Genomic DNA, 72,089 nt, shown 5'->3' on the forward strand with positions numbered 1-72,089 from the left:
AGCAATAAAATCGCAAAATCTCAAAGCAAATATTACAATACATATTGTTTTCACAATATCAAACGCAAGTTTAATGCCTCCGCGAGGCATGGTACATGTTGCAGGAACAAAGCAGAAAAGCAGCCACAAGTCACCCCTGGACACCGCCGACACCTGCAAAAGGTGCCCCCTCTTGGGTAGCATCGCCTTCACCTGCATCACCGGTCGAGGGCGCAGGGGCGAAGGCGTCGAACTTCTTTAGTAAGGCTTCCACTTGACCCTTCACAGCCATGGCGGCAGCCGCACAGTGTTCGTCGGCTACAGGTTCCAGCAGCTCGTCAAGACGAGCGCTGGAGTCGTGAAGGTGTAGGTGGCTGAAGACCCGTGTCAGCGTGGCTGAGGAAAGGACCAGAGCCTCTACCTCCGCCATAGGACCGATGCCTTCCACGACCTCCTCGAGCGCCTTCACCAGGAAGGGAAGCAGCTGAGCAGGGCCATCCTAGTCGCTGGCCAGCGGCTTCTCCAAGCCCTTCTCATATAGCATCTTCAGCGCCACGTGGGACCTCTCCCCGAAGGTTGAGAAGGACGCGCGGTCTTCGGCAAGGACCCTCGCCTTGGCGTCAAGGTCGGCCTCCTTTGCCCTCGCCTTCCGCTCCAACTCCTCCAGCCGGTTGCACTCTGCTGCCTGCGCCTTCGCCAGCTCCCCCAACTCGGCGTCGCGGCCCTTGATGGTGTCCTCCCGGGCCTTCATATCCTCCTCCTTCGCCTGGCGGCCGCATGCTTCTTCCGCATGATGGTCGCGCAGGCCCTTCAACTCGTCCTCCAGCTCTCGGCAGTGGCCGCGGGCGGCCTCGACGTCCTTCAACGCCGCCTCGCGATCGGCCGCAGCTTTGGCGGCGGCCTGCTTCTCCTTCTCGTAGGCTGCTGCGGCCTGGCTCAGCGACACTCGAACCACCGAGTTGGAGTAAAGCCAGCCAGAGACCAACTCCAAGCGCCTGCCACCAGGTGCAAGTCCGTGCCCTGGAGATCTTCCCGCAGCTGGGCCATCTCCGAAAGGGCGCACTCCAAGACGGCTGAGGAAGCGGAAGAACCTAGAGCCAGGGGCGCAGCAGGAGAAGGGAGCGACATTGTCACCAGAGCCTGGGAGGTCAAGGGCTCCTGAACCTCACCAGCCATGCCGAACGCTAGCACCTCCTAAGCCGGCGGCACTTCGGGGGCTGACTCCTCCTGAGGATGCTCCACTGGGCCTCGCGAGGACGACCGGGCTGGAGAAGCATGAACACCATCCCCACCTTTGCTCACGGAGAGGAGCGCGGTCGCATGAGGTGACACGGACTCAAGCGGCACTACCTCGCTCTCCCTTCTCCTCTTCACCGCAAACGACAACCTGGTTACGCAGCAAGGAAAGAGAGTCGGAAACAAGCATGAACAACAGGACCAAGGCGAGGCCGGACACTTACTGGTCTACAGCAACGTAGTCCACCTTCCGCTTGGTGAGCTTGAAGCCGGAGAGCGTTGTGACCCGAGGCGCGGGCGCACCTGTGATACGTCTCCGTCGTATCTATAATTTTTGATTGTTCCATGCCAATATTCTACAACTTCCATATACTTTTGGCAACTTTTTATACTATTTTTGGGACTAACATATTGATCCAGTGCCCAGTTCCTCTCCGTTGCATGTTTTTGGTTTCGCAGAATATCCATATCAAACGGAATCCAAACGGGATAAAAACGGACGGAGAATTATTTCGGAATATTTGTGATTTTTGGGAAGAAAATCAACGCGAGACGGTGCCCGAGGTGGCCACGAGGGTGGGGCCATGGCCACTATAGGCAGGCGCGCCCCCCACCCTCATGGGCCCCTCGTAAGGCGGTTGATGCTCTACTTTGGCCGCAAGAAAGCTAATTTTTGGAAAAAGATCTGGGCGAAGGTTTCAACCCAATCGGAGTTATGGATCTCCGAATATAAAAGAAATGGTGAAAGGGCAGCAGAACAGAACGCAGAAACAAAGAGAGACAGAGAGACATATCCAATCTCGGAGGGGCTCTCGCCCCTCCCACGCCATGTAGGCCAAGGACCAGAGGGGAAACCCATCTCCCATCTAGGGAGGAGGTCAAGGAAGAAGAAGACTAAGGGCCCCCCTCTCCCCTTCTCTTTCGGTGGCGCCGGAACGCTGCCGTGGCCATCATCATCATCACCGTGATCTACACCAACACCTCCGCCATCTTCACCAACATCTCCATCACCTTCCCCCCTTTATCTACAGTGGTCCACTCTCCCGCAACCCGTTGTACCCTCTACTTGACATGGTGCTTTATGCTTCATATTATTATCCAATGATGTGTTGCCATCCTATGATGTCTGAGTAGATTTTCGTTGTCCTATCAGTGGTTGATGAATTGCTATGATTGATTTAATTTGCTTGTGGTTATGTTGCTGTCCTTTGGTGCCCATCATATGAGCGCGCGCGTGGATCACACCATAGGGTTAGTTGTATGTTGATAGGACTATGTATTGGAGGGCAAGGGTGATAGAAGCTTCAGCCTAGCATAGAAATTGATGCATACGAGGTTGAAGGGGGGCCAATATATCTTAATGCCATGGTTGGGTTTTACCTTAATGAACGTTAGTAGTTGCAGATGCTTGCTAATATTTCCAATCATAAGTGCATAGAATTCCAAGTCAGGGATGACATGCTAGCAGTGGCCTCTCCCACATGAAACTTGCTATCGGTCTACTAAAGTAATCAATTGCTTAGGGGCAGTTTCACAACTCCTACCACCACTTTACCAAACTCGCTATATTTACTTTATTGCTTCTTTACTTACAACAGCCCCTACCTTTTATTTACTTGCTCTTTATTATCTTGTAAACCTATCCAACAACACCTACAAAGTACTTCTAGTTTCATACTTGTTCTAGGTAAAGCGAACGTCAAGCGTGCGTAGAGTTGTATCGGTGGTCGATAGAACTTGAGGGAATATTTGTTTTGCCTTTAGCTCCTCGTTGGGTTCGACACTCTTACTTATCGAAAACTGTTGCGATCCCCTATACTTGTGGGTTATCAAGACCTTTTTCTGGCGCCATTGCCGGGGAGCAATCGTGTGGGGTGAATATTCTCGTGTGTGCCTGTTTGCTTTATCACTAAGTAATTTTTATTTGCTGTTCTTAGTTGTTTTCTATCTTTAGTTATGGGTAGGAAACGCAAAATACCAAAAAAATTAGTTGTACCTACTAAACCAATGGTTGAAGAACCACTCAAAATCTATCACACTGTTGAAGCTTATTACTGGATCATCTTCGATCCCTATGTGCTCGTGCTGAAACCCCAACTAGCTTAGTTGAGGGCAAATCTTTAGATGAGCTTGCTTGTTATGGGCGACACCGAATATCTGAAAAAGGGAAAATTTTACTGGGTCAAATTCATCGTTTGCAATGCTATGCTTGGAATTTATGCGAAATATATGATATTACTTGTTGTTCTGAAAACCCTAAGAAACACCTTCCCTATCAATGTGAGTTTATTGATAATGGAATCGTATCTTCGTATGCTAAGGGTGTTTATAGTTACTATGATGTTCAACAAATTGAAGAATTTGTTGCTTTTAAGGGTGCTTATGAAATTGCTTCTTTGATTGAAACGTATGATGCTACTCTTTACAAATCTGAAAATTTTGACATACTTAAATATTGCTATGATAATTATGCTTCTAATGCCTATGTTGAACCATATATTGAGGACTACCCCGCTGTCCAAGAAGAGAATAATATTTTGCAGGAGTCTATGGAAGAAGAAACTGATGAAACTGTGAGCTCATTGGATGAAAAAGATGAGGAGGAGAGCGAAGAACAAAAGGAGGAAGAGCGGATTAGCTACCCATGCCCACCTTCTAATGAGAGTAACTCTTCAACTCATACATTGTTTAATTTCCCTTCGTGCTTACCGAAGGATGATTGCTATGATGATTGTTATGATCCCATTGATTCTCTTGAAAATATCCCTTTTTGATGATGCTTGCTATGCTTGTGGCCAAGATGCCAATATGAATTATGCTTATGGAGATGAACTTCTATAGTTCCTTATGTTAAACATGAAATTGTTGATATTGCACCCACGCATGATAGTCCTATTATCTTTTTGAATTCTCCAAACTACACTATATCGGAGAAGTTTGCACTTATTAAGGATTATATTGATGGGTCGCATTTTACTATTACACATGATGATTTTGATGAATATAATATGCATGTGCTTTCTTCTCCTACTTGCAATTATTATGAGAGAGGAACTATATCTCCACCTCTCTATGTTTCCAATACGATAAAATTGCAATGTAGCGACCCGACCCAAAATGGATCGAAGTCTCTGTGCTTAAGTGTCATCCCTGGATCGGTATGCTGACACACACAGTACTCGAGGAATTATAACAGAGTGCAATCGCACTTTATTACATCGAGGTTCTCAAAAGAGTATTTATTACAATAATATGGCCAAAGGCCATCTAAATAAAAATAACTTCGGAAGCATTGAAGGTAAATGAGTCCATCCAACTCCACGACAAACTGAGTGCAGAACAACGACCTATCGCACCTTTAATCCTCGTCGGAAAAGTCTGCAACATGAAACGTTGCAGCCGTGTAGGTCAGCACATGGAATATGCTGGCAATTTCACACCATAGAATAATAATAAATGGAAAGACTATCTCTATATGAAAATTTAGCTGGTGGAGGCTCTAAGTTTTATTTTTGCATAAAGCCAATTTTACCCTACAACAAAGGAATATTTTTTTATTTACTACTAAATTAAAATGCCATTATTGAGAAGGTTCCTCCAAGTCAATCCCAAAATTCCCAAGTTATTAGTAACCCAATAATTTCATTGAAAAGAATGATGAGATCAACCAATAATTCACTTCTAGATACTCAAGATGTCTGTAACCGGGGACACGGCTAATCATGATTAGTTTGTACACTCTGCAGAGGTTTGTGCACTTTTCCCCACAAGACTCGACCACCTCCATGATCGGAAGATTGAGACATAGCCTTTCAGAAGCATTTCCCCTTAACCCTGGGTAGACTGGTACACCTACTTTCCCCTACATCAGCTAGTCTACCACGGAAAGAGGTCACACAACTTACTTAACTATGCCAAAGCCCATAATGGCTTGTGGCTGCACACGGAAGTTTCTAGGCATGAAATATCTTATGATCCCTTTAAGCCTGGGTGGCGGACCTAGGGTAGTCACACGGGTACTCCGGGATTCCCCTTGGGCAAGCACTGGTTTCTCCAGGTGCCCCAAACAATCCACCCAGATGTGTATTAAAGTTGCCACCTTAGGTTATCCCAAAATTATTAACTCTCACAACTTGCATGGATCACACATACCAATCCCCGTCTATGAGCATGGCTAAGCAAGATATGATATAACGAATATTCCCGGGGTGATCAAAGGTCATAGGTTCCTACCACATGAACTACATAGCATAACCACATGTTCCCAATCCTATTCATGCAATCTTTGAGGGTTAAACTAATGCATAGTAAAAAACTGGGTATTGAAAATTATGATCAAAGTGTGAACTTGCCTTGCTGACAATCGTTGAACTCTAAAGATTCGTAGTAGCAAGCCTCGCACTCCGGATGATCTAGCGTAAGCAAGCAATAACATACATAACCATACAAGCGAAGAATCAAAATGAAAACAAAGAGAGGACTTCGGAAAACTTCAAAAACAACCAAATAAAGTTTCTGTACAGAACGTAATTTTTATAGTAGCAAAAATACGTGTGTTTGGGTTTAACAGAAAGTACACGTCACGAGCTTCGATTTGCAAAGAATCACCTAAAACGGAGTTACGAAACTCGAGTTACGACCTAACGAAGTTTGAATTCGGATCTGTTTAAATTAAAAATTTAAAATTTTCAAAAATATTTTTCGTTTGGTTCTCTGGATAGAGGATATTTTTATGAACTAGTAGGAAAAAGAATCAACTAAATCGGATCTATAGACTAAAAGATATACAAGAAACAAGAATTGGTATAGAATCTGAGATTGAAAAAAATACTGAAAAAAAGAAAAAAATTGGCCTTGGTGTTCACCGGACTTGTCGCCGGATACGAGGAAGAAGGCGTCTCCGGTGTGCTTCCGCGAAGGATGTGTGCAGGACGGTGTATAGGACGATGAGGTGAACCACTTGAACAACTTTTGGTTGTAGAATGTTTCCTGTACACGCGGTGAGAGGTCGCCGGAACACACGAACTCCAGCGAGAAATTGGAGAGGTTAGAGAGAGGGAAAAACTCCAGAAGGAGAGGGCTTCAGACGAGGGGTGAGAGGGGCTCCCAGGGGTGCTTTATATAGGGCTTGGGGAGGTCTGGAGATGAGCTGAGCGTTGCCAACTTTATGATGTTAATGGTGACTGTTACTTGGGCTTCTAATGGCCATTAGAGGAGGAATTAAGGCGCACTAATGAAGGGGAAAAGATAGAGGGAGGCGAGGGGAACCGTTTCAGAGCAGTTTTGTAGCGAGGGAGAGGAGGGGAGGGGTTGGGGCGTTGGGTGGGAGTGCTGCATACGTGCTCTCTATGAACGAACGAGGTAAGGAAGAAGATGACCAGGTTGGGTCGTTAGGAAGGCTGGGCCTTCCATGGGCCTTGGCTGCATGTTTTATATTTTTTTACAGAAACACAATAACATCGAAAACAAATAAATATAAGTTTAAAAATTTCCAGAAAATTCACATAGTTATATGGTCTTATATATGACCTAGTGAACTTTTATCTGTCCTAAAATGCAAGTTTAAAAAAATAAACATTTTTGCTAAACTAATAAAATAAAGTGCAAATAAAACCCAACAGATATATTTTGGTTCCAAATTCATTTTCCAATATTTTCCTTCTATTATTGAAGAAGTCATTTTATCTTCTCTCTTTATTTTATTTTTTGAATAAAGGAAATGAATTTAGTGAAACCAAATTTGATCCAAACTCCAAATTTTGAAGTTAAAGAATTTTCAAAAGTTCTTTGGATCAAAATTCAAAATAAAAGAAATGGGGCAAAAATACATAAATCATGGATGCATATGAATGATCTATTTTAAACATCCAAATTGAAAATTGGGATGTTACAAACCTACCCCCCTTAAGATGAATCTCGCCCTCGAGATTCGGGTTGGCTAGAAAAAAGGTGTGGGTGGTCCTGTCGGAGGTCTTCTTCTCGTTCCCAGGTGGCTTCTTCTTTGGTATGATGACTCCATTGAACTTTGCAGAACTTGATGACCTTGCTGCGGGTAACCCTGCTTGCAGTTTCGAGAATCTTGACGGGCTTCTCCTCATAGGTCAGATCACTATCCAATTGTATGGCCTCCGATGGCACTGTATCTCTCAAAGGAATATCGGCCATCTCCGCATGGCACTTCTTCAACTGGGAAATGTGAAACACATCATGAACTCCTGACAAGGCTTCTGGTAATTCCAACTTGTAGGCAACTTCACCCATGCGTTCTAAAACTCTGTACGGCCCCACAAACTGTGGTGCTAACTTTCCTTTGACTCCAAATCGTTTAACTCCTCGAAGTGGCGACACACGCAGATATGCTCTATTTCCGACTTCATAGGTTACCTCCTTGCATTTAGTATCGGCATAACTCTTCTGTCTGGATTGGGCTATTTTGAGTCTGTCACGGATCAATTTGACTTTCTCCTCTGAATCTCTAATTAAATCTGGTCTGAATAATTTACGGTCTCCAACTTCATCCCACATCAATGGTGTCCTGCACCTCCTTTCGTACAAAGCTTCGAAAGGGGCCATTTTCAAACTAGCTTGATAGCTGTTGTTATATGAGAACTCTGCATAAGGCAAATTATCATCCCAACTAGATCCATAATCTAGCGCACAAGCTCTCAACATGTCCTCTAGAATCTGATTGACTCTCTCGGTCTGCCCATCTGTCTGCGGATGAAAAGCTGTACTAAACTCTAGCCTGGTACCCAAAGTTTCATGTAACTGATGCCAAAACTTTGAGGTAAATTGTGTTCCTCTATCTGATACGATGGTCCTCGAAACTCCATACAGACATACGATCCTGGTCATGTATATGTTGGCTAACTTAGCACTTGAATATGTGGTTTTCACGGGGATGAAGTGAGCTACCTTAGTCAAGCGATCAACCACTACCCAAATAGAATCATAGCCTGATCGGGTCCTGGGTAATCCTGTAATGAAGTCCATGCCAAGCTTGTCCCACTTCCAATCTGGTATCGGCAAAGGCTGAAGTAATCCTGCTGGTTTCTGGTGCTCTGCATTAACCCTCTGACATACGTCACATACTGCGACATACTCGGCAATATCCTTCTTCATACCTGTCCACCAGAAACTTTCCTTCAAGTCCAAATACATCTTGGTGTTGCCCGGGTGTATTGAATAAGGCGAATCATGAGCCTCCTGAAGAATCAATTTCCTGATCTCTGGGTCATTTGGCACATAAATACGCTGCTCAAACCATAAGCTTCCATGTTCATCCTCACAAAATCCTTCTTCCTTTCCTTGGTTCATCCTTCCCTTTATCTCCGCAATACCTTTGTCTAACTTCTGGGCTTCTCGTATCTTTCCCAACAAAGTGGATTGAATTTCCATTGAGGCAACAAAACCTCGTGGTACTATCTCCAATCGAAGATCTCGGAGGTCATCAATTAACTCCTGAGGTAATCCTCCTGTTGTGAGGGTATTAACATAGTTCTTGCGGCTCAATGCATCTGCCACAACATTGGCCTTTCCTGGGTGATAGTGCAATTTCATGTCATAATCCTTTATGAGCTCCAACCATCTTCTCTGCCTGAGGTTCAACTCCTTCTGCGTGAAGATGTATTTCAAACTCTTATGATCCGTGTAAACATCACAATGATTTCCAATAAGAAAATGTCTCCAGGTCTTGAGTGCGTGCACTACGGCTGCTAACTCCAAATCATGTGTGGCATAATTCCGCTCATGAGGTCAAAGCTGACGTGAGGCATATGAAACAACTCTTCCCTCTTGCATAAGAACACCTCCAAGTCCCTGACGAGAAGCGTCGCAATATACTTGGAAATCCTTGCGTATATTCAGAAGAATTAGCACTGGGGCTGTGACCAAACATTTCTTCAACTCCTGAAAACTAGTCTCACATTCCTCGGTCCAATTAAACTTGGTGTCTTTCTTCAATAACTCTGTCATGGGCTTCGCGATCTTGGAGAAATTCTCAATAAACCTCCGGTAATATCCTGCAAGTCCAAGAAAACTACGAATCTCTCCGACTGAGGTGGGTGCCTTCCATTCAGTGACGGCTTCAACCTTGGAGGGGTCTACTGCTATTCCTTCTTCTGATATAACATGTCCAAGAAATCCGACTTCCTTCAACCAGAATTCGCATTTGCTGAATTTTGCGTATAATTGATGTTCCCTGAGCTTCTCAAGAACCAAACGCAAATGTTCCTTGTGTTCTTCTTCATTCTTCGAGTAAATCAATATGTCATCAATGAATACCACAACAAACTTATCCAAGAACTCCATGAATACCTTATTCATCATACTCATGAAATAGGCAGGGGCATTAGTTAAACCAAAATACATGACCGTATACTCATAAAGCCCATATGTCGTGGTAAAGGCTGTATTGGGTATATCCTGTTCTCGAATCTTTAGCTGGTCATATCCTGATCGAAGATCGATCTTGGAGAAAACTTTTGCTCCTTGTAGCTGGTCAAACAAATCATTGATCATTGGCAGAGGGTACTTGTTCTTGATCGTCACTTCGTTAAGTGCACGATAATCTACAACCATTCTCAAGGTTCCATCCTTCTTCTCAACTAGAAGCACTGGGGATCCCCAAGGTGATGAACTCGGTCGAATATAACCTTTATCCAATAACTCCTTAATCTGCTTCTTAATTTCCTCCAGATCATTTGCGGGCATCCGGTACGGTCTCTTGGATATTGGTCCGGTGCCTGGTAACAATTCAATCAAAAACTCTATGTCCCGATCCAGTGGCATGCCGGGCAATTCCTCGGGGAATACATCGGGATAATCCTTCACAACTGGTACTTCCTCCTGAAAAACTCCCAAAAGAGAATTCACTTGAGTCCTTCTTGGTGTATGCCTCGACACATACTTGATCCGTTTCCCCTCTGGGGTGGTGAGAAGAATCGACTTACGGGCACAATCAATATTCCCTTCATACTTGGATAACCAGTCCATGACTAGAATTACGTCCAATCCTTGTGATTCTAGGATGATGAAGTCTGTAGGGAAAACATGTCTCCCTATGGTCAATGGCAACTGAAAACATCCCCGACTAGCCATATACTCTGCTCCTGGGGAACTCACTAACATAGGTGACTTAAGGGCTACGGTCGGCAACTTAAACTTATCCAAAAATCCACTTGATATGAATGAATGTGATGCACCAGTGTCAAAAAGAACAAGGGATGTAAATGAATTAATCAAGAACTTACCAACAACGGCGTCAGGCTGGTCATAAACTTCCTCCACATTGACATGGTTCACCTGACCTCTGGTGAAAGGATTGGGCTTCTTTCCAGAGCTTCCATTTCCATTCCCGTTCTTCGCCACGGGACACTCGGTGGCATAGTGTCCGGTCTTCCCGCACTTGAAGCAGGTAATATGGCTCAGATCCTTCTTTGCCGGTGTAGCGGGGTTGGACTGATGCTGATTGTTGTTTCCTCTGTTCCCATTGCCATTCCTATGGCCATTATGGTTGTGTCCATTCCCTCCATGATGTGAATATCCTCCATGGTTATGGTGAGTGTGTCCATTATATTTGCCAGATCCTGGTCCATTATTTCCCGAGTACGGGGTATAGCGGGGCTTCTGCTGAACCCTAGAGTTGTACTTTCCCTATCCGTACTTCCTCTTGCGATTCTCCACCTGCTGCTGCTTGCCTTCCAGAATGAGAGCCTTGTCAACCAACTCTTGATAATTGTTAAAGGTAGCCATGGTCAACTGAAGTCACAAATCATCGTTTAGTCCCTCCAGAATTTCTCCTGCTTAGCGGCATCATCAGCCACGTCTCCGGGAGCATACCTAGATAACTTGTTGAATTCCTCCACATAATCACCAACAGAACAGTTTCCTTGGCGTAAGTTGCGGAACTCATGCTTCTTCAGACTCATAGCTCCGGCTGAAACATGTGCGGTACGGAACGCCTGCTAGAACTGATCCCAAGTCACATTGGCTATGGGGAATGTGGTGGTGTAATTCTCCCACCACGAGGCTGCTGGTCCATCCAGTTGATGTGCGGCAAAGCGCACCTTCTCAACGTCAGTGCATCCTGCGGGGGTTAGCTCTCTTCCGATCTTGCGAAGCCAGTCATCTGCAACGATCGGCTTCGTGCTGCTAGAGAACACTAGTGGGTTCAACCTCAGGAAACGGGTAAGGTTGTCGACTGGGAGTGGTGGCGGTGGCCAGTTGTTGTTCTGGTTCTGATTCTGGATGAGTAGCTGCATGAGGGCATTCTGGTTCTGGATCAACTGGGTAAGTTCTGGTGGGAATTCCGGGTCACGTCTTGGAGGCATCTGTTAGGTTTACAGTGGATGAGAAATTAGAATAGAATAAGGGCCTAATGAGATAAATCACTACCCATATGCTTATGATAGCAAGAAAAATTTCAAATCAAGCAATTCACACAGATCACACCACACAAGCAAAAACCTACAGGTAAGGTCATATCCACAAGAGATATGATCTCTTCATACTACCGCAATCATTCGTTGGACTCAACTTGGCAGTGGTGGTCTGAACTAAATCTTCTCAAATCAATGTAAACTCTAGCTTCTTCTTCTTTGTCAATGATGCCTTCATAGGTCATGGTCTCATCAGGCAGAGCAACTTGGTGATGGGGTTCAACAACTATTTTATTGAAGTGGAGAAGAGATAGAAATGAATAGAGAAGAGTATAGACCAATGGATATTTAAGGAAGTCGTAAAATAAAGTTTTCTTCCTATGGCTTTCCATTTCCTAGTGGTCGCGTCCTACAGTCAGCGTGGGCCCTGATACCATCTTGGAGCGACCCGACCCAAAATGGATCGAAGTCTCTGTGCTTAAGTGTCATCCCTGGATCAGTATGCTGACACACACAATACTCAAGGAATTATAACAGAGTTCAATCACACTTTATTACATCGAGGTTCTCAAAAGAGTATTTATTACAATAATATGGCCAAAGGCCATCTAAATAAAAATAACTATGGAAGCATTGAAGGTAAATGAGTCCATCCAACTCCACAACAAACTGAGTGCAGAACAACGACCTATCGCACCTTTAATCCTCGTCGGAAAAGTCTGCAACATGAGATGTTGCAGCCGTGTAGGTCAGCACATGGAATATGCTGGCAATTTCACACCATAGAATAATAATAAATGAATAGACTATCTCTATATGAAAATTTAGCTGGTGGAGGCTCTAAGTTTTATTTTTGCATAAAGCCAATTTTACCCTACAACAAAGGAATAATTTTTTTTTATTTACTACTAAATTAAAATGCCATTATTGAGAAGGTTCCTCCAACTCAATCCCAAAATTCCCAAGTTATTAGTAACCCAATAATTTCATTAAAAAGAGTGATGAGATCAACCAATAATTCACTTCTAGATACTCAAGATGTCCGTAACCGGGGACACGACTAATCATGATTAGTTGTACACTCTGCAGAGGTTTGCGCACTTTTCCCCACAAGACTCGACCACCTCCATGATCGGAAGATCGAGACATAGCCTTTCAGAAGCATTTCCCCTTAACCCTGGGTAGACCGGTACACCTACTTTCCCCTACATCAGCTAGTCTACCACGGAAAGAGGTCACACAACTTACTCAACTATGCCAGAGCCCGTAATGGCTTGTGGCTGCACACGGAAGTTTCTAGGCATGAAATATCTTATGATCCCTTTAAGCCTGGGTGGCGGACCTAGGGTAACCACACGGGTACTCCGGGATTCCCCTTGGGCAAGCACTGGTTTCTCCAGGTGCCCCAAACAATCCACCCAGATGTGTATTAAAGTTGCCACCTTAGGTTATCCCAAAATTATTAACTCTCACAACTTGCATGGATCACACATACCAATCCCCGTTTATGAGCATGGCTAAGCAAGATATGATATAACGAATATTCCCGGGGTGATCAAAGGTCATAGGTTCCTACCACATGAACTACATAGCATAACCACATGTTCCCAATCCTATTCATGCAATCTTTGAGGGTTAAACTAATGCATAGTAAAAAACTGGGTATTGAAAATTATGATCAAAGCGTGAACTTGCCTTGCTGACGATCGTTGAACTCTAAAGATTCGTAGTAGCAAGCCTCGCACTCCGGATGATCTAGCGTAAGCAAGCAATAACATACATAAGCATACAAGCAAAGAATCAAAAAGAAAACAAAGAGAGGACTTCGGAAAACTTCAAAAACAACCAAATAAAGTTTCTGTACATAACGTAATTTTTATAGTAGCAAAAATACATGTGTTTGGGTTTAGCAGAAAGTACACGTCACAAGCTTCGATTTGCAAAAAGAATCACCTAAAACGGAGTTACGAAACTCGAGTTACGACCTAACGAAGTTTGAATTCAGATCTGTTTAAATTCAAAATTGAAAATTTTCAAAAATATTTTTCGTCTGGTTCTCTGGATAGAGGATATTTTTATGAACTAGTAGGAAAAAGAATCAACTAAATCGGATCTATAGACTAAAAGATATACAAGAAACAAGAATTGGTATAGAATCTGAGATTGAAAAAATACTGAAAAAACGAAAAAATTTGGCCTGGGTGTTCACCGGACTTGTCGCCGGAGACGAGGAAGAAGGCGGCTCCGGTGTGCTTCCGCGAAGGATGCGTGCGGGACGGTGTAGAGGACGGTGAGGTGAACCACTTGAACAACTTTTGGTTGTAGAATGTTTCCTGTACACGTGGTGAGAGGTCGCCGGAATACACGAACTCCGCCGAGCAATTGGAGAGGTTAGAGAGAGGGAAAAACTCCAGAAGGAGAGGGCTTCGGACGAGGGGTGAGAGGGGCTCCCAGGGGTGCTTTATATAGGGCTTGGGGAGGTTTGGAGATGAGCTGAGCGTTGCCAACTTTATGATGTTAATGGTGACTGTTACTTGGGCTTCTAATGGCCATTAGAGGAGGAATTAAGGTGCACTAGTGAAGGGGAAAAGATAGAGGGAGGTGAGGGGAACCGATTCAGAGCGGTTTTGTAGCGAGGGAGAGGAGGGGAGGGGGTGGGGCGTTGGGTGGGAGTGCTGCGTACGTGCTCTCTGTGAACGAACGAGGTAAGGAAGAAGATGACCAGGTTGGGTCGTTAGGAAGGCTGGGCCTGCACGTTTTATATTTTTTTACAGAAACACAATAACACCGAAAACAAATAAATATAAGTTTAAAAATTTCCAGAAAATTGACATAGTTATATGGTCTTATATATGACCTAGTGAACTTTTATCTGTCCTAAAATGCAAGTTTAAAAAAAATAAACATTTTTGCTAAACTAATAAAATAAAGTGCAAATAAAACCCAACAAATATATTTTGGTTCCAAATTCATTTTCCAATATTTTCCTTCTATTATTGAAGAAGTCATTTTATCTTCTCTCTTTATTTTTTTTTTGAAATAAAGGAAATGAATTTAGTGAAACCAAATTTGATCCAAACTCCAAATTTTGAAGTTAAAGAATTTTCAAAAGTTCTTTGGATCAAAATTAAAAATAAAAGGAATGGGGCAAAAATACATAAATCATGGATGCATATGAATGATCTATTTTAAACATCCAAATTGAAAATTGGGATGTTACATGCAAGAAACTGTTTATACTATGCCTTGGCCTTTACTATGTGTGCATGAATTGTTCTTTTATGACATGCCGATGCATAGGAAGAGAGTTAGACTTCGTCATTACATGATATATGTTGCTTTGTGCTCACTACTAAATTATAAATCATTGTTATTTAAAATTGGCCTTGATATACCTTGGGATCCGGGTGGATCCATTACTTGAGCACTATATGCCTAGCTTAATGGCTTTAAAGAAAGCGCTGCCAGGGAGACAACCCGGAAGTTTTAGAGAGTCATTTATTTCTGTTGAGTGCTTTCATATAGTTTAAAAATAACAAAAATAAAGAGGGGAACCCAAAACTTTTTCAAAAAGGAAAGTGAAAGTGAGAAAGACAAGCATTGTTGAAGTGGGAGAGCTCCTTGAACTTTGTTCATGCTCACGGCAACTTTGTGAATCTTGATTACAGAAACTTTTCAACAAAAATAATTATCCCATTGTAAAATTCCATTGTATTATAAAAATAATGTGCCAAGGTTTGCCTTTAGGATGTTTACATTTGCTTGATGGTTTGTACGGTGCAGGACAGAAACTTTGGCTGTAGTGTGCGATTTTACATTTTTAGCTGGAACGTCAAATGGTTCTGATTCTTTTTTCACTGTCTTTCTATGCAATTGTTTTTCTTTTCCTAATTTTGGTAGAATTTTTCAAGTAACAGAAGTATGGTGAATGTTCAGATTTCTACAGACTGTTCTGTTTTTGACAGATTCTGTTTTTGATTGCATGGTTTGCTTGTTTTGATGAAACTATCAATTTATATCAGTGGATTAAGCCATGGAAAAGTTATATTTCAGTAGACAAAATGCAAAAACAAAATATGAATTGGTTTGCAACAGTACTTAGAGTAGTGATCTGCTTTATTATACTAACGGATCTTACCGAGTTTTCTGTTGAAGTTCTATGTGGATGAACTGTTCGATGATCGAGAAGGTCTCGATGTGAGAAGAATAAAGAGAGGCAAGAGCTCAAGCTTGGGGATGCCCGAGGCACCCCAAGTAAATATTCAAGGAGAATCAAGCGTCTATGCTTGGGGATGCCCCGGAAGGCATCCCCTCTTTCTTCAACAAGTATCGGTATGTTTTCGGATTCGTTTCGTTCATGCGATATGTGCAATCTTGGAGCGTCTTTTGCATTTAGTTTTCATCTTTATTTTATGCACCATGCTGGTATGAGATAGTCCTTGGTTGATTTATAGAACGCTCTATGCACTTCACTTATATCTTTTGAGTATGGCTTTATAGAATGCTTCATGTGCTTCACTTATATCATTTGAAGTTTGGATTGCCTGTTTCTCTTCACTTAGACAACCGCCATTTGTAGAATGCTCTTTTGCTTCACTTATATTTGTTAGAGCGTGGGCATATCTTTTGTAGAAAGAATTAAACTCTCTTGCTTCACTTATATCGATTTAGAGAGATGACAGGAATTGGTCATTCACATGGTTAGTCATAAAATCCTACATAAAACTTGTAGATCACTGAATATGATATGTTTGATTCCTTGCAATAGTTTTGCGATATAAAGATGGTGATATTAGAGTCATGCTAGTGGGTAGTTGTGGATTGTAGAAATACTTGTGTTGAGGTTTGTGATTCCCGTAGCATGCACGTATGGTGAACCGTTATGTAACGAAGTCGGAGCATGATTTATTTATTGATTATCTTCCTTATGAGTGGCGGTCGGGGACGAGCGATGGTCTTTTCCTACCAATCTATCCCCCTAGGAGCATGCGCATAGTACTTTGTTTCGATAGCTAATAGACTTTTGCAATAAGTATGTGAGTTCTTTATGACTAATGTTGAGTCCATGGATTATACGCACTCTCACCCTTCCACCATTGCTAGCCTCTCTAGTATCGCGCAACTTTCGTCGGTACCATAAACCCACCATATACCTTCCTCAAAACAGCCACCATACCTACCTATCATGGCATTCCCATAGCCATTCCGAGATATATTGCCATGCAACTTCCATGATCATCATATACATGACTTGAGCATTCATTGTCATATTACTTTGCATGATCGTAAGATAGCTAGCATGATGTTTTCATGGCTTGTCCGTTTTTTGATGTCATTGCTACGCTAGATCATTGCACATCCCGGTACACCGCCGGAGGCATTCATATAGAGTCATATCTTTGTTCTAGTATCGAGTTGTAATATCGAGTTGTAAGTAAATAAAAGTGTGATGATCATCATTATTAGAGCATTACCGCAGTGAGGAAAGGATGATGGAGACTATGATTACCCCACAAGTCGGGATGAGACTCTGGACGAAAAAAATAAAAAAAAATAAAAAAAGAGAAAGGCCAAAAAAAGAGAAGGCCCAAAAAAATTAAAAAAATAAATGAGGGAAAAGAGAGAAGGGGAAATGTTACTATCCTTTTACCACACTTGTGCTTCAAAGTAGCACCATGTTCTTCATATAGAGAGTCTCTTGAGTTATCAATTTCATATACTAGTGGGAATTTTCATTATAGAACTTGGCTTGTATATTCCGATGATGGGCTTCCTCAAATGCCCGAGGTCGTCATGAGCAAGCAAGTTGGATGCACACCCACTTAGTTTCAGTTTGAGCTTTCATACACTTATAGCTCTAGTGCATCCGTTGCATGGCAATCCCTACTCACTCACATTGATATCTATTGATGGGCATCTCCATAGCCCGTTGATGCGCCTAGTTGATGTGAGACTATCTTCTCCTTTTTGTCTTATCCACAATCACCATTCTATTCCACCTATAGTGCTATGTCCATGGCTCATGCTCATGTATTGCACGAAAGTTGAAAATGTTTGAGAACGTCAAGAGTATGAAACAATTGCTTGGCTTGTCATCGGGGTTGTGCATGATGTGAATATTTTGTGTGGTGAAGATGGAGCATAGCCACACTATATGATTTTGTAGGGCTAACTTTCTTTGGCCATGCTATTTTGAAAAGACATGATTGCTTTATTAGTAGGCTTGAAGTATTATTGTTATCAAATGATAGAGTATTGCTTTGAATCACTCGTATCTTAATATTCATGCCATGTGATTAGATATGTGATCAAGATTATGCTAGGTAGCATTCCACATCAAAAATTATCTTTTTTATCATTAACCTACTCGAGGACGAGCAGGAATTAAGCTTGGGGATGCTGATACGTCTCCGTCATATCTATAATTTTTTATTGTTCCATGCCAATATTCTACAACTTTCATATACTTTTGGCAACTTTTTATACTATTTTTGGGACTAACATATTGATCCAGTGCCCAGTGCCAGTTCCTATCTGTTGCATGTTTTTGGTTTCGCAGAATATCCATATCAAACGGAATCCAAACGGGTTAAAAGCGGACAGAGAATTATTTTGGAATATTTGTGATTTTTGGGAAGAAAATCAACGCGAGATGGTGCCCAAGGTGGCCATGAGGGTGGGGCCCACGACCACTACATGCAGGCACGCCCCCACCCTTATGGGCCCCTCGTAAGGCGGTTGATGCTCTACTTTGGCCGCAAGAAGGCTAATTTTTGGAAAAAGATCTGGGCGAAGGTTTCAACCCAATCGGAGTTACGGATCTCCGGATATAAAAGAAACGGTGAAAGGGCAGCATAACAGAACGCATAAACAGAGAGAGACAGAGAGACAGATCCAATCTCGGAGGGGCTCTCGCCCCTCCCACGCCATGGAGGCCAAGGACCAGAGGGGAAACCCTTCTCCCATCTAGGGAGGAGGTCAAGGAAGAAGATGACGAAGGGCCCCCCTCTCCCCTTCTCTTCCGGTGGCGCCGGAACGTTACCGTGGCCATCATCTTCATCACCGCGATCTACACCAACACCTCCGCCATCTTCACCAACATCTCCATCACCTTCCCCCCTCTATCTACAGCGGTCCACTCTCACACAATCCGCTGTACCCTCTACTTGAACATGGTGCTTTATGCTTCATATTATTATCCAATGATGTGTTGCCATCCTGTGATGTCTGAGTAGATTTTCGTTGTCCTATCGGTGGTTGATGAATTGCTATGATTGATTTAATTTGCTTGTGGTTATGTTGCTGTCCTTTGGTGCGCATCATATGAGCGCGTGCGTGGATCACACCATAGGGTTAGTTGTATGTTGATAGGACTATGTATTGGAGGGCAAGGGTGACAGAAGCTTCAGCCTAGCTTAGAAATTGATGCATACGGGATTGAAGGGGGACCAATATATCTTAATGCTATGGTTGGGTTTTACCTTAATGAACGTTAGTAGTTGTGGATGCTTGCTAATAGTTCCAATCATAAGTGCATAGAATTCCTAGTCAGGGATGACATGCTAGCAGTGGCCTCTCCCACATGAAACTTGCTATCGGTCTAGTAAAGTAGTCAATTGCTTAGGGGCAATTTCACAACTCCTACCACCACTTTACCACGCTCGCTATATTTACTTTATTGCTTCTTTACTTACAACAGCCCCTACCTTTTATTTACTTGCTCTTTATTATCTTGCAAACCTATCCAACAACACCTACAAAGTACTTCTAGTTTCATACTTGTTCTAGGTAAAGCGAACGTCAAGCGTGCGTAGAGTTGTATCGGTGGTCGATAGAACTTGAGGGAATATTTGTTCTTCCTTTAGCTCCTCGTTGGGTTCGACACTCTTACTTATCGAAAACTGTTGCGATCCCCTATACTTGTGGGTTATCAACCTGCTCCAGAAGCTGAAGCAGGAGCAGCAGTTGAACCATAGGCGGCTCCAGCCGGCACCGGAGCAGCAACAGAATCTCGGAGGACCAGTGCCGACCTGCTCCTCGTCGGGATCACGGGCAGTTCCTCCTTCTCCTGGGAAGTGTCGGCCTCGTCATCGTCAGGGAAGGCGCGGAGGATGTCGGCCTTACTCAGGGGGGAGGTCTCCCCCGTCCCTTCGGGGGTCACCTCCGAGTCTTCTTCCTCCTCTTCTTCTTCATGGGACTCACCAGAAGATAGCTCCACCGGCGTCGGCGCCGCTGGGGCCCCGGTGAGCACCGGCGGCACCAGGCCACTCCCGTCAAAGGTCAGCTTGGAGGCCACGATCAGCGCACTGCCCTTGTGGCGGAACAAGGGAGTAAAGACGTTCGGAGGATACTCCTGATTGTCCCCGACCAGGAGGCGGAGAGCTGCGGTCAGCTCCTCACCGGACAAGGCCTCCGAGCTTAGGCGAACCTTGTCCTATTCATCCCTGATTTCCCACAAGGGGCGCGAGCGGGCCTGCAGCGGGGCCACACGCAGCGCCAGAAACTCTCTCAGGAGCATGGCCCCCGTAATCCTCGCCGCCTTCGCATTGCCGGGCTTCAGGTCGGACTTCATCTGCTCCAGCACCAACATCGCCCGCTCGTCGGTGAGCTTCGTGTAGTACCATGCCTTGTTGGACTGGGGCTTCTCCATCGGCAGCGCCAAGCGTGGGTGGACACGCTTGGCGCTCATCATGACCCATTTGGCCCTAAGGTTGTCAGCCTTCTTCCTGGTGTTTGAGATCGAGTTGGCCTTGCCGGCCGCGATGAAATTGGCGCACCCGGAGATATGGCCCTCACTGACTCGGAGGAAGAAGAAGTGGCGCAGCAAGGCCACGGACGACATCACGCCTAGATACGCCTCACAGTAGTAGGCGAAGATGGACAAGAGAAGAACAGAGTTGGGATGGAGATGCAGCACCTGCAACCCGTAGTGGTCGAGGACCTCATAGAAGAAATCGAAGAAGGGAGGAACCAACCCGGCGGTGATGCTGCTCATGAAGAAGGGGAAGAACGCGCTCCCCTCAGGCTCCGGCATGTCGGAAGCAACCCGGAGCTCCGTCTTCCCCCTTTCATTACTCTCCCCCGTCGTCAGCAGGCACGTGGCAGCGAGGTTTTTCTCCGAGACATTGGGTGAGTTGAGGGCGGGTTCGTACCAAGCCTTTGCCGCAGACGGCACCAGCGACGAGGCAGGCTTGACCCTCCGGGGTGCCATTGGTCGCTGATGCAGGAAAGGATGCGAGCGGATCTGAAGATTTCGGAAGCAGGGAGCAAGAAAGGGGATCTGAGCAAGGCAAAAGGAAACAGCGAAGGTAAACACTGTCTAAACCAGCCTTTTGACGGTCGGACAGTTGCCGAGGCAGTGTGGGGAAGCGGAGACGCCCACGTCCAATCAACCACCACGCGTCGACCGAGGCCGCAGGCTATTGGGGCCCACGGTGCTCCGCACTTGACCCTTGGCTTCGCCTCGAAGCCAAGCCCAAGCGCGCCTTGGGCCCGGGGGCTACTGCCGGCGTTCTGTGAATGGTGGTCCCCAGACTTGCCTGCCTGCGGCCCAGGGCGTGGCTTTGCTGGCAGGCATGTATGGCCCATCTTCATCAACAAGGAATCAAGACCCTCACGAGGGGCCAAGCCTCGCGAGGCGGACAACACGAGACCCCCTCAGGAGCGGCCTCGCCATGCCGGCTTGTGAGGGGCGGAGAGTTCAAGGTCGCGCAAACCTCGCGAGGTTCTTGTGACGTAAGCCATGACGATCGAGACCAGGCGAGCGCCAGCGCACGCAACGTCCTTGTTTCCTATTTGGTTCTAAGGGGGCAAGCGCAGGTGCGGAGTACCGAGGCATCAAGCAAAGGTTTCCATATTGGTGCAACGAGACCAAGACCAGAAGGACGGCAAGACGGAGGTCACCATGGAGCCCAGGACGGCGTCACTACCAGAACCTTTGGCAGGTGAGGGAGTCCTGGATTAGGGGGTCTTCGGACAGCCGGACTATATCTTTCGGCCGGACTGTTAGACTATGAAGATACAAGATTGAGGACTCCGTCTCGTGTCCGGATGGGACTCTACTTGGCGTGGAAGGCAAGCTAGGCAATACGGATATGTATATTTCCTCCTTTGTAACCGACCTTGTGTTACCCTAGCCCCCTCCGGTGTCTATATAAGCCGGAGGGTTTTAGTTCGTAGGACGACATAAAATCATACCATAGGCTAGCTTCTAGGGTTTAGCCTCTCTGATCTCGTGGTAGATCTACTCTTGTACTACCCATATCATCAATATTAATCAAGCAGGACGTAGGGTTTTACCTCCATCAAGAGGGCCCGAACCTGGGTAAAACATCGTGTTCCCTGCCTCCTATTACCATCCGCCTTAGACGCACAGTTCGGGACCCCCTACCCGAGATCCGCCGGTTTTGACACCGACATTGGTGCTTTCATTGAGAGTTCCTCTGTGTCATCGCCGTTAGGCTTGATGGCTCCTACTATCATCGATAGTGATGCAGTCCAGGGTGAGACTTTCCTCCCCGGACAGATCTGTGTGTTCAGCGGCTTTGCACTGCGGGCCAATTCGGTTGGCCATCTGGAGAAGATTGAAAGCTATGCCCCTGGCTACCAGGTCAGGTTTGGAAGCTTAAACTACACGGCCGATGTCTGCGGAGACTTGATCTTCGATGGATTCGAGCCTATGCCTTGTGTGTCACGCGGTCACTATGAGTACGATTTAGCTCTACCATCAGACAGTGTTCAGGAGATCGCATCGGCAGCCGCTCCGACCCTCAATTCAGAGCCAGTTGCGCCGTCCATGGACGGGTGGATGGACCCCGCCACGGAGGCCTTACCCTCAGCGGTGATCGAGCCGAACATCGACCTTACCTAGCACGAGAGCCATATTGTTAAACTGCCGGATCTTTCTCCGGCCACGGGCTCCGAACCGCCTGCACCCGTTCCTATCGAATCCGATTGGGTGCCGATCATGGAGTTTACCTCCGCGGATATCTTTCAGCACTCGCCCTTCGGCGATATACTGAACTCATTAAGGTCTCTCTCCTTGTCAGGAGGATCCTGGCCGAACTATGTCCGGCAGGACTGGGATGCGGATGACGAAGAAATTCGCCGCCCACCCACCACCCACTTAGTAGCCACTGTCGATGACTTAACCGACATGCTCGACCTTGACTCCGAAGACATCAACGGCATGGGCGACAATGCAGGAGACGAACAGGAACCACTGCCCACAGGGCACTGGACGCCCACTTCATCACATGACATATACATGTTGAACACACCAAAAGAAAATGATGACGAAGAACGTAAGGATGCAACGAAGGGTTGTCCCCTCGAGAATCAGTCAAAGCGGCAGCGTAAGCGCCGCTCCAAATCTCGCCTCGACAGAAACAACGATCATATAGACCCAGCATTAGAGCAGGGTGAACCATCGCCGGACCACGGCAACACGGAGAATCAAACCGAACAACCTGACTCTATCAAAGATAATAGTCCGGACGACCTCACACTGGACAGACACCCGGAGCAACAGAATGCCCGTCAAAGGCTTGTTGCCACCGCGAGGAGTCTAAAAAGCAGAAGCAAAGACTCAAGGCCACACAAGACACACTCGAAATCAGATGGAGCAAAATACTCAACGCAGCAGCGAAGTACGGCGGTAATCACCCCACCAAGAGCTACCCGAAGCAGAAGTGGCTACTTGAATTTGATGAGGAGGCCTTAGATCCCCCGCAACCAAAAATCAAAACGGCCACCTGGCCGGATAGATGTCCTCACAGCCAACATAGAGCGGCAAACAATGCCACACATAAGCCAATACGCGATCCATGCGAGGGCTCGCATCAAAAGGACGGCGCAACCAGATCCATATATGGACCACGCAAGCGCGCTCCAGCATACGATGCAACACAACAAACATCCAAACAACGCGGTACACCCAGATACAGGGGTGCCTCACACCCCCTATGTTTCACCGATGAGGTGCTGGACCATGAATTTCCAGAGGGATTCAAACCCCTAAACATAGAGGCATACGACGGGACAACAGACCCTGGGGTCTGGATTGAGGACTATATCCTCCATATCCATATGGCTCGAGGAGATGATCTCCACGCCATCAAGTACTTACCCTCAAGCTCAAAGGGCCAGCTCGGCACTGGCTTAAAAGCCTCCCCGAAAACTCCATTGGAAGCTGGGAAGAGCTCAAAGACGCTTTTCGGGCAAATTTTCAAGGGACTTATGTCCGACCTCCGGATGCGAACGATTTGAGTCATATAACTCAACAGCCCGGAGAGTCAGCCCGAAAGCTTTGGAACAAGTTTCTTACTAAAAAGGACCAAATAGTTGACTGTCCGGACGCCGAGGCCTTGGCAGCTTTTAAGCATAGCGTCCATGACGAATGGCTTGCCAGACACCTCAGCCAAGAAAAGCCGAGAGCAATGCCAGCATTAACAAGCCTCATGATCCTCTTTTGCGCGGGTGAGGACAGCTGGCTAGCCAGATGCAGCACCAGTGACCCAAGTACATCCAAAGTTAGAGATGAAAACGGGGAATCACGACGCAGCAAAAATAATAAGCGTCGGAATAAAGAAGACAGCCCGAAGAGCACGGCGGTAAGCGCCGGATTCAGAAGCTCTCGGCTAGGTCAGCAAATGCCGCCCTCTAAAGGCGCCAGAGATGAACTGTCCAGCCTCAACAAAATTCTGGACCAAATATGTTAGATCCATAGCACCCCTGGTAAACCCGCTAGTCATACCCACAGAGAATGTTCGGTCTTCAAGCAGTCCGGCAAGCTCAACGCCGTACAAAAGGGGGAGAATACACCAAGCAAAGATGAGGATGAGCCTCTCAAGCAAGACACTGGGGAACAAAAGAAATTTCCACCAGAAGTCAAAACAGTAAACGTGTTACACGTGATCAAGGGGAGAAACAAAGCGGCACTCCCAGATAAATATGCCCAAGGGCCTATCACCGCGGAGTCCTGCCACTGGTCGTCTCAACTGATCACTTTTGACCATCGGGATTACTCAGCAAGTATCCAGCATGCAGGATGGGCTGCCTTGGTATTAGACCCACTAATTGATGGATACCACTTCACACGAGTCCTGATGGACGGTGGCAGCAGTCTAAATCTGATATATCAGGACACAATCCGTAAAATGGGGATAGACCCAACGAAAATTTGCCTCAGCAATACTACCGTTAAAGGAGTAACGCCAGGCCCAGGGGCTCATTGCATGGGCTCCCTGCTACTAGAAGTTATATTCGGCTCCCCCGATAACTTCCATAGCGAAAATTTAACCTTCCACATTGCTCCGTTCCAAAGTGGCTATCAAGCACTACTTGGACGCGAAACTTTCGCTTGCTTTAATGCAATACCACATTACGCTTCCCTCACGCTTAAGATGCCCGGTCCACGTGGTATCATTACAGTAAATGGAAATATTGAGCGATCCCTGCGCGCCGAGGAGGGTGCGGCTGCCTCGGCAGCCGCACACTAAAACGGTCTCACCAACTAAAGTATCCGATAGGTCGTCAAGACCATGGACACGATTAGACGAGTCCGGCGCAGCCATATGAAATTCGTACAGGTTTGATGGCCACACCCCTATCACAAACGCAAGGGGCTCAACGCACGTAGACAAGTGGCAATTTTTACTCATCTTGAAATTTACATGGTTACTTTAAAACCTACCTTTTTGCACGACAACTTTTCACCTAAGTTCCTCTCTTTTACAGATGACCACCGTGCTACACCTGTCCAGGATACGGCACAACGGAGACACATGCGCAGACGTGCAGCAGGGACCCGTCCCAAGGATTCTTTTTAGATTAAGACCCTGCGTCAACCTTTTTTACTGTCTCTTGTTGATACACATCCCTCGGTTTCTCAGTACAATTGAGAAGGATGCTGGCGTCTTGGCATGTGGCCATGTCAGAATAATGCACGTACCTGGACACGAGGGGCTTCTTACAAAGGGCACTGTTTAGGCCTGGTTTATACCATAAAAGACCGAATACCTTAGGGAGTGTTCGTCGTCGCGAGTTTGGCCTTATATGCATCATCTCCGAATCATTTCTTTGGTCAAATGTTGGGTTTGCCCGGCTCCTATGTTTTGGTACCTTACGTTCCGCTCTATCAGCTAAGGTAGCACTAGGAGAACTACTGCGATTGTGCCCCGGGTCATCCGGACGAGCACCTCAGTAGAGAAAGCCGAAAACTGACTGTCATGGTATAGCGTGAGACTGGTCAACCACTCGATGACCTATCGGAATGTTAGAATTCCTTCGCCTTAAGGAAGGGCCGTTTCCCAGCCAGGCATGTACGCGCCCCGAATTCGGGAGAGTGCGGAGCCACCAGGGGCTATATAGTAGCCCCACCGTCAAACTCCTATGGCTAAGTGAAAGTGTTAAAGCATTATAGTCTGGTTGCCTCGTTTGCTGCGCTATCACCTCCTTAATAGGGCCAAGACATTGGGTTAAGTTTGAACACGCGTCTTCTGCAAACACCTCCACATTATATGCGTGGGGGCTGAAGCCGACGACTGCAATCTTTCAGGTTATACACATGTATACATAAACGGCCGCACAGGAGGCATCATATTACTTTCAGGCAAAAGTATAAACACAACCTTAATAAATTTCATAAAAACATTATGTTTACAATGGGAATACATGTCACTCAAACATAATATTCTTCGAGCACTGGGCCTCTATCAAACGAGCACCCTCGAGAACATGTTCGAAATAGTGCTCGGCAGCCACTCGGCCTATGGCCGAACCCTGCGCCGCAACAGTGGTAGCATCCATCTACGCCCAGTATGCTTTAACACGGGCAAGGGCCATCCGCGAGCCTTCTATGCACGCCGACCTCTTCATCGCATTGATGCGCGGCACCGCACCAAGGAACTGCTGCACTAAGCTGAAATAGTTGTTCGGCTTCGGCTTCTCCAGCCACAGCTGATCCACGATAGACCTCATGGCGAGTCTGGACAACCTATTGAGTTCGGCCCATTCAGCTAGCTGATCAGTCAATGGAAGCGGACGCTCTAGAACATTAAATTGCGACCAGAACAGCTTGTCCACTTCATGATCTGTTTGATCTTGGAAGTATTTGGCCGCATCGACAGCGCTCGCCGCCAAGTCCATATATGCGTCTGCCGAACTCCACAGCCGATCCTGAGGGGCATACCGTGGATCTCCAAACTTCCTCCGCAGCATGAAGGGCTTCCCGGCCGTAATATCCCCGGCTTCACGCAGCTCCTCCTTGTTCACTCTCATAGCAGACCGGGTGTCTTTGGTCGTCATCATGGCCTTTTCAAGGTCCGCCGCCTTCACTCGGTTTTCTTCTTCAAGGGAACTGGCAACGGTCGGCAGTGTCTTTTAACTTTACAACCATCTTGGCCATTTTCTCTTTGCTCTCACAATGCGTGGCCTTTTCGGCCCTCAACTCTTCGACCGCCTTCAAAACAGCCAAATTACTACTCCTGGCTTGTTCTTTGGCTCGGGCAAGTTCTGCCCGAAGGGTCTCCACGGTGGCAGCTCCATCTGCGGTCACAACATATTAAAGATACTGGCATCATGCTGCTATTACTATGTGACATTCACCAGAAAGCATTACTTACCCTGTGCCTCGTCAAGCCGCTTGTTAACAAGCTCGATGTCGGCATCTGCCGCATCCAGTTGCCGCTTTAGTTCGGCAAACTCATCAGTCCGGCTAGCCACCGGAGCTTCCACCACCTGCACATAAAGGCGGTTTGGTTACTACTTGGGACTATGATCCTCTATTCGCCGCCGTTCTCGATGACAACCAGAGTCTCAGGGGCTGCTATCTACACAGGGCACACCTAAAAATGTGCGGTACTATCAAAAAGTATCACGTACCTCAAAGCCTGTCAGTAGACTCATAAAGGCTTCATGCAATCCGCTTTCGGCAGACAAAATTCTTTCCATCACCGTACCCATTAATGTACGGTGTTCTTCTGAGATGGCCGCTCGCTCCAACAGCTCCCTCAGTACGTCCGACCGCATACTGGACGGTGTCGAACTCTTTTGTTTGCTCTCTTCAAGAGCCGGATGCTGAGGCCCTTCGGGTGACTATAGGATTATCTTCTGGCCTCACCGGATCCGGAGAGGCCCTCCGTGGCGACACTTCAAGGTCGCCCGCTTCTTGAGCAGGGGAGTCCGAGGGAGGTGTTTCTCTCCATCATCTCCGGAAGAAGGTCCCCTAAAGACGAGCTCTGCTGAGAAGGCCTAAGATCCGAACTGCAAGATAAATGCTTCGGTTATTTTCCTCAGAAGTGAAGTAGTATATCTTCACTATTAAAGTACTTTTTGATTACTTACAGCTCCTTAGAGGGTAGATCCTCGCGCGGACTTTGTGCGGCAAGAGCACCCTCCAAGGCAAGACCCTCTGGTGGAGACTTCTTCTCCCGTTTGGAAACCGTGGTTTCCGGATCTTCAGGGGTAGTCCTCTTCCTTCCCCGGGGTGAGAGAATACCAGATTCCTCCCTTGGGTTATCCTCCCTCATGGAGGCGCCCGTTCCCTCGGTTGGAATGGGTAGCGGTGGAGGCCCGCTTTCGCCCCCTTTATTCCCACCTTTATCTTCCTGTGAGGGCTTCGGGCAAGGTGCTAGCTTGAGCATCTTTTCCAGCACCGGATTCTCCAAGCCTTCTGGAAGGGGGGGCGAACACCGAATCATCTTCGCCTTTGTTATCCAGTCCTGGTCAAAGATCGATTTCTCAGAATGACGTCATGATAAATGAAAGACGGTGTGTTCGGCTAGAGGATAACTTACTTGGTCGGCAGCGCGGGTGCTGCTCAGGCCCACGTCCTCGGTAGTGTCCGGACACTCTATCTGGGGTCCGAAGAATGATTTATACATCTCCTCGTGCGTCAGGCCGAGGAAATTCTGAATAGCGCACGGTCCTTCTGGGTTGAACTCCCACATGCGGAGGGGTCGGTGTTTGCATGGATGGATTCATCGAACCAGCATGACTTGCATTACCATAATCAAACTAAAATCTCCTTCGAAGAGATCTCGAATGCGGCTCTGCAGTACAGGCACGTCCTTGGCTGGACCCCAGCTCAGCCCTCTGCTAATCCATGACATCAGTTGTGGTGGAGGGCCTGAGCGGAAAGCAGGGGCAGCCACCCACTTGGCACTTCTGGGAGCTGTGATGTAAAACCACTCCCGTTGCTATAATCCGGACACCTCTGGAATGGAACCCTTTGGCCATGGAGCTCCAGCGATCTTGCTTATTAATGCGCCTCCACACGCTACATGCTGCCCCTCGACCATCTTTGGCTTCACATCAAAGGTCTTGAGCCACAGGCCGAAGTGAGGGGTAATGCGGAGGAAGGCCTCACATACGACAATAAATGCCGAGATATGGAGAAAGGAGTCCGGGGCTAGATCGTGGAAATCTAGCCCGTAATAAAACATTAACCCCCTAACGAAGGGATCCAGAGTGAGGCCTAGACCTCGGAGGAAGTGGGAAATGAACACGACGTCTTCGTTGGGTTCAGGAGTAGGGACGACCTGTCCTCGGGCAGGCAGCCGATGCGAAACCTTGGCGGTCAGGTATCTAGCCTCCCTCAACTTCTTGATGTTTTCTTCCGTAACGGAGGAGGGCATCCACCGGCCTTGAAGGATAGATCCGGACATGATTGAAGGTCCGGAGCACCAGACCTGGGCTTTGGGTGTTAGAACTCGAGGCGGGGGAAGGATTCGATTGACCACGGCAGGGGAAAAAGTAAAAGCCTTGTCCCTTTATAAAGAGGGTGAATATCAAGCATCCTCTCCGTAGCCATTTGGAACTTGCCTATAATCTAGGAGTCCTAGACACGGTTGGGTTACCCACGACCGTATTAATGAGAATCCCATAATTAGGGGAACACGATCTCTGCTTTGACAAGACGTGTCAAAAAAAACTGCCTCGCGTTATGTGCGGGGCTAGTTAAAGGAAATGGTTCGAATAATCACCGGGCCATGGCATAAGGTCGTGTTGCCCAAAACAAGTCAGAAAATTAGATTTGTGGAAATATTATTCTCTCTACGGTGGTATGTGGAACTTATTTTGCAGGGTCGGACACTATCCTTGTATCCAAATTCTTCCGTGGTGTATTCGGAGGAGGAACCCGCCTTGCAATGCCGAAAACAATACTGCGCACCGGACTCATCGTCATTGAAAGCCTGGTTCAGGGGATACTGAGGGGGTCCTGGATTAGGGGGTCTCTGGACAGCCGGACTATATCTTTCGTCCGGACTGTTAGACTATGAAGATACAAGATTGAAGACTTCGTCTCGTGTCCGGATGGGACTCTACTTGGCGTGGAAGGCAAGCTAGGCAATATGGATATGTATATTTCCTCCTTTGTAACCTACCTTGTGTAACCCTAGACCCCTCCGGTGTCTATATAAACCGGAGGGTTTTAGTCCGTAGGACGACATACAATCATACCATAGGCTAGCTTCTAGGGTTTATCCTCTATGATCTCGTGCTAGATCTACTCTTGTACTACCCATATCATCAATATTAATCAAGTAGGACGTAGGGTTTTACCTCCATCAAGAGGGCCCGAACTTGGGTAAAACATCGTGTTCCCTGCCTCCTGTTACCATCCACCTTAGACGCACAGTTCGGGACCCCCTACCCGAGATCCGCTGGTTTTGACACCGACAGCAGGCGAAGACCACCTTTTGTCAGGATAGCCTGTACTAGCTGTCCCCTTTCAAATTGGCTGTTGTTGGCTCCCTTACTGCTCAATATTTGGGGATAGGACCAGGGCCTCTATAAATAGGACTAGCCACCACCATAGGGGGGAGGAGAGCATCAAGTTCATCCCCAGCTACACAAGTGCACCGAGCACAAGGACGCCTCAACCTCAGGAGGTCGTTCTTCCCCTTGTACTGTTCTTCCTAAGCCCAAGAGGCAATCCACCACCACACTGGAGTAGGGTATTACACCACAACGGTGGCCCGAACCAGTATAAATCTTGTGTCCCTTGTGTTGCGAGTTCGTCGGGTTAGTTGTGAGATCTAGGCTAAGTTAGGACGCAGATCGATAGGGGGGAGATCTTCGCGCGCACCCCAGTGTTCGAACCTTAAGGGTTTTGCCGGAACCCGTGATCCGACAACCATGTTGCTCTTTAATTATTTGACTTGTCAAACCTTAGACAAATATGTGATGCATGTGGATCTGTTTGGACGTCTTCTTTCTTGTAAGTTGGCAAGTGATTCGTATGCTGCTACATAAAAATATTGTTGTGGTTTGACGTGTATTTAGAAGCACTCTTTATTTTTATTTTTTTGAAACGAAGGCAAAAGATTTGCCTCTTCAATTAAATAAGGGAGAGTAGAGTTTAGAGTTTTACAACACACTCACGAATCGCGGCATGACAATTACTCGTACAATATGATGTTCCCTAGTTTCCTTGCACCAGTAGTAACCCAAAGTTTAGCATCTTCTAAAAGGTTGGTTAGGAGTACCGGCGGTGACACACTTTTCCGATGGAATACTTGGGCATTTCTCTCATTCCAAATGGTCCAGGAAACGAGCATGGTGAGGGAAGCCATTGCGTGGCGATGAGGGTTGCTGTCGTCGGTTCTTTTCTGCCACCACTCAATAATGGTTTCATCTAACTGCCATTCCAAGGTGTCCATGTGCGCGAGCCCAAGCTTCTAAATGATGGATCTCCAGAGTCTAAGCATGTAGAGACACTTGACAAAGAGGTGTATCCCTGTTTCTTGTTCCCTTTTGCATAGCGGGCAAGGGCAACAGTTTGGCCAACCACGCTTCTCCAAGCGATCGGCAGTCTGATACGTCCATTTTGCATCATGCTTTTATATGGATATTTATTGCATTATGGGCTGTTATTACACATTATGTCACAATACTTATGCCTATTCTCTCTTATTTTACAAGATTTCCATAAAGAGGGAGAATGTCGGCAGCTGGGATTCTGGGCTGGAAAAGGAACAAATATTAGAGACCTATTCTGCACAGCTCCAAAAGTCCTAAAACTTCACGGAAGACGTTTTCAGAATATATAAAAAATACTCAGTGGAAGAAGTTCACCGGGGGGCACACCCTGCCCACGAGGGTGGGGGCACACCCTACCCCCCTGGGCGTGCCCCCCTACTCGTGGGCCCCCTGGTGGCCCTCTGACGGCCATCTTCTCCTATATGAGGTCTTTCGATGAGAGAAAAATCATAAGCCATCTTCTCGGACGAAACTCCGCCGCCACGAGGCGGAACCAATCTAGGGCTCTAGCGGAGCTGTTCTACCGGGGAAACTTCCCTCCGGGAGGGGGAAATCATCGCCATCGTCATCACCAACGCTCCTCTCATCGGGAGATGGCAATCTCCATCAACATCTTCACCAGCACCATCTCCTCTCAAAGCCCTAGTTCATCTCTTGTATCCAATTCCTATCTCCAAGTCCGGGATTGGTACCTGTGGGTTGCTAGTAGTGTTGATTACTCCTTGTAGTTGATGCTAGTTGGTTTATTTGGTGGAAGATCATATGTTTAGATCCTATATGCATATTAATACCCCTCTGATTATGAACATGAATATGCTTTGTGAGTAGTTACGTTTGTTCCTGAGGACATGGGAGAAGTCTTGCTATTAGTAGTCATGTGAATTTGGTCTTCGTTTGATATTTTGATGAGATGTATGTTGTCATCCCTCTAGTGGTGTTATGTGAACGCCGACTACATAACACTTCACCATTATTTGGGCCTAGAGGAAGGCATTGGGTAGTAATAAGTAGATGATAGGTTGCAAGAGTGACAGAAGCTTAAACCCTAGTTTATGTGTTGCTTCGTAAGGGGCTGATTTGGATCCATATGTTTCATGCTATGGTGAGGTTTACCTTAATACTTTTGTTGTAGTTGCGGATGCTTACAGTAGAGGTTAATCATAAGTGGGATGCTTGTCCAAGTAAGGACAGCGCCCAAGCACCGGTCCACCCACATATCAGATTATCAAAGTACCGAATGCGAATCTTATGAACATGATGAAAACTAGCTTGACGATATTCCCATGTGTCCTCAGGAGCGCTTTTCTCTATATAAGAGTTTGTCCAGGCTTGTCCTTTGCTCTAAAAAGGATTGGGCCACCTTGCTGCACTTTATTTACTTTTGTTACTTGTTGCTCGTTACAAATTATCCTATCACAAAACTATCTGTTACCACTTATTTCAGTACTTGCAGAGAATACCTTGCTGGTAACCGCTTATCATTTCCTTCTGCTCCTCGTTGGGTTCGACACTCTTACTTATCGAAAGGACTAAAAATAGATCCCCTATACTTGTGGGTCATCAAGACTCTTTTCTGGCGCCGTTGCTGGGGAGTGAAGCGCCTTTGGCAGGTGGAATTTGGTAAGGAACAATTTATATAGTGTGCTGAAATTTACTGTCACTTGTTACTATGGAAAGTAATCCTCTGAGGGGCTTGTTCGGGGTATCTTCACCCCGACCAGTAGAGCAAAGAGTTGCTCCTCAACCTACTAAACCTACTGAAAATGAAAAAGTCTGCTTCGAAATTCCTTCGGGTATGATAGAAAAACTGCTAGCTAATCCTTTTGTAGGAGATGGAACAAAGCATCCTGATGAGCATCTAATATATGTGGATGAAGTTTGTGGATTATTTATGCTTGCAGGTGTACCCGGAGATGTTGTTAAGAAGAAGGTCTTCCCTTTATCTTTGAAGGGAGACACATCGACATGGTATAGGCTATGTGATGATATGGGGTCTTGGAATTGCAAACGATTGAAATTGGAATGTCATCAGAAGTTTTATCCTATGCATCTCGTTCATCATGATCGTAATTATATATATATAATTTTTGGCCTCGCAAAGGAGAAAGCATCGCTCAAGCTTGGGGGAGGACTAAATCAATGTTATATTCATGCCCCAATCATGAGCTCTCAAGAGAAATGATTATTCAGAATTTTTATGCTCGGCTTTCTGATAGCAATCGCACCATGCTTGATACTTCTTGTGCTGGATCTTTTATGATGAAGACTATTGAATTCAAATGGGATTTATTGGAAAGGATTAAACGCAACTCTGAAGATTGGGACCTCGACGAAGGTAAGGACTCAGGTATGACACCTAAGTTTGATTGTGTTAAATCTTTTATGGATACCGATGTTTTCCGTAAGTTTAACACTAAATATGGACTTGACTCTGAGATAGTAGCTTCTTTCTGTGAATCTTTTGCTACTTATGTTGATCTCCCCAAGGAGAAGTGGTTTAAATATCATCCTCCCATAGAAGTAAAAGTAGCTGTACCTATTAAAGTAGAAGAAAAGATTATCACTTATAATGATCATGTTGTTCCTACTTCTTATGTTGAGAAACCACCTTTCCCTGTTAGGATAAACGGTCATGCTAAAGCTTCAACTGTGGTTCGTAAAATAAATATTAAAACATATACACCTCCTGAGCAAGTTAAAGTTGAACCTAATATTGCTATTGTTAAAGATCTCTTGTCTGATAATATTGATGGGCATGTCATTTATTTCTGTGATGAAACTGCTAGAATTGCTAAACCGTGTGCTAAAGATAAACCTAGACCCGTGGTAGGCATGCATGTTATTTCTTTTAAAATAGGAGATCATTGTTATCATGGCTTATGTGATATGGGTGCCAGTGCTAGTGCAATACCTATTAGCCTATATAGATAAATTATGCATGATATTGCACCTGTTGAGTTAGAAGATATTGATGTCACAATTAAACTTGCCAATAGAGATACTATTTCACCAATGGGAATTGTTAGAGATGTTGAAGTCTTGTGTGGGAAAACTAAATATCATGCTGATTTTCTTGTTCTTGGTTCCCTACAAGATAGCTTTTGTCCTATTATATTTGGTAGACCCTTCCTGAACACTGTTAATGCTACCATAGATTGCAAAAGGGATGTTTTTACTATCGGTTTAGATGATATGTCTCATGAATTTAATTTCTCTAGATTTAGTAGACAACACCGTGAAGAAGAATTGCCAAGTAAGGATGAAATTATTGGTCTTGCTTCTATTGCCATACCTCCTAGTGATCCTTTAGAACATTATTTGCTAGACCATGAAAATGATATGTTTATGAATGAAAGAAGGGAAATAGATGAAGTATTCTTTAAACAGGAACCTATTCTGAAAAATAATTTACCTGTTGAAATCCTAGGGGATCCTCCTCCACCGAAGGGTGATCCCATGTTTGAGCTTAAACCGTTGCCTGATACTCTTAAATATGCTTATCTTGATGAGAAAAAGATATATCATGTTATTATTAGTGCTAACCTTTCAGAGCATGAGGAAGAGAGATTATTGAAAACTCTGAAGAAGCACCGTGCTGCTATTGGGTATACTCTTGATGATCTTAAGGGCATTAGTCCCACTCTATGTCAACATAAAATAAATTTAGAATAAGATGCTAAACCAGTTCGTGATCATCAACGACGGCTGAATCCTAAAATGAAAGAAGTGGTAAGAAAAGAAATACTAAAGCTCCTTGAGGCAGGTATAATCTATCCCATTGCTGATAGACAGTGGGTAAGTCCTGTCCATTGTGTCCCTAAGAAGGCAGGTATTACTGTCATTCCTAATGATAAAGATGAATTGATTCCTCAAAGAATTATTACAGGTTATAGGATGGTATTTGATTTCCGCAAATTAAATAAGGCCACTAAAACGGATCATTACCCCTTACCTTTATCGATCAAATGCTAGAAAGATGTAACGCCCTCGGTGCGGCTATATCTCCTACATGTCGAAGCGCGACTTAGAGGCATAACCGCATTGAAAGCAGTGTCGCAAGTAAGGTAATCTTCACAACAACCCATGTAAATAGATAAAAGGGGAAAAGATACATAGTTGGCTTACACTCGCCACGTCACACAAATACATGAATAACACTACAATCATTCAATACACTCATGGTCCGACTACGGTACCAAAATAAAGATCAACCCCCACATGCGACAAAGTCCCCGATCGCCCCAACTGGGCACCACTACTGATCATCTGGGAAAGACACATAGTAACGACGAGAGTCTTCATCGAACTCCCACTTGAGCTCAAGCGCATCGTCTGGAACAGTATCATCGGTCCCTGCATCTGGTTTTGGAAGTAAACTGTGAGTCACGAGGACTCGGCAATCTCGCACCCTCGCGATCAAGACTATTTAAGCTTATAGGTAAGGCAAGGTATGATGTGGAGCTGCAGCAAGCGACTAGCATATGTGGTGGCTAACATACGCAAATGAGAGCGAGAAGAGAAGGCAAAAGCATGGTCGAACAACTATAATCAAGAAGTGATCCTAGTACAACCTACGTCAAGCATTACTCCAACATCGTGTTCACTTCCCGGACTCCGCCGAGAAGAGACCATCACGGTTACACACGCGGTTGATTCATTTTAATTAAATTAAGTTTCATGTTATCTACAACCGAACATTAACAAATTCCCATCTGCCCATAACCGCGGGCACGGCTTTCGAAAGTTCAAATCCTTGCAGGGGAGTCCCAACTTAGCCCATCACAAGCTCTCACGGTCAACGAAGGATATTCCTTCTCCCGAGACATTCCGATCAAACTCAGCATCCCGGTTACAAGACATCCTCGACAATGGTAAAACTAAACCAGCAACACCGCCCGAATGTGCCGACAAATCCCGATAGGAGCTGCACATATCCCGTTCTCAGGGCACACCGGATTGTCCAAGGTTCCGGTAGGCCAGCCCAGAGTTGCCCGTGGTGGCCACCGACAGCTGACAGGTTGGACCAACACTCAGAGGAGCACTGGCCCGGGGGGGTTTAAATAAAGATGACCCTTGAGTCCGCGGAACCCAAGGGAAAAAGAGGCTAGGTGGCGAATGGTAAAACCAAAGTTGGGCATTGCTGTAAGAGTTTTATTCAAGGCGAACTGTCAAGGGGTTCCCATTATAACCCAACCGCGTAAGGAACGCAAAATCCGGGAACATAACACCGATATGACGGGAACTAGGGCGGCAAGAGTGGAACAAAACACCAGGCAAAAGGCCGAGCCTTCCACCCTTTACCAAGTATATAGGTGCATTTAAGATAACAAGATAATATAGTGATATCCCAACAATAAACAATGTTCCAACAAGGAACGATCTCCAATCTACACCTGCAACTAGCAACGCTATAAGAGGGGCTGAGCAAAGCGGTAACATAGCCAAACAACGGTTTGCTAGGACATGGTGGGTAAGAGGTTTGACATGGAAATTTGGGAGGCATGATAAGCAAGTGGTAGGCATCGTAGCATAGGCATAGCAAAAGAGCGAGTATCTAGCAAGCAAAGATAGAAGTGATTTCGAGGGTATGATCATCTTGCCTGCAAAGTTCTCGGAGTTGACTTGATCCTCATAAGCGAACTCAACGGGCTCCTCGTTCACGAACTCGTCTCCCGGCTCTACCCAAACAAGAACAACAAGCAAACGGAACACAATCAACCACGTGCAATGCTCAAACAACATGATGCAAACATGGTATGCTATGCGGGATGCGGTATGTGATACATATGCAAGATTTGACAAGGAATGATTGAATATGGCCTCAACTTGGAAATCCAAGAGTGCCACTGGAAAGGTGAGGTGATTTCGGTTGAAATCGATATAAAGATCACCGGAATCGGATGCACGGTTTGGAAATGGCAAGCAAAACAAATATGGCACCGGTCTGCGATAATCAGCAAGTGACCAACTAAATGCATCAAGATAAATATGCTACGGCACTCAAACATAACAACAAAATACATGGCAGGGATCCACTCATGATGCTTGACAAAATATGAACACTAAGATACGGCTAATTCATCCATTATCAGGTTCAAACAAGCATGGCAAAAGTGCAAATGATAACAGGTTTCAGACTTAGTGAAATTAACAAAAGTCTGGAATTTATCATCAAGAAGCGCACTTTAGAGCATGAAAACTACAAGCTACAAGAACTTAAAATGGAAAATCAAGGCATGTCATGAAGCTACTCAAAGCACTTAACAAAAGTCCCTTAGTGACCTTGAGCCAAAAGGGACCAGAAAATACAATTGCAAGCATGTGAACATGGCAAAAATATAAACAGATTTAGACTTAGTGAAAAACTGGAGCATGCAAATCAGTTAACGAGTAGGCATGTTTACGAGCTCAATGCACTCACTACAGAGCATGGCATGACAAACTAAGTATACACCCATCAAGAATACATGGCATAGGAGCTATACATGGCAAGAACAACCACATAGCATGGACGGATCAATAGCAACATCCCCGGCAAAATCGATAAACATGTCAACAATCTGCCAGGATTCACTTTATAGCAAAAGTAGAGCTCGATTGACTCAAGCTAGGGTGCTCCATAATTGCAAGCAAAGACATGGATGGATAGAGCACCACAATGTTAACAAAACATCCTTACTGACGATCCTCAAAAGAGGCACGGATCACTAGGAAACAACATGAACATATCGCATAAAAATAAGATCAGGACAAGGACTTAGAGAAATTCTAAGTCCCTGAAATCAGCATTACCGATTACGCTACTTTGCAAGCTTGTGCTAGTAACCACAAATATCACAAAATACATGGCATACACCCCTGTAAAGATGGCATGGCATATAACAAAACACATGTAGAGCTCAGGATCATATCATGCACACATTAAACATGGCAAAAATAAACAAATAGCTATTTGCTGAAACAGATCTGCCAAATTCCTCACATAGCCCTCTTCCAACAGCATTTCGGGCATCAAGATGAGCTCAAATGAAAATGATTCAATGAGATGAAATGATCTACTCGTCGAGACGAACATTTTGATATGCTACACGCACAAATCGGATCTACGATGAGAGAGCATGCCAAAGTTTGCAAAAAATACTGAGAGGAGAGGGAAAAGGTCAACCCTCAGATCTAGGGTTTCGAGGCGGCACACGAACCGAGGAGCTCCGGCGAGGTTCTGTAGCTCCGGCCAGGTGGATAGGCACAGGGACGGCCGGAGGAGACCAGATCCGCCCGGATCCGGCACGGGACGGCGCGACGGCGAGGTAGAGGAGGCCGGGCGGTGAGGAGGCGCCGGCGCGGGGCGGCCCGGTGGCGGCGCGGCTCGCCGGCGGCGTGAAGCGCGGCGGCCGGCGAGGGGGAGGCGGTGGAGCCGGTCGGCGGAGGGAGGAAGACGGTGGCGGCGTTAGGCGCGGGGGCGCGGCCCGGTGGCGCGGCAAGGAGGGCCGGCCTCGGGCCCGGCGGGCTTCGGCGGCGGTGGAGGTCGGCGGGCCACTCAGGCAGTGCCACGTGGCGGCGGCGGGAGACCAACGGACATGTCCGTCGGCGGTACTTTGTCCGGCGCACGAGGAGAGGGAAAGATCTAGGGTTAGGGGGGGAAGAGACCCGGGAATTTCGAGGGGAGACCTATAAATAGGGGTAGGAGGAGTTAGGAAGCTCAGAATGAGGAGCGGTTTGCGGCCACGCGATCATGATCGAACGCTCTAGACGATGGGAGAGGTTTTGGGCCAAATTGGAAGGGTGTTGGGCTGCAACACAAACGAGGCCTTTTCGGTTCCTCGGTTAACCGTTGGAGTATCAAACGAAGTCCAAATGGCACGAAACTTGACAGGCGGTCTACCGGTAGTAAACCAAGCCCGCATGACAAGTCTCGGTCCAATCCGGAAATGTTTAACCCCCACACACGAAAATAGGTAGAAAGGGACACCGGGTGACATAGGAGCGCCGGAATGCAAAACGGACAACAGGGAAAATGCTCGGATGCACGAGACGAACACGTATGCGAATGCAATGCACATGATGACATGATATGAGATGCATGACAAAGACAACAACACACGGAGACAAAAACCCGACAACGGAGAAAATAAAATAACTTAGGCCGGAAACGGCAAGAGTTGGAGTGCAGATAAGGTAAATTACATCTGGGGTGTCACAAAAGATTATCCAAACATACACATTTTTGCTTTCTAGATGGTTATTCTGGTTTCTCTCAAAAACCTGTGTCAGCCAAGGATCAATCAAAGACTACATTTACTTGCCCTTTCGGTAGTTTTTCTTATAGACGTATGCCTTTTGGTTTATGTAATGCACCTGCTACCTTTCAAAGATGCATGATGGCCATATTCTCTGACTTTTGTGAAAATATTTGTGAGGTTTTCATGGACGATTTCTCCATCTATGGATCTTCTTTTGATGATTGCTTGAGCAACCTTGATCGAGTTTTGTAGAGACGTGAAGAAACTAATCGTGTCTTGAATTGGGAAAAGTGCCACTTTATGGTTAATGAAGGTATTGTCCTGGGGCATAAAGTTTCTGAAAGAGGTATTGAGGTTGATAAAGCCAAGGTTGATGCCATTGAAAATATGCCATGTCCCAAGGACATCAAAGGTATAAGAAGTTTCATTGGTCACGCCAGATTTTATAGGAGGTTCATTAAGGACTTCTCCAAAATTTTCTCGGCCTCTGACTAATTTATTACAAAACGATATACCATTTCTTTTTGATGATGATTGCGTAGAAGCATTTGAAATACTTAAGAAAGCATTGATCTCTGCACCTATTGTTCAGCCACCTGATTGGAATTTACCCTTTGAAATTATGTGTGATGCTAGTGATTATGCTGTAGGTGCTGTTCTAGGGCAAAGAGTTGATAAGAAATTAAATGTTATTCAATATGCTAGTAAAACCCTAGACAATGCTCAAATAAATTATGCTACTACTAAAAAAGAATTCTTAGTAGTTGTATTTGCTTGTGATAAGTTTAGACCCTATATTGTTGATTCTAAAGTAACTATTCACACTGATCATGCTGCTATTAAATATCTCATGGAAAAGAAAGATGCTAAACCTAGACTTATTAGATGGTTTATGTTGCTACAAGAATTTGACTTACATATTGTTGATAGAAAGGGAGCTGAGAACCCCGATGCAGACAACTTGTCTAGGTTAGAAAATGTGTTTGATGACCCACTTCCTATTGATGATAGCTTTCCTAATGAGCAATTAAATGTCATAAATGCTTCTCATACTGCTCCATGGTATGCTGATTATGCTAATTACATTGTTGCTAAGTTTATACCACCTAGTTTCACATACTAGCAAAAGAAAAAGTTCTTCTATGATTTGTGGCATTACTTTTGGGATGACCCACATCTTTATAAAGAAGGAGTAGATGGTGTTATTAGACGTTGTGTACATGAGCATGAACAGGAACAGATCCTACGCAAGTGTCACTCTGAAGCTTATGGAGGACACCATGCTGGAGATAGGACTGCACATAAGGTATTGCAATCTGATTTTTATTGGCCTACTCTCTACAAGGATGCCCGTAAGTTTGTCTTATCATGTGATGAATGTCAAAGAATTGGTAATATTAGTAGACATAAAGAAATGCCTATGAATTATTCACTTGTTATTGAACCATTTGATGTTTGGGGCTTTCATTATATGGGACCTTTTCCTTCCTCTAATGGATATACACATATTTTAGTTGCTGTTGATTACGTTACTAAGTGGGTAGAAGTTATTCCAACTAGTAGTGCTGATCATAACACTTCTATTAAAATGCTTAAAGAAGTTATTTTTCCAAGGTTTGGAGTCCCTATATATTTAATGACTAATGGTTGTTCACATTTTATTCATGGTGCTTTCCGTAAAATGCTTGCTAAATATGATGTTAATCATAGAATTGCATCACCTTATCACCCACAGTCTAGTGGTTAAGTAGAATTGAGTAATAGAGAACTCAAATTAGTTTTGCAAAAGACTGATAATAGATCTAGAAAGAATTGGTCCAAGAAACTTGATGATGCATTATGGGCCTATAGAACCGCATATAAAAATCCTATGGGTATGTCTCGGAATAAAATGGTTTATGGAAAAGCATGTCACTTACCTCTCGAACTAGAACACAAGGCATATTGGGCTATCAAAGAGCTCAATTATGATTATAAACTTGCCGGTGAGAAGAGGTTATTTGATATTAGCTCACTCGATGAATGGAGAACCCAAGCCTATGAAAATGCCAAGTTGTTTAAAGAAAAAGTTAAAAGATGGCATGACAAAAGAATACAAAAGCGTGAGTTTAATGTAGGTGATTATGTATTGCTATACAACTCTCGTTTAAGATTTTTTGCAGGAAAACTTCTCTCTAAATGGGAAGGTCCTTACGTTATCGAGGAGCTCTATCGTTCCGGTGCCATAAAAATCAACAACTTTGAAGGCACAAATCCGAAGGTGGTGAACGGTCAAAGAATCAAACATTATATCTCAGGTAATCCCATAAATGTTGAAACCAATGTTATTGAAACCGTAACCCCGGAGGAATACATAGGGGACACTTTCCGAAACGTTTCAGACTCCGAAAAGGAATAGGTATTTGGTACGGTAAGTAAACCAACTCCAAAACAGTTTTTAAGGAAATATTTCTCCGTTTTGGAATATTTAGAAAAATAGAAAAATAAGAAGCATTCCGGGAAGGACACGAGGGCTCCACGAGGGTGGAGGGTGCACCCTACCCCCTGGGCGTGCCCCCTACCTCGTGGGCACCTCATGCGCTTTCGGGACACCGTTTTCTTACACGACACGTATTTTGGTTGGTAAAAATTCATTATATAATCTCCCGGAGGTTTTGACTTCCGAATCACACAAAAATCTCATGTCTTTGTTTTGAGCTGTTTTCTGTCAGGGTTGTCAAGGCCAGGCATTATGTCGTCTCACTCCTCTTCCAACCATGAGGGCAACGATGCTTGGCTAATGAAGATAGAACTGAAGAGAGAAGAACCCATGGATGTCAACAAGGATGAAGGGATCAAGAAGGCCATGGAGGACTAAGTTCCGGCAACAGAAGACACCCTTCAACTTGATCATAATCTTCTTACCCCAACAGAGATCGAAGCTTTCAAGATGATTGAGTTAGCTCGTATACAAAATAAGTATCTCACACATGAAGATATTTTGTTGAAGGAGCATATCATCGCACTCAAGGGCATTATCTGCAAGTTAGAAGACCTCCTACGCTCGATGTGCGACTATCCATCATCAACAACTCCACCTTCTTCACCAACAAGGGAGACATAATCACATGGGTATGGGCACTCCCCTTGGCAACTGCCAAGCTTGGGGGAGTGCCCCGGTATCGTATCACCATTACTTTTATCTTTACCGTTTTTCTTAGTTCGATCCTTTTGGTAATATCTTGATCTAGTAGAATAAAAGTTCTTAGTATGATCTAGTCATGAGTTTTGCTTTATAATTCCTCTATGTAATCGAGTCCGTGAGTTATATAATAAAGATTAGTGTTGAGTCAAGGGCTTGATTCTTTAGCCATGATCCTAAGTGAATAAAAGGAAAGAGAAAGAAATAAAAAGAAACAAAGAGATCATGTGGATCTCATGGAGAATAATGAGCTCACATAGAAAAAGTATGATGAATAAAAGTTGTTGAGAGTTGACAAGCATAGTTTTGGTCATCGTTGCAATTAATAGGAAGTAATAAAGAAAGAGAGGTCTTCACATATAGATATACTATATTGGACATCTTTTATGACTGTGAGCACTCATTAAAATATGACATGCTAAAGAGTTGGTGTCTGACAAGGAAGACAACATAATGGGTTATGTTTTCTTACATCTGAGATAAATTATATTGTCATGGATCATCCAACATGGTTGAGCTTGCCTTTCCCTCTCATGCTAGCCAAATTCATCGCACCAAGTAGTGATACTACTTGTGCTTCCAAATACCCTTAAACCAGTTTTGCCATAAGAGTCCACCATACCTACCTATGGATTGATCTTCCTTTCCCTTATGTTCGTCATTAGAGGCTTCTTAACTTTTCTCTTCCCTATAAAGGATTTGTTTTTTTATGCGTAATATAGAAATTATCTTGTTGAGATCCTATGAATCAGTTCAATTAAAACCTTAGATTCATACTAGAGCGATCCTATTTGGTCAAATACCTAATGAAAAATTACGATTTTCCTTTCATTAAGGTACGAGGGCTTCTTATTCCACAAGAACGTAATTTTTGGCCTAATTCTTCTTCTGATGATCGATTCAACCTCTGATCAAAAAGATAGACCTTGGTTCTATTTCATCTCTTCAACAAGTTTAACAGATGGTTCGGTGTTTTGATGATGCCTACCTTATTGACCGCAACTTCTGTATTTATTATCGCCTTCATCGCTGCCCCTCCAGTAGATATTGATGGTATTCGTGAGCCTGTTTCTGGTTCTTTACTTTATGGAAACAATATTATCTCTGGTCCTCCAAGTAAGTTGTCATTGGTGCAAAGCAATAAAAATTGCTCTCTAAATATGTATGACTTATTAGTATGGGAGAAATAAGCTTTATACAATCGTGTGATATGGAAGAAATAAAAGTGACAGACTGCATAATAAAGGTCCATATCACAAGTGGCAATATAAAGTGACGTTCTTTTGCACTAAGATTTTGTGCATCCAACCATAAAAGCGCATGACAACCTCTGCTTCCCTCTGTGAAGGGCCTATCTTTTACTTTTATTTCCTACCTTGCATAAGAGTCATGGTGATCTTCACCCTTCCTTTTTACATTTTATCCCTTGGCAAGCATAGTATGTTGGAAAGATCCTGGTATATATGGCTAATTGGATGCGAGTTTTCATGAACTATTATTGTTGACATTACCCTTGAGGTAAAATGTTGGGAGGCAAAACCATAAGCCCCTATATTTCTCTGTGTCCGATTAAAACTCCATACCCATAAGTATTGCGTGAGTGTCAGCAATTGTGAAAGACTATATGATAGTTGAGTATGTGGACTTGCTGAAAAGCTCTTATACATTGACTCTTTCCTATGCTATGATAAATTGCAATTTCTTGAATGACTGAGATTATAGTTTGTTGGTTTTCTATGAAGTTACGATTCATACTTAAAATTGCGATTGAGTTATTACTCTAGCATAAGAAATTATATGACAAGAATTATATAAGTTGTTGTTCTAAAAATGATCATGATGCCCTCATGTCCGTATCTTATTTTTTATCGACACCTCTATCTCTAAACATGTGGACATATTTTTCGATTTTGGCTTTCGCTTGAGGACAAGCGAGGTCTAAGCTTGGGGGAGTTGATACGTCCATTTTGCATCATGCTTTTATATCGATATTTATTGCATTATGGGCTGTTATTACACATTATGTCACAATACTTATGCCTATTATCTCTTATTTTACAAGATTTCCATAAAGAGGGAGAATGCCAGCAGCTGGGATTCTACGCTGGAAAAGGAGAAAATATTAGAGACCTATTCTGCACAGCTCCAAAAGTCCTGAAACTTCACGGAAGACGTTTTCAGAATATATAAAAATACTCAGCGGAAGAAGTTCACCGGGGGGGCACACCCTGCCCACGAGGGTGGGGGGCGCGCCCTATCCCCCTGAGCGCGCCCCCTACCTCGTGGGCCCCCTGGTGGCCCTCCGACGGCCATCTTCTGCTATATGAGGTCTTTCTATGAGAAAAAAAAATCATAAGCCATCTTCTCGGACGAAACTCCGCCGCCACGAGGCGGAACCAATCTAGGGCTCTGGCGGAGCTGTTCTACCGGGGAAACTTCCATCCGGGAGGGGGAAATCATCGCTATCGTCATCACCAACGCTCCTCTCATCGGGAGAGGGCAATCTCCATCAACATCTTCACCAGCACCATCTCCTCTCAAAACCCTAGTTCATCTATTGTATCCAATTCCTATCTCCAAGTTCGGGATTGGTACCCATGGGTTGCTAGTAGTGTTAATTACTCCTTGTAGTCGATGCTATTTGGTTTATTTGGTGGAAGATCATATGTTCAGATCCTATATGCATATTAATACCCCTTTGATTATGAACATGAATATACTTTGTGAGTAGTTACGTTTGTTCCTGAGGACATGGGAGAAGTCTTGCTATTAGTAGTCATGTGAATTTGGTCTTCATTAGATATTTTGATGAGATGTATGTTGTCATCCCTCTAGTGGTGTTATGTGAACGTTGACTACATAACACTTCACCATTATTTGGGCCTAGAGGAAGGCATTGGGGAGTAATAAGTATATGATAGGTTGCTAGAGTGATAGAAGCTTAAACCCTAGTTTATGTGTTGCTTCGTAAGGGGCTGATTTGGATCCATATGTTTCATGCTATGGTTAGGTTTACCTTAATACTTTTGTTGTAGTAGCGGATGCTTGCAATAGAGGTTAATCATAGGTGGGATGCTTGTCCAAGTAAGGACAGCGCCCAAGCACTGGTCCACCCACATATCGGATTATCAAAGTACTGAACGTGAATCTTATGAACGGGATGAAAACTAGCTTGACGATATTCCCATGTGTCCTTGGAGCGCTTTTCTCTATATAAGAGTTTGTCCAGGCTTGTCCTTTGCTCTAAAAAGGATTGGGCCGCCTTGCTGCACTTTATTTACTTTTGTTACTTGTTGCTCGTTACAAATTATCCTATCACAAAACTATCTGTTACCACTTATTTCAGTACTTGCAGAGAATACCTTGCTAGAAACCGCTTATCATTTCCTTCTGCTCCTCGTTGGGTTTGACACTCTTACTTATCGAAAGGACTATGATAGATCCCCTATACTTGTGGGTCATCATAGTCCAAATCCTATCCTACAGAGCCAACCAAGCAAAGAATTTAACCTTTGGAGGGGCCCAAGACTTCTAGACCATGCGGTCCATGGGGGACAGGGTCAGGCCGAGAAATTGATCTTTATAGGCAGTGCTCGCCGTGTATATCCCATCATTCACGTGCTTCCAAATGACATCGGCTCGGTTTGCTCATCAAGGTGGAAGTCATGCACAAGCATCCAAAGGTTAAAGAATTCGGAAATGTGGTTGACGGAGATGGCGGTGTCATGCTTGATTTTGAGGATCTAAGTGTTCCCCTTCAAAGCCTCACGCACCTTCCAATTCTTCATCGCTGAGGCCTCATAGATTAGCGGTGCAATGTCCTTGGGCTTGCGCCCCAAGAGCCAAGGGGAGTCCCAGAAAGGTGTTTTGGCGCCATCATCGACAGTGATAGTCATAGATGCATAGAAGAACTGGAGGTCCTCTTCAGTGCAGGGGCTGCCAGAGCCCACCCATAGTCTACGGGGCTCCTTCCATTCGTACCATAGCCAACGAAGCTGCAACGCTCGTGCAAACTTGTCAGTATTGAGCACCCCAAGACCACCATAATCTTTTGGTCTGCACACCAAATTTCAATTGACCTTGCATTTGGCTCCCATGCTCTTTTCCGCACCCGACCAAAGGAAGGCCCTCTCCATCTTGCTGAGTGTGTCTAGCATGCCCAGCGGCACTATGAGAGGCGTGATAGAGAAGACCGCTCTGGAGGAGATGACCGACTTGACGAGAGTTGTGCATTCGATAGCAGTGGTGTTTTGCCCATCCCAAGTGGTTAATTTTCCGGCTGCCTTGTCGACCAGATATTGGAAATCCACCGTCTTTAGCTGCCAAACCGAAAGAGGTAGGCCTAGGTATTTCACGGTGAAGGAAGCGCGGAGCGCCAGCATATTCCGAAGGAAGTGCTCGAGGTCAAGATGGTTGCAACAGATTGGCACGACCGAGATTTTTTGGAAGTTGGTGCAGAGGCCCGTCACGTCACCAAAGCCTTGTAAGATAGCAGCTAGGTTGTCAATGTCCGTCTTGATGGGTGCCACAAAGACCACAACATCGTCCGCATATAAGGATGTTCTCATCACGGCTCCCCTACCACGAATCTTATGGAGGAGCCCTTTTCGCGTGGCGAGGTCCAAAATCTTATGCAGAGGGTCAATCGCAAGGATAAAGAGGAGAGGGGATCCCCCTGTCTGAACCCGCTCCCGTGCTTGATCAGAGGGTCGGGCACACCGTTCAGCATGATTCGTGATGAAGATGAGGAAAGAAGTGCAGCAATCCATGCCCGGAATTTAGACGAGAACCCAGGCCGTTGTAGGAGCTCAAGAAAGTAGCCCCACTTGACCGAGTCGAAGGCCTTTTTGATATCAAGTTTGAGGAGGAGGGCGGAGGTTTTTCTCTTGTGTAGGCGCCGGGCAAAATTCCGAACGTACATGAAATTGTCATGAATGCTTCGTCTCTTGATGAAGGCGCTTTGAGCGTTGGAGAGAAGCTCATCCATGTGGGGAGCAAGCCTAAGCAATAACACTTTGGTAATGATATACCCGATGGCGTGGATAAGGCTAATGGGTCTGTAGTCAGGAATGCCTTCCGCACCATCCTTTTTCGGCAGGAGGATAAGAGTTGACCCACTACAAATTGGAGGTGTGCAGTGAGTCAAAATGCTGCACAACCCTCATGAGTGCATGCTTGATGATTCCCCAACATTTCTTCAAAAACATCCCCGTGAAGCCATCCGGTCCAGGTGCCTAATCACTAGGCATCTCTTCAATGGCAATCCAAACCTCCTCTTCGGTGATGGTATCATCAAGGTCTTGCAGATCATGAGGCTCGATGCCAAGCTCCTCCCATTTGAAATCTTTGTTGCTCGTACCTCCTCTCCCCACAGAAGCACTCTTTATGGTTACCAAGGAGAGCATCTTTTTTCTTGTACAACCTATATATTCTCTAAATCATTTTAAGTTTTTTTCTTCAAAATGTAAAATGCATTTTTCTGAAAAAAGTGGTCGCCCATTGGCTCCATTTTTATTAAATGAATCAGCAAAGAAATAATATTTCCTCGGCCCCACAATATAATATGTTAGCTCGTAAAAGCGTCTTATATTGTGGGACGAAGGAAGTACTATTTTACAGGCCGTTTGCCTAGGAGACTGAAACAAAGCCATCAATTTTCATATCAATGGCGGAAAACTAGCCTTTGGTCACTTCTGCCATTCTTTTGGTTCAGTTTTTGTTGCACGATGGGTTTTCAAAAGTTTGAACTGTACCGCCCCATCTAATAATTAATCGTTTTATCTTTTCCCCCATTTTCATCCTCCCAATATTGAGAGAGCACTTATGGGGAGGAGACAACAGTAGCGTGAATTTCTCTTATTTACAAATGTTACTTTTTTCTCCACCATTTCTAACTAATGGCACACCATTTTATTGGAAGGCGGAGATAGATTACAAGAAACCTATGGGGGATACAAGTATCCGAACACGCCACAAGACGTTGCACCATCACACTACTCTAGCTAATGCCTCACATATCGATAGAGACCTCCAGCTCCCGCAAGCTTCCATTCCCTCCATTCCTGCAAACGAGCTCTATGGGTTGTTGATGACCCACAAGTATAGGGGATCTATTGTATTCCTTTCGATAAGTAAGAGTGTCGAACCCAACGAGGAGGAGAAGGAAATGACAAGCGGTTTTCAGCAAGGTATTCTCTGCAAGCACTGAAATTATCGGTAACGAATAGTTTTGTGATAGGGTAAATTGTAACGGGTAGCAAGTAAATAAAGTAAACAAGGTGCAACAAGGTGTCTCAATCCTTTTTGTAGCAAAGGACAAGCCTGGACAAACTCTTACATAAAGCAAAGCGCTCCCGAGGACACATGGGAATTGTTGTCAAGCTAGTTTTTATCATGCTCATATCATTCGCGTTCGTTACTTTGATAATTTGATATGTGGGTGGACCGGTGCTTGGGTGCTGCCCTTCCTTGGACAAGCCTCCCACTTATGATTAACCCCTCTCGCAAGCATCCGCAACAACGAAAGAGGAATTAAGGTAAACCTAACCATAGCATGAAACATATGGACCCAAATCAGCCCCTTACGAAGCAACACATAAACAAGGGTTTAAACTTCTGTCACTCTAGCAACCCATCATTTACTTATTACTTCCCAATACCTTCCCCTAGGCCCAAATAATGTTGAACTGTCATGTAGTCGACGTTCACATAACACCACTAGAGTAGAGACAACATACATCTCATCAAAATATCGAACGAATACCAAATTCACATGATTACTTATAACAAGAATTCTCCCATGTCCTCAGGAACAAATGTAACTACTCACAAAACATATTCATAGTTAGAGGAGTATTAATTATCATTAAGGATATGAACATATGATCTTCCACCGAATAAACCACCTAGCATCAACTGCAAGGAGTAATCAACAGTACTAGCAACCCACAGGTACCAATCTGAGGTTTTGGGACCAAGATAGAATACAAGAGATGAACTAGGGTTTGAGAGGAGATGGTGCTGGTGAAGATGTTGATGGAGATTGACCCCCCTCTCGATGAGAGGATCGATGGTGATGACGATGATAATGATTTCCCCTGCCGGAGGGATGTTTCCCCGGCAGAATAGCTCCGCTGGAGCCCTAGATTGGTTCTGCCTAGGTTCCGCCTCGAGACGGCGGCGCTTCATCCCGAAAGCTTCTTCTTCTTTTTTTCCAGGGTAAAAGACACCATATAGCCAAAGATGGGAACCGGAGGCCTGCCAGGGGGCCCGCAAGGTCGGAGGCATGCCCAGGGGGTAGGTGTTGGAAATATGCCCTAGAGGCAATAATAAAATGGTTATTATTATATTTCCTTGTTCATGATAATTGTCTATTGTTCATGCTATAATTGTATAAACCGGAAACCGTAATACATGTGTGAATACATAGACCACAACATGTCCCTAGTAAGCCTCTAGTTAACTAGCTCGTTGATCAATAGATGGTTATGGTTTCCTGACCATGGACATTGGATGTCATTGATAACGGGATCACATCATTAGGAGAATGATGTGATGGACAAGACCCAATCTTAAGCATAGCACAAGATCGTGAATTTCGTTTGCTAAAGCTTTTCTAATGTCAAGTATCATTTCCTTAGCCCATGAGATTATGCAACTCCCGGATACCGTAGGAATGCTTTGGGTGTACCAAACATCACAACGTAACTGGGTGGCTATAAAGGTGCATTACAGGTATCTCCAAAAGTGTATGTTGGGTTGGCACGAATCGAGACTGGGATTTGTTACTCCGTATGATGGAGAGGTATCTCTGGGCCCACTCGGTAATGCATCATCATAATGAGCTCAATGTGACTAAGGGGTTGGTCACGGGATCATGCATTACGGAACGAGTAAAGAGACTTGCCGGTAACGAGATTGAACAAGGTATGGGGATACCAACGATCGAATCTCGGGCAAGTAACATACCGATAGACAAAGGGAATTGTATACGGGATTGATTGAATCCCCGACATCGTGGTTCATCCGATGAGATCATCTTGGAACATGTGGGAGCCAATATGGGTATCCAGATCCCGCTATAGGTCATTGTCCGAAGAGATGTCTCGGTCATGTCTGCATAGTTCCCGAACCATTAGGGTCTACACACTTAAGGTTCGGTGACGCTAGAGTTGTTATGGGAAATAGTATGTGGTTACCGGAGGTTGTTCGGAGTCCCGGATGAGATCCCGGACGTGACAAGGAGTTCCGGAATGGTCCGGAGGTGAAGATCGATATATTGGACGAAGGGTATTGGAGTCCGGAATTGTTCCGGGGGGTACCGGGTGACGACCAGCGTGTCCGAAACGGGTTTCGGAGGCCCCGACAAGCGTTGGGGGGCCTTATGGGCCAAGGGGAGGGGGAACATCAGCCCAACAAGGGGCTGAGTGCCCCTCCCACCCCATCTCACGTAACTTGGAGAGGTGGGGGCGCCTCCCCTAGGGCAGCCATCCCTCCCAGCTTGGGGGGCAAGTTTCCTAGGGGTGGGGGCGCCCAAACCCATCTAGGGTTTCCCCTGTGGCCGCCGCCCCTCCCCTAGGGAACCCTAGGGCGCCTCCTCCACCCCTTCCTCCTATATATAGTGAGGGAGAGAGAGGGCAGCCGCACCCTTCCCCTGGAACAACCCCTCCCCCTCTCCTACACCTCCTCCTCCTCCGTAGTGCTTGGCGAATCCCTGCCGGAGAACCACGAGCTCCATCACCACCACGTCGTCGTGCTGTCGGAGTTCTCCCTCAACTTCTCCTCTCCCCTTGCTGGATCAAGAAGGAGGAGACGTCCCCGGGCTGTACGTGTGTTGAACGTGGAGGCGCCGTTGTTCGGCGCTTAGATCGGAATCGACTGCGATCTGAATCGCTGCGTGTACGACTCCACCAACCGCGTTCTTGTAACGCTTCCGCTTAGCGATCTTCAAGGGTATGAAGATGCACTCCCTCTCTCTCGTTGCTAGTATCTCCTAGATTGATCTTGGTGACACATAGGAAATTTTTTGAATTATTGCTGTGTTCCCCAACAATGGTATCAGAGCTAGGTCTATGCATAGATTCTATGCATGAGTAGTGGGATTTTCTTACCATTACTAGTCTTATATTGATCCTGCGGCATTGTGGGATGAAGCGGCCCGGACCGACCTTACACGTACGCTTACGTGAGACTAGTTCCACCGACTGACATGCACTTGATGCATAAGGTGGCTGGCGGGTGTCAGTCTCTCCCACTTTAGTCGGATCGGATTCGATGAAAAGGGTCCTTATGAAGGGTAAATAGCAATTGGCATATCACCTTGTGGTTTTGCATAGGTAAGAAACGTTCTTGCTAGAAACCCATAGTAGCCACGTAAAACATGCAACAACAATTAGAGGACGTCTAACTTGTTTTTGCAGGGTATGCTATGTGATGTGATATGGCCAAAAGGATGTGATGAATGATATGTGTGATTTATGAGATTGATCATGTTCTTGTAATAGGAATCATGACTTGCATGTCGATGAGTATGACAACCGGCAGGAGCCATAGGAGTTGTCTTAATGACCTGCGTGTCAATGAAAACGCCATGTAATTACTTTACTTTATTGCTAACCGTTAGCCATAGTAGTAGAAGTAATAGTTGGCGAGGCAACTTCATGAAGACACGATGATGGAGATCATGGTGTCATACCAGTGACGATGGTGTTCATGCCGCGCCTCGAAGATGGAGATCAAAGGCGGAAGATGATATTATCCATATCATGTCACTTTATGATTTGCATGTGATGTTTGTCATGTTTACATCTTATTTTCTTAGAACGACGGTAGCATAAATAAGATGATCCCTAAAATTTCAAGAAAGTGTTCCCCCTAACTGTGCACCGTTGCAAAGGTTCGTTGTTTCAAAGCACCGTGTGATGATCGGGTGTGATAGATTCTAATGTTTGAATACAACGGGTATAAGCTAGATTTACACATGCAAAACACTTAGGTTGACTTGACGAGCCTAGCATGTACAAACATGGCCTCGGAACACGAGAGACCGAAAGGTCAAACATGAGTTGTATAGTAGATACGATCAACATGGAGATTTTCACCATTGATGACTAGTCCGTCTCACGTGATGATCGGACACGGCCTAGTCGATTGGGATCTTGTATCACTTAGATGACTAGAGTGATGTCTATCTGAGTGGGAGTTCATTGAATAATTTGATTAGATGAACTTAATTATCATGAACATAGTCTAAATTGTCTTGGCAAATTATGTTGTGTATTAATAGCTCGCGCTTTAGCTCTTTGTTTTAATACGTTCCTAGAGAAAGACTAAGTTGAAAGATATTGTAAGCAATTGTGCGGACTAGGGCCGTAGTCTGAGGATTGTCCTCACTGCTACACAGAAGGCTTCTGTCCTTGATGCACCGCTCGGTGTGCCAACCCCTCTGGCATCGTCTGTGGATGTTGTGAACATCTGGTAGACACGTTCTGATGACTACCTGATAGTTTAGTGGGCCACGCTTTATGGCTTAGAGTCGGGGCTCCAAAAGCGTTTTGAACGCCATAGAACATATAAGATGTTTGAAGAGCTGAGATTGGTATTTCATACTCATGCCCGTGTTGAGAGGTAGAGACCTCTGACAAGACCTTTGCCTACAAGATGGAGGAGAATAGCTCAGCCAGTAAGCATGTGCTCAGAATGTCTAGGTACTTCAATCACTTGAATCAAGTGGGAGTTAATATTCCAGATAAGAGAGTGATTGACAAAAGTTCTCCAGTCGCTATCACCAAGCTACTAGAGTTTCGTGATGAACTATAACATCCAAGGGAAGATAATCCCGGAGCTATGCATCGTGCTTAAGGCCGTAAAGGTAGAAATCAAGAAGGAGCATCAAGTGTTGATGTTTAACAAGAGAACTGGTTTCAAAGAAGGGCAAGGGCAAGAAGGGAAACTTCTTGAATGGCAAGCTAGTTGCCACTCCAGTGAAGAAACCCAAGAACCCAAACCTAAGACAAAGTGCTTCAATTAGGGGAATGGTCACTGGTAGCAGAACTGCCTCAAATACTTGGTAGATAAGAAGGCTGTCAACTTCAACAAAAGTATATTTGGTATATGTGTGTTATTGATGTGTACCTTACTAGTACTCCTAGTAGCACCTGGGTATTAGATACCGGTTCAACTGCTAATATTGGTAACTCGAAACAAAAGCTACGGAATTAACGGAGACTAGCTAAGGGCGAGGTGACGATGTGTGTTTGAAGTGTTTCTAAGGTTGATGTGATCACCATCGCACGCTCCCTCTACCTTCGGGATTAGTGTTGAACCTAGATAAATGTTGTTTGCATTGGTGTCTGCGTTGAGCATGAACATGATTAGATCATGTTTATTGCAATACGGTTATTCATTTAAGTCAGAGAATAATGGTTATTCTAATTACATGAATAATACCTTCTATGGTCATGCACCAAATGTGAATGGTTTATTGAATCCCGAATATAGTTATACACATGTTCATAACATTGATGCCAAAAGATGTAGAGTTGATAATGATAGTACCACTTTCATGTGGCACTGCCGCTTAGGTCATATTGGTGTAAAGCACATGAAAGAACCTCCATGCTAATGGATTTTTCAAGTCACTTGATTTTGAATCACTTGACATGCGAACCATGACTCTTTGGCAAGATGACTAAAACCCCATTCTTTGGAACAATGGAATGGGCAAGTGACTTGTTGGAAATCATACATGCTGATGTGTGCGGTCTGATGAGTGTTGACGCACGCGGTGGATATCGTTATTTTCTCACCTTCACCGGTGAATTGAGTAGATATGGGTATATTTACTTAATGAAGCGTAAGTCTGAAATGTTTGAAAAGTTCAAGCAATTTTAGAGTTAAGTTGAGAATCATCGTAACAAGAAGATCAAGTTCCTTCAATCTGATCAAAGGGAAAGTATATGAGTTATGAGTTTGGCAATCACTAAAGACAAGGTGGAATCATTTCACAGTTGACGCCGCCTGGAACACCATAGCATGATGGTGTGTCCGAACGTCGTAATCGAACCTTATTGGATATGGTGTATGATGTCTCTTACCAATCTACCGCTATTTTTGGGGGTTATGCATTAAAGACAATTACATTCACTTTAAATAGGGCACCATCTAAGTCTGTGGAGACGACACCGTATGAACTATGGTTTGGCAAGAAACCAAAGTTGTTGTTTCTTAAGGTTTGGGGCTATGATGCTTATGTCGATAGGCTTCGGTCAGAAAAGCTCGAACCCAAAGCGGAAAATTGTATCTTCATAGAATACCCAAACAAGACGATTGGGTATACCTTCTATCTCAGATCTGAGGGCAAAGTGTTTGTCGCTAAGAACAGGTCCTTTCTCGAGAAAGAGTTTCTCTCGGAAGAATTGAGTGGGAGGAAGATAGAACTTGATGAGGTTGTTGAATCTTCACTTCAACCAGAGAGTAGCGCATCACAGGAAGATGTTTCTATGGCAACTACGTCAGTTGAAGAGAAAGCTAATGATGATGATCATCAAGCTTCATATCAAATTACTATCGAACCTCGTAGGTCGACAAGGGTGTGTACAACTTCTCAGTGGTAACCCTGTCTTAAAGGTCATGTTATTGGACAACGATGAACCTATGAGCTATGAAGAAGCGATGGTGGGCCCGGATTCCAACAAATGGCTGGAAGCCATGAAATCCGAGATAGGATCCATGTATGAGAACAAAGTATGGACTTTGGTGGACTTGCCCGATGAACGGTGAGCCATTGAGAATAAATGGACCTTTAAGAAGAAGACAAGCGCTGATGGTAATGTCACCATTTCTGAAGCTCGACTTGTCTCAAAGAAGTTTCCAACAAGTTCAAGGAGTTGACTATGATGAGACTCTTTCAGTTATAGCGATGCTAAAGACTGTTAGAACTATGTTAGCGCTTGCTGCATTTATGTTACGAAATCAGGCAGATGGATGTCAAAACAAAGTTTCCTTGCCGGTTTCCGTGAGGAAAGGCTGTATACGATACAACCAAAAGGTTTTTGTCAATCCTAAAGATGCTAAAAGGTATGCAAACTCTAGCGATCCTTCTATGGACTGGAGCAAGCATCTCGGAGTTGGAACATACACTTTGATGAGGCAATCAAAGCATTTTGGTTTATACAAAGTTTGCAAGAGACTTGTATTTGCAAGAAAGTGAGTGGGAGCACTACAACATTTCTGATAGGTATATATGGATGACATATTGTTGATCAGAAATGACGTAGAATTTCTAGAAAGCATAAAGGGTTGTTTGAATTGAGTTTTACAAAGGAAGACCTATGTAAAACTGCTTACATGTTGGGTATCAAGATCTATAGAGATAGATCAAGACGCCTGATAAGACTTTCACAGAGCACATACCTTGACATGATCTTGAAGGAGTTCAAGATGGATCCTTCAAAGAAGGAGTTCTTGCATGAGCTGTGAGGTGTGAAGTTAAGACTTGAAGCTCGACCACGGCAGAAGAAAGAGAAAGGACGAAAGTCGTCCCCTATGCCTTAGCTATAGGCTCTATACGATATGCCATGCTGTGTACTGCGATGTGCTTTGCCATGTGTCTGGCAAGGGGGTACAAGAGTGATCCAGGAGTGGATCATTGGACAGCGGTTAAAATTGTCCTTAGGAATAAGGAAATGTTTCTCGGTTATGGAGGTGATAAAGAGTTCGGCGTAAAGGATTACATCGATGCAAGCTTTAACACCTATCCGGATGACTCTGAGTAGCAAACCGGATACGTATAGTGGAGCAACCATTTGGAATAGCTCCAAGTGGAGCATAGTAGCAACATCTACAATATGAAATCAAGATTTGCGAAGAACACACGGATCTGAATGTTGCAGACCCGTTGACTGTCACTTCTCTCGTAAGCATGACATGATCAAACCCTAGAACTCATTGAGTGTTAATCACATGGTGATGTGAACTAGATTATTGACTCTAGTAAACTCTTGGGTGTTAATCACATGGCAATGTGAACTAGATTATTGACTCTAGTAAACTCTTCGGGTGTTAGTCACATGGCGATGTGAACTATGAGTGTTAATCACATAACGATGTGAACTAGATTATTGACTCTAGTGCAAGTGGGAGACTGTTAGAAATATGCCCTAGAGGCAACAATAAAATGGTTATTATTATATTTCCTTGTTCATGCTATAATTGTAGTAATTGTATTAACCGGAAACCGTAATACATGTGTGAATACATAGACCACAACATGTCCCTAGTAAGCCTCTAGTTGACTAGCTCGTTGATCAATAGATGGTTATGGTTTCCTGACCATGGACATTGGATGTCATTGATAACGGGATCACATCATTAGGAGAATGATGTGATGGACAACACCCAATCTTAAGCGTAGCACAAGATCGTGAAGTTCGTTTGCTAAAGCTTTTCTAATGTCAAGTATCATTTCCTTAGACCATGAGATTGTGCAACTCCCGGATACCGTAGGAATGCTTTGGGTGTACCAAACGTCACAACATAACTGGGTGGCTATAAAGGTGCATTACAGGTATCTCCGAAAGTGTCTGTAACATCCCAAATTTTCAATTTGGAATGTTATACATTAGATCATCATTGCATATCATATTTTGATTTGCTTTTGGTTTGATCCTAGAAATTTCTACGCAACTTAAGGACCCACGGAGAGAGTTGGGAAATTCTTTATTTTCATATTTGAGTTTTCTCAAATTTTGAGAATGGGATCATTTGATTTTATTTATTTCATCATCAATTATTTCTATTACAAAAATATGAGAGAGGGAATAAAATGACTTTCCCAAAATAAAGAAATATTGAGGGTTTAATAATAAAATCAAATAAGATTTTATTTCAGAGTTTTTCGTTATTTATTTGAATTTAGGAAAAATGTGCGTTTTTCAAAATTGCATTTAGGCCCAAAATAAATGTTCACCTTGTGCGGCTTGATTTTACAAGCCCAGGAAAATTTATTTCGGGATTTTTGGAGTCCATTTAGTATTTCTTTTTATTTTTCTTCTGTGCATAATTATTTAAAAAAACGAACCGACCTACAGGTCGTGTCCGATCGGGACTCCGGCCCGCTAGGCTGGAGCCAGCCGAGGCCCAGCCGCGCCCCCGAACCCTAGCCGCCCGACGCCGCCGCCGCCGCGCCTCGCCGCCCGCGCCGCCGCGCCGCCCCACCGCCGCCGCCTCGCCGGACACCGCCGACTCGCCGCCGTGGTCGCCTCGATTTCCATGCCGGTTTTTTTATTTTATTTTTTTCTTGAAAAACCGTTTGGTTTTTCGTCGGTTTTTTTAGTTTCGGTTTTTTAAATAGATCGGTTTTTCTGATTTGTTTAATTAGCGAGCGTTCGTCCGTTCGTTCGTTCTAGCGAACGTTCGTCATTTTTCTTTTTCTCGGATTAAATCCGTGATTTTTCTGATCACGATTTCTGATCCGATTTTCTTTTTAGTATAACTTTTCGCTCGTTTATCGGAATCAGGCGATTCAAGCGCCTGGTTTTGTCTCGAAACCCTCTATCCATTTAACCAACTTAAACAAGTTTTTTCTACTGTAAAATTTGACTTAGATCCAAATTAGTAGAACGAAGTTGTTTTCTTTCGCCGTTTGACTTTCGTTGCTTCGTTCAATTTGATTCTTTTGCCAACCGGAGTTCTTAATTTGAACCTTCTGGTTAGATCTCTTATTTGAGTTTTACCTGTGCATTAGATGAGTACTTATTGTATGTTTGTTTGTTTGTCTGCGATAGAATACCCGGAGTGCGCCGCTTGTTACTTTGAATCGCTAGGTTTCTCGGATCATCAGCAAGGCAAGTAACACTTTGATCATACCTTTTCTACTACCCAGTTTTATTGCATTAGATCAATCCTCAAAAATTGCATGGTTAGGATCTAATTAAATTGTGGGATGGGAAGTAGTTGAGGTAGTACCTATTACCTGTTTATTTTCAAACCTTTGGGAGTTACTTCTACGTTTGCTTATTATGCCATGCTATGCTAGTAGACGTGGGTTGGGTGAGTGATATCCATGATAGATGTGAGTTTGTTAATTAAAGGTTTATCTAAGGTGGCAACTTAAACACACATCGGGGTGGATTGAGGCACCTGGGTAATCCAGGACTTGCCTATTTTCTTTTGGACCGCCACCCAGGCTCAAAGGGATCATGAGATTATTCATACTAGAAACTTCCGTGTGCAGCCACAAGCTATTATGGGCTCTAGAATAGTTGACTAAGTCGTGTGAACTCTTACAGTGGTAGACTAGCAGATGTAGGGGATGTAGGTGGTACGGTCTACCCGATCGTAAGGTGCTAGCGCTTCTGAAAGACTATGTCTCGGTCATCCGTTTCTCAAACACCATGTAGTGCGAGAAACCAAACGGAGGCGATCGAGTCTTGTGGGTAAAAGTGCGCAAACCTCTACAGAGTGTATTAAACTAATCATGGTTAGCCGTGTCCCCGGTTATGGACGTTTTGAGTATCTAGTACCTGGATTATCATGTGAATCTCAACATGTTACTCTAAATTAATTTTGTTGGGTTTTTGATAATGATGATGTTTAATTGGGATTGAGGATGCTGTCAACCATTCTCAATGTTTAACAACTACCATGATAGTTAAATAAATTTATTCCTTTGTAGTAGGGAAAAATTGGCTTTACGCAAAACAGTAACCATAGAGCTTTCCACCAGCCAAATATGCATATAGTATAGCTGTTTCATTCCATTACTCTCTATGTGTTACCTTGCCAGCATATTCCATGTGATGACCTGTTTCGGGCTGCAACGTTAATGTTGCAGACTTTTCAGACGACGATTAAGGAGTTTTAGGTCGTGGTTCTATACTCAGTGATGCCGTTGGAGTTGATGGACTCACTTATCTCCAAGCCTTCCGCTGTTATCGTTATTAGATGGCCTTAAGCCATATTTATTGTAATAAGTTCTCTATGGAGACACTCGATGTAATAAGTGTGTGATTGCTACTCTGTTATAAATCCTCCGAGTACTATGTGGTGTCAGCATTACTGATCCAGGGATGACACCGGAGCACAGAGATCAGACTGTTTGAGGTCTGGTCGCTACAGTGTCTGTTGGGTTGGCACGAATCGAGACTGGGATTTGTCACTCCGTATGATGGAGAGGTATCTCTGGGCCCACTCGATAATGCATCATCATAATGAGCTCAATGTGACTAAGGAGTTGGTCACGTGATCATGCGTTACGGAATGAGTAAATAGACTTGCCGGTAACGAGATTGAACAAGGTATGGAGATACCGACGATCGAATCTCGGGCAAGTAACATACCGTAGACAAAGGGAATTGTATACGGGATTGATTGAATCCCCGACATCGTGGTTCATCCGATGAGATCATCTTGGAACATGTGGGAGCCAATATGGGTATCCAGATCCCACTATTGGTTATTGGCCAGAGAGATGTCTCGGTCATGTTTGCATGGTTCCCGAACCCGTAGGGTCTACACACTTAAGGTTCGGTGACGCTAGAGTTGTCATGGGAAATAGTATGTGGTTACCGAAGGTTGTTCGGAGTCCCGAATGAGATCCCAGACGTGACGAGGAGTTCCGGAATGGTCCGTAGGTGAAGATCGATATATTGGACGAAGGGTATTGGAGTCCGGAATTGTTTTGGGGGTACCGGGTGACGACCAGCGTGTCCGAAACGGGTTTCGGAGGCCCTGGCAAGCGTTGGGGGGCCTTATGGGCCAAGGAGAGGGGCACATCAGCCCACTAAGGGGCTGAGAGCCCCTCCCACCCCATCTCACGTAACTTGGAGAGGTGGGGGCGCCTCCCCTAAGGCAGCCACCCCTCCCGGCTTGGGGGGCAAGTTTCCTAGGGGTGGGGGCGCCCAAACCCATCTAGGGTTTCCCCTGTGGCCGCCGCCCCTCCCCTAGGGAACCCTAGGGCGCCTCCTCCAGCCCCTTCCCCCTATATATAGTGAGGGAGAGAGAGGACAGCCGCACCCTTCCCCTGGCGCAGCCCCTCCCCCTCTCCTACACCTCCTCCTCCTCCGTAGCGCTTGGCGAAGCCCTACCGGAGAACCACGAGCTCCATCACCACCACGCCGTCGTGCTATCGGATTTCTCCCTCAACTTATCCTCTCCCCTTGCTGGATCAAGAAGGAGGAGACGTCCCCGGGGCTGTACGTGTGTTGAACGCGGAGGCACCGTTGTTCGGCGCTTAGATCGGAATTGACCCCGATCTGAATTGCCGCGTGTACGACTCCACCAATCGCGTTCTTGTAACGCTTCCGCTTAGCGATCTTCAAGGGTATGAAGATGCACTCCCTCTCTCTCGTTGCTAGTATCTCCTAGATTGATCTTGGTGACACATAGGAAATTTTTTGAATTATTGCTACATTCCCCAATAGTAGGGTGCGCCCTCCACCCTTGTGGCTGGCTGGTGGCCCCCCTTTGGTACTTTCTTCATCAAATATTTTTTATTTATTCCAAAAACGTGCTCCATGAAGTTTAGGACTTTTGGATTTTCTCTAATATTTGCTCCTTTTCCAGCCCAGAATTCGAGCTGCGGCATTCTCCCTCTTCATGTAAACCTTGTAAAATAAGATAGAATAGGCATAATTATTTTGATATAATGTCTAATAACAGCCCATAATGCATTAAATATCAATATAAAAGCATGATGCAAAATGGGCGTATCAACTCCCCCAAGCTTAGACCTCGCTTCTCCTCAAGCGAAAGCCGATATCGATAAATATGTCCACATGTTTAGAGATAGAGGTGTCGATAAAAATAAAATATGGACATGAGGGCATCATGATCATCTTTATAACAACAACATACATTGTCATATAATTTCTTATGCTAAAGTAATAATTCGTTCACAAGGTAAAGTATGGATCAGAAACTTTATTGAAAACTAACAAACTATGATCTCAGTCATTGAAGCAATTGCAATTTACCATAACATCGGAAAGAGTCAATATAAGAGCTTTTCAGCAAGTCCACATACTCAACTATCATATAATCTTCCACAATTGCTAACACTCATGCGATACTTATGGGTACAAAGTTTCAACCGGACAAAGAGAAAGATAGGGGCTTATAGTTTCGCCTCCCAACCTCTTACCTCAAAGGTAATGTCAACAATAATACTTTAGTTACCAATTCTTTGACATTGATCACACGATAAGACAAACTTACGGGCATCTTTAAAGAGAGTGGGCCAATAGAAACCGGATTGCAATACCTTATGTGCAGTTCTATCTCCAGCGTGGTGTCCTCCGTAAGACTCGGAGTGGCACTTGTGCAGGATCTGTTCCTATTCATGCTCAGGTACACAATGTCTAATAACACCATCTACTCCTTCTTTATAAAGGTGTGGGTCATCCCAGAAGTAATATAAATTTAGCAACAATATAATTAGCATAATCAACACACAATGGAGTGTTATGAGAGGCATTTATGACATTTAGTTGCTCATCAGGAAAGCTATCATCAATAGGTAGTGGGTCATCAAGAACATTCTCTAACCTAGACAAGTTGTCTGCAACGGGGTTCTCAGCTCCCTTTCTATCAACAATATGCAAATCTAATTCTTGTAGCAAGAGAACCCATCTAATAAGTCTAGGTTTAGCATCTTTCTTTTCCATAAGATATTTAATAGCAGCATGATCAGTGTGAACGGTTACTTTGGAATCAACAATATAAGGTCTGAACTTATCACATCCAAATACAACTGCTAAAAATTCTTTTTCAGTGGTAGCATAATTTCTTTGGGCATTGTCTAGAGTTTTACTAGCATACTAAATAACATTTAATTTCTTATCCACTCTTTGTCCTAGAACAACACCAACAGCATAATCACTAGCATCACACATGATTTCAAAGGGTAAATTCCAATCAGGTGGCTGAACAATAGGTGTAGAAATCAAGTCTTTCTTAAGTATTTCAAATTCTTCTACACAATCATCATCAAAAACAAAAGGAACATCCTTTTGCAAGAGATTAGTGAGAGGCCTAGAAATTTTAGAGAAGTCTTTAATAAACCTCCTATAGAAACCAACATGACCAAGGAAACTTCTTATACCTTTGATATCTTTAGGACACGACATCTTTTCAATAGGATCTACTTTAGCTTTATCAACTTAAATACCTCTTTCGGAAATTTTATGCCCCAAGACAATACCTTCATTAACCATAAAGTGGCACTTCTCCCAATTCAATACAAGATTATTTTCTTCACATCTCTGCAAAACTCGATCAAGGTTGCTTAAGCAATCATCAAAAGAAGTTCCGTAAACGGAGAAATCATCCATGAAAACCTCAACAATCTTTTTAGAAAAATTAGAGAATACAGCAGTCATACATCTTTGAAAGGTAGCAGGTGCATGCATGAACCAAAAGGCATACGTCTATAAGCAAAGGTATCGAAAGGGCAAGTAAAAGTGGTTTTCTCTTGATCATCTTTTGACATAGGTATTTGAGAGAAACCAGAATAACCATCTAGAAAGCAAAAATGAGTATGTTTGGATAGTCTTTCTAGCATTTTATCAATAAAAGGTAAGGCGTAATGATCTTTTCTAGTAGCTTTATTTAATTTGCAAAAATCAATTACCATTCTACAACCTGTAACAATTCTTTGAGGGATTAATTCATTCTTATCATTAGGGACAAAAGTAATACCTCCCTTCTTAGGGAGGCAATGAACATGACTTACCCATTGACTATCAGCAATAGGATAAATTATACATGCCTCCAGAAGCTTTAGTATTTCATTTCTTACCACTTCTTTCATCTTAGGATTTAACCGTCGTTGATGATCAACAACCGGTTTAGCATCTTTCTCCAACTTAATTTCATGATGACATAGAGTGGGACTAATGCCCTTAAGATCATCAAGAGTATATCCAATAGCGACACGGTGCTTCTTCAGAGTTCTCAATAATTTCTTTTCTTCATGCTTTGAAAGGTTAGCACTAATAATAACAGGATATATCTTCTTTTCATCAAGATAAGCATATTTCAGAGTATCGGGTAATGGTTTAAGCTCAAACACGGGATCAACCTTGGGTGAATGAGGATCTCCAAGGATTTCAACAGGAAAATTGTGTTTCAAAATAGGACCTTGATTAAAGAATACTTCATCTATTTCCCTTCTTTCATTCATAAACATATCATTTTCATGGTCTAGCAAATATTGTTCTAAAGGATCATTAGGAGGCACGACAATAGAAGCAAAACCAATAATTCCATCCTTACTAGGCAATTCTTTATCATTGGGTTGTCTACAAAATTTAGAGAAATTAAAATCATGAGACATATCCCCTAAACCAACAGTAACAATATCTTTTTTGCAGTCTATCTTAGCATTAACAATATTCAAGAAAGGTATACCAAATATAATGGGACAAAAAATATCTTGTGGGGAACCAAGAATAAGAAAATCAATAGGATATTTGATATTCCCGCACAAGACTTCAACATCTCTAACAATCCCAATTGGTGATATAGTATCTCTATTAGCAAGCTTAATAGTAACATCAATATCTTCCATCTCAGCAGGTGCAATTTCATTCATAACTTCTTTGTATAAGGTAAAAGGAATTGCACTCACACTAGCACCCACATCACATAAGCCATGATAACAATGATCTCCTATTTTAACAGAAACAACAGGCATGCCAACAACAGGTCTATGTTTATCTTTCATATCGGGTTTAGCAATTCTAGCAGCTTCATCACAAAAATAATTAACATGCCCATCAATATTATCGACCAAGAGATCTTTAACCATAGCAATACTAGGTTCAACTTTAATTTGTTCAGAGGATTTGGGTGGTCTAATATTACTTTCGGTGACCACCATTGAAGCTTTAGCATGATCCTTTATTCTAATAGGAAAAGGTGGTTTCTCAATGTAAGCAGTAGGAACAATAGGATCAACATTATAAATAATAGTTTCTTCTTCAACTTTAATAAGTTCAACTATTTTAACTAAAATGGGAGGATGATATTTAAACCACTTCTCCTTAGGGAGATCAACATGAGTAGCAAAAGATTCACAAAAGGAAGCTACTATCTCAGAGTCAAGTCCATATTTAGTGCTAAAATCATGAAAAGCATCAGTATCCATAAAAGATTTAACACAACAAAACTTAAGGTTCATACCTGACTCCTTACCTTCATTGAGATCCCAATCTTCAGAGTTGTGTTTAATTCTTACCAATAAGTCCCATTTGAATTTAATGTCCTTCTTCATATAGGAACCAGTACAAGAAGTATCGAGCATGGGTCGATCATTATGAGAAAGCCGAGCACAAAAATTTGGAATAATCATTTCTCTTGAGAGCTCATGATTGGGGCATGAATATAACATTGACTTAAGCCTCCCCAAGATTGAGCGATACTTTCTCCTTCACGAGGCCAAAAATTATATATATAATTCCTATCACGATGAACCAGATTCATAGGATAAAACTTCTAATGAAATTCCAATTTCAATCGGTTGTAGTTCCATGATCCAATATTATCCAATAGCCTATACCATGTCAATGCCTTTCCCTTCAAAGATAAAGGGAAGACCTTCTTCTTGACCACATCCTCGGGCATACCTTCAAGCTTAAATAATCCACAAACTTCATCCACATAGATTAGGTGCATATCGGGATGTAATGTTCCATCTCCTGCATAAGGAGTAGCTAGCAGTTTCTCTATCATACCCGAAGGAATTTCATAATAAATATTTTCAGTAGGTGCAGTAGGTTGAGGAGCAACAAATTGTGGTTCTGTTTAAGGTGAAGATACCCCGAACAAACCCCTCAAAGGATTATTTTCCATAGTAACAAGTGACAGTAAATTTCAGCACACTACATAAATGTTTCCTTACCAAAGGTGCTTCACTCCCCAGAAATGGCGCCAGAAAAGATTCTTGATGACCCACAAGTATAGGGATCTATCGTAGTCCTTTCGATAATTAAGAGTGTTGAACCCAACGAGGAGCAGAAGGAAATGACAAGCGGTTTTCGGCAAGGTATTCTCTGCAAGCACTGAAATTATCGGTAACAGATAGTTTTGTGATAGGGTAAATTGTAACGGGTAGAAAGTAAATAAAGTAAACAAGGTGCAGCAAGGTGGCCCAATCCTTTTTGTAGCAAAGGACAAGCCTGGACAAACTCTTATATAAAGCAAAGTGCTCCCGAGGACACATGGGAATTGTTGTCAAGCTAGTTTTCATCATGCTCATATGATTCGCGTTCGTTACTTTGATAATTTGATATGTGGGTGGACCGGTGCTTGGGTGCTGCCCTTCCTTGGACAAGCCTCTCACTTATGATTAACCCCTCTCACAAGCATCCGCAACTACGAAATAGGAATTAAGGTAAACCTAACCATAGCATGAAACATATGGATCCAAATCAGCCCCTCACGAAGCAACGCATAAACTAGGGTTTATGCTTGTGTCACTCTAGCAACCCATCATCTACTTATTGTTGGGGAACGCAGTATTTCAAAAAATTCCTACGATCACGCAAGATCTATCTAGGTGATGCATATCAATGAGAGGGCGAGAGTTTCTCTACGTACCCTTGTAGACCGAAAGCGGAAGCGTTATGGAACGCAGTTGATGTAGTCGAACGTCTTCGCGATCCAACCGATCAAGTACTGAACGTACGGCACCTCCGTGATTTGCACACGTTCAGCTCAGTGACGTCCCTCGTACTCTTGATCCAACTAAGTCTGAGGGAGAGTTTCATCAGCACGACGGCATGATGACGGTGATGATGAAGTTACCGACGTAGGGCTTTGCCTAAGCACTACAAAGATATGACCGAGGTGGAAATTTGTGGAGGGGGGCACCACACACGGCTAAGACAACTGTCAACTTGTGTTTTCTAGGGTGCCCCCTGCCCCCGTATATAAAGGAGCAAGGGGGAGGCCGGCCGGCCCTCATAGGCGCGCCAAGGGGGGAGGAATCCTCATCCTAGTAGGAGTAGGACTCCCCCCTTTCCTAGTCCTACTAGGAGAAGAAGGAAGGAGGGGTAAGAGAAGAGAGGAGGGGGCGCTGCCCCTCCCCCTAGTCCAATTCGGACTAGGCCCATGGGGGGTGCCGCCAGCCCTTGGCAGCCCCTCTCTCTCTCCCCTAGGCCCAATAAGATGTGCTATGCATGAATGTTGATCAGTATGATGTTAACTGGCTGGTAGTTCCAGTTTCGACCATGAATAAAACTTCCAACATGATGTTAACACTATTTGAAAAGGTCGTGTTAATATAAATGTTCTGCCTCTGAAAATTGCAGTTTCTTATCTGAAACTGAAACTTGCAGTTTCTTCTCTGAGAATCACATTGTCTGCTCTTTTATACTCCTATGAAACTACATTTTTTAAGTGCTAAAAACAGATCTCTGGAATTCATAAAATACTTCATATGCTCAATACTGCAAATCTGAAATTCAAAAGACATTCATATTTGAAAGTACTCTCGAAATACACAACACACAACACAATTCACAACCTGCAAATACTAACAACCCAAGATCCTCCTGACAATTCACAACTTGCCCAACTATTGGGCTAGGGGGCAGTCCCTCCTATTCCTCGGCGGCAGACAGCCGCCCCGTGAGACGATGTGGACGGCGAGGGAGAGGATGGCGGGGAAGCGTCATCGGGGCAACTATTTTTCTCCTCTTGCAGTTGGGTTCGATCGACGAAGACTCCACCGGCTCGCTCTGGCATGACACCCTCACAAACGGCACCCTGTAGATGATCGATCCTTCAATCTCTGGTGGATGCTCCATCTGGGATCGATACTCCCACCACCGCTCCCTCACGATCGGATTCGGTGAATCTGTTTGCTCCATGGCCCAGAGGAGCAGCTCTATGTACTCCCGCGTGACTCCCTCCGGGAGTATCGCCACCTTTTCGCTCTTTTGCAGATATCTGGCCATGGATGTCACCGTCACCGCTAGTTGGTCCTTGTTGTCAAACCAAGACTGTATCTCCAACATCCTAGCTAGCTTCACAAGGTCGCCGTCTGCGATCCCCACGTGTCGGTTGTACTCCTCCATCGATCTACTTCTCCACAGCACCTTCACTCGCCGGCGGTGGTTTTTGAATGGAAGAGGAGAGGAGCAGCGCTGGTTTTGGATTAGAACGGGAGAGGAGCGACACTGGTTTTGGATTGGAACAGGAGAGGAGGGGCGGTGGTTTTGAAATGGAAGAGGAGAGGAGCGGCGTTGGATTTAGATTGGAACAGGCGAGGAGCGGCGGTGGTTTAAGAGGAGAAGAGTGGAAGAGCGGCGTTGGTCTTGGAAGTATTTTTTTGTTTTGCGTATTTTGGGTCAAAGTTTGACCACGTACTATATTTGACAAGCAAAATGTGAATGCATGTCACCAAAAATTGTATCGTTTGGTTCGTATCTGAATGTACTTTCAAATTATATTGTTTTTGCAACGTATAACATATATTTTCTTTGCGAGAATCATGGTCAATTATGACCCAGAATAAAAGGGAGACTAGTTAATCTGGGGTCGCGTTTTTAATTGAAGGGTAAATTGATTTTGATTTTGATCCAGTGACAGCGCGTCGGCCCTCTCGTCCAACCCTAAATCGCTGTCGCACACTCCTCTCCCTATTCTCCATTGCAAAACCACCTCCTCTCCTCTCCATCATCTCCATTCAAAAACCACCGTCCCGCCTCTCCCTCTTCTCCATTGCAAAACCACCTCCTCTCCTCTCCATCATCTCCATTCCAAAACCACCGTGTCGCCTCTCCCTCTTCTCCATTGCAAAACCACCTCCTCTCCTCTCCATCATTTCCATTCCAAAACCACTGTCTTGCCTCTCCCTCTTCTCTATTGCAAGACCACTGTCTCTCCTCTCATCTTCCAAAGCTAGCACCGGACCACTCAGAAGGACATTTATGGAGAGGATGCAGCAGCGAATCAGGCGGATCACCGGTGGCGACCAGGCAAAGTTAGCCAGGTTGAAGGAGATCCTTACTTGTTTTGACAATGAGTGGGAGATTTCGAGGACGGTGAGGCCCATGTGGCAATGTATGCGAAAGAGCGAGACAACGGCGATGAGGGCGGCGATGTACATGTACTCCTCGGCGGCAGTCACGCCGCAGTCCTTTGAGTTCATCGAGTATCTCCTCTAGGCCATGCAGCAGACAGATTCGCCCGAGGCAAAAGTCAGGCGGAGGTGGTGGGCGTACAGGTCAAAGGTCGAGCACCTAGAGGATAACGAATCGATCGAGTACGGTGTGCCGTTCGTGAGGGTGCAGAGCCAACAGGAGCCACAGGAGTATTCGTTCTCCCACCGCAAGAGGAGGCCGGATGGCGCGACATCGCTTCCCCGCCGTTCTCCATGGTTCCCTCGACGCTCGCCTCATTTCAACGGTGGCGGTAGGGTTTAATGTAAGCTTCGCACTAACCTAATCTTCCACCTGCTCATGCTTACAATTAGTGTGGCAGCTAATGAAAATCATGCTTACAATCAGTCTCCGATTACTACGCCAATCACCCTTAAATAGCTCTGGACCTTTGGGTCAAAGTTGTGACATTGTGTACAAATAAAGAAAAATAGATTGGTGCTTCTTTCAGAAAAGAGTACTCCCTAGAAAACTGCCAATATAAGCTACAAGTATTTGGTTAGAGGATTTGCTGCCGAGAAAGATCCGTCCACAGAGAGCGCTGATACGTCTCCAACGTCTCTACTTTTCCAAACACTTTTGCCCTTGTTTTGGACTCTAAGTTGCATGATTTGAATGGAACTAACCCGGACTGACGCTGTTTTTAGCAGAATTACCATGCTGTTATTTATGTGCAGGAGCAAACGTTCTCGGAATGACCTGAAACTTCACGGAGCCACTTTTTAGAAAATAAGAAAAATACCTGCCAAAGATGAAGGCCAGGGGGGCCACCGTCTCTCCACGAGGGTGGGGGCGCGCCCCTACCTCGTGGGCCCCCTATTGCCTCTCCGACTCCAACTCCACCTCCATATATTGAGTTTCGGGGAGAAAAAAATCAGAGAGAAGAAATCATCGCGTTTTACGATACGGAGCCGCCGCCAAGCCCTAAAACCTCTCGGGAGGGTTGATCTGGAGTCCGTTCGGGGCTCCGGAGAGGGGAATCCGTCTCCATCATCATAATCAACCATCCTCCATCACCAATTTCATGATGCTCACCGCCGTGCGTGAGTAATTCCATCGTAGGCTTGCTGGACGGTGATGGGTTGGAGGAGATCTATCATGTAATCGAGTTAGTTTTGTTAGGGTTTGATCCCTGGTGTCCACTATGTTCTGAGATTGATGTTGCTATGACTTTGCTATGCTTAATGCTTGTCACTATGGCCCGAGTGCCATGATTTCAGATCTGAACCTATTATATTTTCATCAATATATGAGTGTTCTTGATCCTATCTTGCAAGTCTATAGTCACCTATTATGTGTTATGATCTGTTAACCCTGAAGTGACAATAATCGGGATACTTACTGGTGATGACCGTAGTTTGAGGAGTTCATGTATTCACTATGTGTTAATGCTTTGTTCCGGTTCTCTATTAAAAGGAGGCCTTAATATCCCTTAGTTTCCGTAAGGACCCCGCTGCCATAGGAGGGTAGGACAAAAGATGTCATGCAAGTTCTTTTCCATAAGCACGTATGACTATATTCGGAATACATGCCTACATTATATCAATGAACTGGAGCTAGTTCTGTGTCACCCTAGGTTATGACTGTTACATGATGAACCGCATCCGGCATAATTCTCCATCACTGATCCATTGCCTACAAGCTTTTCATATATTGTTATCCGCTTATTTACTTTTTTGTTGCTATTGCTATCATCACTACAAAATACCAGAAACATTACTTTTACTATTGTTACCTTTTTCTACCATTATCACTACTATCATATTACTTTGCTACTAAACACTTTGCTGCAGATATTAAGTTTCCAGGTGTGGTTGAATTGACAACTCATCTGCTAATACTTGAGAATATTCTTTGGCTCCCCTTGTGTAGAATCAATAAATTTGGGTTGAATACTCTACCCTCGAAAACTGTTGTGATCCCCTATACTTGTGGGTTATCAAGACTATTTTCTGGCGCAATTGCCGGGGAGCATAGCTCTATTCTTTGAGTCACTTGGGATATATATCTGCTTATCATTATAAAGAACTTGAGAGATCCAAAAACCAAGATCTATCCCTCAACTACGAGGGGAGGTAAGGAACTGCCATCTAGCTTTGCACTTGATTCACCTTCTGTTATGAGTAAGTTTGCGACACCTACACCTGCTTCTGCTATTCGTTCTGATATGTCACATGTTATTGATGATGCCACTTCTGCTATGCATGATACTTATAATGAAACTACCTCTATGCATGATACTACTATGCCACTTAGTGATTTTCTTGATGAACAACTTGCTAGGGCTAGAGAGATTGAAAATATTGAATCTGATGATACTGATGAAAGTGATGATGAAGAATCACTTGTTATTCCTAAGGGTTATGTCTTTGATCAAGAAGCTTCTTTAGCTATTTTAGCTTGCCAAAATAGAAATGAACTCAAAAGATTATTAGCTAAATGGACTAAGCAATCTTTAAATGCTAGAATGAAACCTGACCCTGCTTTTGCTACTTCACCTATCTTTGTTACTGATAAGGATTATGAATTCTCTGTTGATCCTGATATAATTACTTTGGTTGAATCTGATCCTTTTCATGGTTATGAATCTGAAACAGTTGTGGCACATCTTACTAAATTAAATGATATAGCTACCCTGTTTACTAAAGATGAGAGAACTCGTTACCTTTATATCCTTAAAATATTTCCATTCTCATTAAAGGGAGATGCTAAGATATGGTTTAATTCTTTTGATCCTGGTTGTGTGCGTAGTCCCCAGGATATGATTTATTACTTCTCTGCTAAATATTTCCCTGCTCATAAGAAACAAGCTGCTTTAAGGGATATATATAATTTTGTGCAAATTGAAGAAGAGAGTCTCCCACAAGCTTGGGGGAGGCTTCTCCAATTACTTAATGCTTTGCCTGATCATCCTCTTAAGAAAAATGAAATACTTGATATCTTTTATAATGGACTAACCGATGCCTCCCTGGATAGTTGTGCTGGTTCTGTTTTTAGGGAAAGAACACCGGATGAAGCTGAAATTCTATTGAATAATATGTTGACAAATGAAAATAATTGGACACCTCCGGAGCCAATTCCCGAGCCTATTCCTAAACCAACTCCGAAGAAGAGGGGTATTCTATTTCTCAGTCCTGAAGATATG

The sequence above is a fragment of the Triticum urartu genome, chromosome 7A (genome assembly GCF_056163025.1).
Source record: "Triticum urartu cultivar PI428250 chromosome 7A, HENAU_Tu73, whole genome shotgun sequence".
NCBI classification, from domain to species: Eukaryota; Viridiplantae; Streptophyta; class Magnoliopsida; order Poales; family Poaceae; genus Triticum; species Triticum urartu.